The sequence below is a fragment of the Carassius auratus genome, chromosome 13 (assembly GCF_003368295.1).
Source record: "Carassius auratus strain Wakin chromosome 13, ASM336829v1, whole genome shotgun sequence".
NCBI classification, from domain to species: Eukaryota; Metazoa; Chordata; class Actinopteri; order Cypriniformes; family Cyprinidae; genus Carassius; species Carassius auratus.
Window position 1 is genome coordinate 3,838,708 of NC_039255.1, and position 72,089 is coordinate 3,910,796.

The 72,089-nt window shown below is 37.3% G+C and overlaps 1 protein-coding gene across 10 annotated transcripts; it reads left to right on the plus strand.

The window, feature by feature from the left end:
* Positions 1-418: 418 nt before the first annotated feature.
* Positions 419-50,709, plus strand: LOC113112367 (fibroblast growth factor receptor 2-like). Of its 10 annotated transcripts, none has more exons than XM_026277851.1 (18): positions 419-956; positions 3,384-3,643; positions 12,720-12,986; positions 14,181-14,255; positions 17,212-17,381; positions 18,566-18,689; positions 22,466-22,656; positions 22,902-23,040; positions 26,182-26,378; positions 27,383-27,522; positions 31,722-31,843; positions 34,499-34,609; positions 34,973-35,163; positions 39,318-39,440; positions 41,358-41,428; positions 45,715-45,852; positions 47,258-47,363; positions 49,027-50,709. In XM_026277851.1, the coding sequence occupies exons 2-18, from the start codon at positions 3,460-3,462 to the stop codon at positions 49,189-49,191; spliced, it is 2,514 nt and encodes an 837-aa protein (XP_026133636.1). In that variant the 5' UTR covers positions 419-956; positions 3,384-3,459; the 3' UTR covers positions 49,192-50,709. The 10 variants fall into 10 exon arrangements, with proteins under 10 accessions (XP_026133636.1, XP_026133638.1, XP_026133635.1 ...); XM_026277853.1 differs by having other exon boundaries at positions 26,185-26,378; XM_026277850.1 differs by having other exon boundaries at positions 420-956; positions 26,185-26,384.
* The last annotated feature ends 21,380 nt before the right edge of the window (positions 50,710-72,089 follow it).

Sequence of the window (72,089 nt, forward strand, 5' to 3'; positions counted from 1 at the left end):
TTTTAAAAAAGCATATCCCAACTTAAAAGGCTGAATGAATCTTTAAGATGTCACAATGCAACTTGTTAACATTTACAGCAGTGGCGTGCTGCAGACCTCCGCAGGGGCAGGACCTCGAGCCCCCCGGACCCCTGTGCGCGCCACTGATTTACAGACATTCTTTGTCAAACAGAATGTTTTAAAATGTCAAATCCATGAAATTGGATAGTGTCAAGAATGCATGCAATTTAAAAAGGCCCTGGGGTCTCTGGGACCCCCAAAGGATTAAGGATCCGACAGATCTGCCACTAGGTGGCGCAGTTGCAGTGAATGAATGGCATTCTGCATCACTGAGCACTGGAGCTCGTGCAGGGGAGGAGAGAGACCCCCAGTTCCGGACAAACTTTGCAGGATTGCGCAGAACTGGTCGAGTGACTCGGAGGGAGCTCGAGCTCTGAGGTCTGTGATTGGAGGAGAAAGACCGAGTCCAAAAACTATCAGCCAGGAAACGTCTCGGGTTTCAGGGGGGAGTGACATTTCTTCAGGGGGTTGGAAGGAGAGAGAAAAAAATCAGTGTAAACCTGACAAAGCGTCTGAGAACAGCCAGTATCCTCAGAGACTGCGTTCATGTCACTGGATGTGTATTTTGGGATGGATGTTTTATTCGCTGATTGTTGCACTGTCGCATCTCCTGTAGCTGAAGGCTGCTGCGCGTTTGCACGAGCCGTTTAGTGAAGCAACAACTTGGTTTACAGACGAAAAAAAAAGTTTCTGGGACGCGTCATTTTTTTTCCTGGAAGGATTTACACAAACACGCACGGATACTATCGGTGGCTCGCTATTGGCATGCGATCCTATCGTTGGTGCCCCGTTGGATTTGGGAATAGGGAATAGTTTGGTCACATTCCTGTCTGGATTCGGCCCATGAGCTCCCTGTTCATATGCGGATCCTGAACTCCACTATCAGCTCCTTCTCTGTAAGTTACTTGTGTTTCTGTTGATATTTTAAGCGGAGGTTTGCTCGTATTTTATGGAAATGCAACGTTCTGTCATTTTTTTTGCGACTTTACGCATGTTTAATTATCGTTTCTTTAGCTTTTGCAATACGCAAATGTATCTTAACCACTGCATACGAATAAATATTAAATTAAATGAGCACAGATTTGGATATATTCTAGGCTAATTCTGAAGTTACGTGGAGTTCACTGAAAATGTCATAACTTCTCTTTTCATCAGCGATGGCCTTGTCAGACAATTTTGTCAAGGTTATTTAACAAAATATTTTCACTTAGTTAAAATGTATGCACACTCAGTGTGTGTGTTTGCATATTTTCTTGCTCTATTTTATATATATAAACAGTTATTATTTATATATAAAACTAAACAGTTTTTTATTTTTACAAAAGGTAAAATTATGGGTCTGTGCTTATAATTTCACTGTATTAGAAAATGTCATTTAAAAATGTCAGAACTCAAAATCACCACTTAGATTAGCTCAGATAATGCATGGATAATATACTGCAATCATTTAAAACGTGCACATTTTTACAACAGTTCAATCGATTCAAATGTAAATTTATATTTGAATTTTAAAAACAACCATTTTTTGTGCTTTTCAGGAACAGTTTGGCCTATTTGTTGGTTTCTTTCCCTCTATCATCATACAGTTGCAATTAAAGTATCCCCATCCTGCCCTGAAATCTTGTGGATACAGGAAGCTCTTATAAAAATGAAACTGACTGACATGAGGTGGCTTTAGAAAGTTTTCTTTGCCATGATAAATAAGTTTGGATACTTGCTTATTAGTGATAAATTCACAGAGCAAAGCTCTGTGTTGAAATAAACTAGAATGTTGATTGCAAAAATCAATCAATAATCAGCTGTAATCTTAATTTAGATACTAATTAAAGTTGATCCAATGATACAGTCTGTCCATTCACAAAGTGACCAAATTAGTGTCCAGTAATAAACTCACGATAAACTCATTAGGTTTGTGTTTTCTAATGGTCTTCGATTAGGTCAAGTAACAATTCAAATGAAATCAAAGAACACAGAACAGCTGATTCCAGAGGGACACTAGGGTTTATCTTTGCATTGAAATTAAATCCTTTCTGTGTATTCTGATTTGAATGTCAATAGGATGCTGAGTAATGCCTTCAGATTAAGTGTGCACGCGTTATATGCCACAGAAAACGTTCTAAAACATTGCTTTCGTGAGAAAAGTTCTTTAAAGATGACGTCATGTATTGCATTGGGAACTTTTTCAAAATCATGCTCATGCAGCAAACCTGGTAAGCACTGACGGTGCTTTGCTCTGTTTCTATCTAGCATGAGCAGACATGTCTCTCGCGATCCCCGTGTGAACCAGTTATCAAACCTATTAAATCTAATTGAATGGCGCATGATTAGATATGAGAATAAACTACAGTGCTCGTGTCCGAACTCGTGTTACAGCATTAGAATCCTGCATTGCTGACGAAAAAAATAAAAAAAATAAAAAACCTCTGTGGAGGAACCCCACCAGCAGTCAGTCATCTCTCAAGCATTGAAGCCTGCTATAAATGCACGCGCACGACCACAGAGATCAATATTGCTTTTACGCGCCAGATCTCCAGAGTGTGACGTGACAGACTTACTGATTCCCGCGTTTTCAATCCCTTTTCCGTTGTCTTGTTTTGAATGCATGAAATCATAATTTTGTTTGTGCAAATGAGTTCTAAACTGTCAATAAAGTTGTTTCCTTTTACAATAAGAATGAAATAGATAGATAGATAGATAGATAGATAGATAGATAGATAGATAGATAGATAGATAGATAGATAGATAGATAGATAGATAGATAGATATGTATCTTGGTTTTTGTAGATGTAGATGTAGTGCTTGGGATAAAAGTGTCTACCAAGTGCATAAATGTATATGAACAAATGCATAGAAATATATCCACAGTTTGTTAGTTAGATGGTTTGCAGTCCTGATAAAATAAATCACTGTTTAATAGTTATGTATATCTCCTACATGATTAGTCTATCAGTTCTTTAGAAAGTTAGCCGAAGTTGCAGGTAGCTCTTGAGGCAGTGGCTGATGGAGGTGTTTTGTCAGGTTAGTGTGTAGGTGTCAGACTATAGCTAGTTCTAAAGAATCAGAGCTTTGGTATGTCTATGGCAAGGCTCGTTTAACAGCATTTTGACACTGTCTCTTTTATAACTAGGCCTACGCACTCTGCAAGATAGCTGTGCTTCAGAATCAACTGATTTAAAATATTCACACTAAATATGTAGGGCCATAGCTATGGAGTGTTTTATGTATTGTGTATGGCATCTTGAAGGACATTTTTCTAATTGTTTCTCCTCTTTTTTTTGGTGATCACTTTCCCGTGTCTCTGTCCTGTCTCCTGCCCTCCTCAGCCCAGGTGATTGGTGGGAATTCCAGTGAGTGTCCGACCATACAGCCTGCAGTTCATGGTTTGGTGGAGCCCCTCAGATGGGATCCGTGTCCAGGGGGAGGCCGAGGAGGGGGGGATGGGGAGACACACCCACTGCTGAAGGGATGTCCACCCGAGGGTGGCTTCTGGGTGCGCTCCTACTTTTGACCCTGGCAGCGGTGTCTGTGGCAAGGCCATCATCAAAGATTGCTGAAAAGGTGGAGAAAATAAGTGAACGTGAAGGTAAGTAATGAGAAAAAGGAGCAATGGAATATCATTCAAGAAACATTCCCAGTCTTTCCAGCAGGATCTTGTTAGGAATTCTCGTTACTTCAGTGGTGACAAAAAAACAGATGCTTCTTTACTGCTTATTTGCTATAAAAAACAACCTTCTTTTCCTATGCCGCTGCACCTATGTGTGAAAATATTTAGTTTTTATTGGGGGAAGTCTTGGGAAATTAAGGAATTTTGGTTGAAACAAAACATTGGTGCACGGAATTTCTCATGGTATAGGTAGGATTCCTCATGGCTTCATACATCATTAGTTAGTGCTGATTTTTTGGGATTTAACTTTTCATAAACGGTTGTGTTAAGCCCTTCAAGACAGCCAGGAAAGTTCTGAGGAGGTGCTGGTTTGCAGTGATGTGTGGTTTGGAGGTTTTATGAGTAGCTGTATGCAAACCCTAGGAAGTACTTCTTTTGCATACTTTTTGCATTTGTACTTCTTTGAAATGCTGATAATTATGTGGAGAAAGCGGTTTGAGCATATATCTGGCGTCTTTGAACTGTGAACCCTGAGGTTTAATAATGTATGGAATTATTTTTCATATGCTATACTCAACAACAGCTCGTTTCAAAAGAGTCGCTTTCAGGATTTTTGTGGTTCCATTCATAACGTCTCTTTTCCTTTCTCCCCCCATATTTTCTCTCTCTCTCCATCTGTCTGAGTTTAATGTTTTTCAGAGTTGAGGACCACACACATACCTGCTTGCTTGGCATGCAGATGCAAACCAACCCGTATTAGTTTGTTTGGGAAGAAAATAAACCTTATATGCTTTCCGATTTGAACTAAAATGAAACGAGATTTTCTGCTCTTTTTGGAGGTTTCCTGACTTCCTTTTAACGGGATGTGGTTTGTCATCATTTTCATTCCTAACTCTAAGTAAAAACACTCATTTTATTTGGTTCTTTGGCACTTTCTGAAGTGGTGAATTCCCAGTGGCGTATCTTGGCCAAGTTTTGCCACATTCTGCCATTAGCAGTTGAGATTATTGATGTGATTTTTCGTTTTGTTTGGGGCAGCAGGTAATGAGAACTGTTGCATTGGAAAAGCCTGCTTTAGTTCTTCTGGCTTTAATCACTATATTAATTAAAGGGTTGTCAAACACAATCAATGGAAGTAGCCACCCAACCAACACTGTCCAGATGCCCTTTGACCTCAGGGTTGAAAGAGGTCCATAGCAGGGTTAAAGCGAAAGTTCACCCAAAATATAGATTCTGTCATTATTAACTCACTCTTATGTTGTTCCAAAAATGCAGGACTTTTCTTTTTACAAAGTTAACGAAATAATACATTTTGAAGGATTTGTGCTCTTTTCAATAAAATGGAAGCTTATTGTGATCAACAGCTTTTGGGGACACTCCATCAACCAAAAAGGACAAAAAAGTGCCAAAATGTTAAACTTCTTAGACTTTTGGTATAGATTTGTGTGAGAAACAATCAAATTTAAGTTGTTATTCCTTGAAAATTGGAGTAGACTTGTATCGATTACTTTTATGTTACTTTTTAACCATGAATCTCCTTATATTCTTCTATGGGAAAGAGCAGCTTGGAAATGTCTTCTTTCCACACTTATTTTAGAACGGCACAAGGGTGAGTAAATGAGGAAGTGAATAAGAGTAAAGCATCGCTTAGCGTCTCAAATACAAAAGACGTTCTATTGCGCAATATCGCATTATCCTTTGTCCAAAGTCAGATGCTTAACTTTTCATCTTCTAATGCTAAGTGGTCTATGTTGTGGAACTTCATAAGACGATTTGCACTTTTCTCTCCTATCATATGATGGAAGATTATGAGAGGTCATGTGACGGAGGATTAGGTGGCTGAAGTGGTGTCATGTGATGCGGAAAGGCTGGGAGAGAGGTTTTGGTGAAATTTGGAGAGTTCTAACCACACCAGTTTCTTGTGGTAGAGACGCAACTCAAGTAGTTGAATGGTTGTGCTACACATGTTTACTTTTTGTACCAAAAAAACTGTGTATGTATTAATTCAACAACAACAAAAAAGCCTGCCATTAAACGCCCACCCCTGGAGGGAAACTTCAACAGCTCCCACCTGATGCATGCAAAGCCCACCAAGGGCTCAGTTGTGTTTCTGGGAGGGGTAATTGTTTAAGATAGCATATCAGTTTAGAATTATTACAGCGCTGTTTTTTTTCTGTTAAGGGAGAATTATATGATTACATAAAATATATTCCATTATCTTCCTGAATCAGCGATGTTGCTAACCTAAAAATTTTTATTGTGAGCAGGCATTTCTTCTCTTTAGAAGCAAGTGATCTTCTCAGAGGTTGGAAAGCAACACATTGTTAAAGTGTGGGAAAGCAAACTTGGATCAAATGTAATCTGACGGGGCTTAGAGCACAATAGTTGAAGATCTTCACCCTTTATTCTCTTATTCCCTGACGCCCCATAAGGTTTGTGGTTGGAACCAGAGGTATGGCCAGGCTGACCCAATGGTGGAAAATGTGGAATCGCACAAGCTTGATTTGGATCATTGTTATTTGGATTGTGTGATTTATTTATTGTCATTGGAGTGGTTATTCTAGGGTTTTAGTGTGCATGTGTGCCATGTTGGTTTGGACAGAATTAGACACATTCAAATGGAGCTTTGATGATGTTTAAAACATTGGCTGGAGATCCAAACGAATCTCTCGCTGACTTTCCTGTCATCAGTCTTTTTTCTGAAATTGGAATTGTCCCCAATTCCATTCTCTCTGCTTTTTTTAGCCAGAGGGTTTTTTTCTTGCAGCCCAGACATTTCTGTTCATAACAGTCACAATACCCAAACCAGTAACACCAGAAGTGTGAGAGATGCTCAGACTCTCGATAAGCGTGCCTTAAATTGACCACCTGCATACAGAAGGGGGTTTCCTGGGCGAATCATGCACTGTTTATACTAAGAGTCATAATAAAAGTGCCAGCTCACACCATTTGTTTATTATGTTTTCATGGGTGAATAAAACTTAATTCTTCTACTTAACAAACTAAACTGCCCCCTCCCATAATTTTTATATACAGCAATTGGCTGCTGTCAACCTTTGCAGTGTTTTTTGTTTATACATGTGTGCTGTATATGCTGCATATTAGTAAAAAAATAATATATATATATATATGTATGTATGAAGTGTTTCTTGGAGGTACATTTCTTTTAGTACATTGAAGGGTGATCATAAGACTTTTTACATACACCATGTGACCTGTAAATGCGAAAAAAAATTTCAATTGCAGTTTTACTAATTATTTCTTTTCCACATAGCCTGAAAAACATCCTCATGCAAGCGTAAAAACTTTTTGTAATATTAGGTAGTTTTTATGAAATTAACGCGTTTCCATTAGGCTGTATTTTCAAATCGCAATGTCAATTTGCACCATTTGAAGGGTAATGGAAACATTGTTTGTTAGCACATTTGTAGGTGGTTTCCTGAGTAGGCCTATATCAGGTGCTTGCTAGGTGGTTGCTTACTGGCCCAAGACATAAATAAGTAACATTTAAGGTCATGAACAGGGAACTTTTTTATTTTATATTGCCCATTTTATTAATTTAATCCATTAGAAACCAACTACCACAACTCTCCTCAAGAAGCTCCATTTGATGCATTATTCATGCCTTTAGCACAAACAGTACAGATCAGACCACAAATTTTAAAGTTAGCGGTCTGCTCAAATCTACCACCAGATTCCAGTGTTTATATGTGACTCCAGAGGGTTTGGAGGGAAAGTTGGCCAATGAGATTTGTCCATGCTTGTGTTGCCGTAGGCGCCCCTGAGAGGTCTGTGCTTTTGACTGGGCATGCCATTGTCAGAACAATAAAGCTTGCAGAAATTACAATTTGAAAGGCGATTGTGATTAGGAAAGAAAAGGAGTGGCTATGGAAGAGTGTTGGGATTTAACTGGTGTAGAAAATGGGAAGGGTGAGAAAATAAGCAAGGAGGGGAATGTGAAAGGACAACAGGGTGAATGTGCAGCTTGGGTAAAGTTTACTTGTGTGGGGCGGATGGGTTGTCTGCTAAAGCCCTGTGATCTAATTATCAGTGTTTGCTAAGGTAAGCGCCAGTACTACTGTTTAAACAGACCCCTAACTCTAACTACTAAACTTTGGAGTGTAACTCGTCCCACACCTTTTGTCCTTTTTTTGAGAGCAGGTGTGCAAATATGGTTTGCTATTATACTTTAAGGAGGACCTGAGGAATATCTAGGGTCCAGAATGTCATCAAGAGTTCAAGGTGAATCTAGCCAGGAAGCTCCCACTTAGCAACACTATAGCAACCACCTGTAGTACCAGAAACACAACAGCATAGCAATTCACCCCAATATCATCTAACAACTTATGCATGGGCAAAAACTGTTCTGATGTAGGGTTTTTATTTTTATTTTTTTAATGTAAGTACTTTGTTTGATTTTAAGTAATCTTTTACATTTCATTGAATATAATAAAAAAAAATTACCCATAGGATCAATGGAAGTAAATTAGATTTTTTAATTATTTAATTGTGAGACTGGGGCATTGTTATTAAATTATATTTGGCAACAACAATGACTTTTGCATGGGCAAACTGTTTTAGAAAAATGCTAAAAAAATGTTTTTTCTTTTTATTGAAGTACTTTGTGTTGTTGTAAATGAACAATTCTGGCCATAAGATTACGTAATGGAAATAGATTTGATTTCATTGACGTTTTTGTGTGTGTGTGTGTGTGTGTGATTGTAATGAATAACTTTGGCTATACAAATAATGGAAATGATGATTTAATTTGATTTCAAAATTATGCATTTTTATTAAATTAAATTTGGCATAAACTACGATGTGTGCATGAACAAAAACTATCAGGAATAGGGAAACGACCGTTCTTAACAAAATGCAATAAAAATAAAAAGATTGAAAAGAATTAGATTAGATTATTTGATTCTTAAGTATAATTTAATTTCATGTAATGGAACTGCATCTGACATCAACAAATATAGTACCTTGAAGTATGAAGACTTGGGGGTTTGCAACTCCCTGGTTGGGAAATCCTGGAAAAAGTGGAATTAAGGTGTATATATCTGTTATTAGAGAGCGATTTCATCATAGTTTCTTCTCACATCTCATCCGACTGACACGAGCACTCAGTGTAGCACACAGCAGTCTCAATTCCATCTCACCAAGAGGACGGAGACAGAAGGATGATAGTGTGAGAATTGGACAGACTGGATCCTGTCACAGTTTGGTCGAGAGCCTAATTATCTGTTCTAGCTGAGGCGCAAATGACATGTGGTGAAGCAGACGGGAAGTGTGAGACAGTCGGTATCTGTCACTCCTGACGGAAGGTTTGATAATAACCGCCACTCACAGTACGCTTTTCAATAGCCTTCTCATCAAAACACTGGAGAACAGACAGAGTCACACCTCCAGAATTTGAGTTTGAGGGCTTTTTCCCCTGCATGTGTTTCACCTATTATTCCAGTTTTAGGAAAGATGTTTAGTGTTGCAGAGTAGGATGTTGCTTTGATTAGGGTTGGGCGATGTCTACCAAATTGGCATTGGATGATGTCTACAATTAAACATTGCGATGGACGATGACATTGGGAAAGGGGGGGGGGGTTGTCATCAGAAGTGTCTGCGGGACATCTGCGCACACTGTCAGAATCCTGAAAGTGAAGTATAGCCAAGCCTAAGTGGTGTGGATGTTAGAGGATTAAAACATTACATTTTTGTTTGGTTATTTTAATTGTATTGTAATATATTTATTATCCAACACCCACAGTCTGATCCGCATGTTCTAGCCTATTTAATCTAAATTAATTTCAATAATTTTGAATGTTGTTGAATGTTTTAAGTTTGTGTGAAACATTTGTTTGGTGCTTTTGCACAATCAAATATTTACTGTTTAAATTGTGTGCATTGAACAGTTTTGAATGTAATTTGAATTGTGACAGGGAGCTTCGTTATGTTATTACGTAATCAGAAAAAAATATTTGAATGAACTGCGCAAAAATTGGAAGCAAGCATTGCACTGGGCTCTGTAGTGTGATTAATTAAGATGTTTTTTTGGGGGGCGTGGGTGGGGCATCACGAAACATCATGAGCTCTGACCTTTCCCCAGAAGCAATATCTGGAATTTTCAGGATGTCAACAGGTTGTGGATTTGTGGAGGGTCGGTGTCTTGTGGACGGCAGGGGGTCGGTTGGCAGGGTGAGAGGTGAAAGGTCAAAGAGCAAATCAGAGGAGCAGGAGGTGGTGTTGATGGTAAAGAACAGATGTACTGGACCTGAAGAATAAAGAGAATGAAAGCATGTCGAATGTTTAAAGAGGTTGAGCTTGCATCAAGTTCCTCTCTGCCAGAACAGGACAGAATTTATCGTGGTGCTGTGAGAAATGCTTTCTTTACCTTTGAATAATGAAGCTGTTTTTAAATGTCGACAAAGTCATTTGATCAACTAAAACTGATTGAAACTGGCTGGTTTGTCTTTTCTTTGTAGCACTACTGGTAAAACATGATGGTAGCAACATCCAATTTTAACTTTTAAAACAAAAAGAAAGGTCAGATTAAAATGAGCTTTAATTTGTCTTCCAAATGCATACATGTATAAACCATAATAATTTGGAATAATTAGTTGGAGAGCTCTTCTGTCTCCTTTTTCTGCATGGATCTTTCTGCTTTCAGCATGCACAGCTTAATCTTTTGCACTGCTTAATTCAACTCCCCTCAGCATTTTATCTGTTCACTATTAACATACTAAAAGTTTAGTGAGGCTCAATTGTCCACTGGACATGCTGCAGAGTTTCCTAAGTGTGTATGTAAAAAAACTGATCCACATGTGTTGGCTTTCTAACAGGACTTGAGTGGGAGCAGGCCTCGTTTTTTTTTTTCAGTTCGTCTTTAATCGTACAATAGAGGGAAATACGCAGCCAATTACAGTTAAATAACAGTTGGACAAACTGAGGCCTCCGGAAGAGCAAGGCAATGAATACCGGTCCCATCAATCAACAGATCAGAGTTCGTTCTAAGGCCGCACCGTCGCGAAAGACAAAAAGGAAAAGGTAATTGTTTCTGGACTCGTGAAAAAAGGAACAATACAGGAACTAAACGTGTGTAGGGCAGTGTGCCTGGGGAGAGAGTTTAGACCTTCAAGCACACTCCAAACCCCTCGAGGACTGAACGCGAGTCATACGACTTTCCCTTCCTGTGGTGAGTAGTTCACTCCACCATACACATTCACAATAAGACAAGAATGTGCAGGAAGAGAGGTGTGTTACTACGAGAAAGGTTGGGACTGTCTCTGCGCCGCTGATCAAGTCTGATCATGTTTTTCCATACGTCTCGCTTTCAAAGTTGTCTTTTTCATGCTTAGTAAGCTGTTTAGTCTGTCTTAATCCATAGTTTCTGCCTAGATGCAGTTAGTTGTTGTTTGTACTGTAGAATCATGGGATCTTTTACAGTGTCAGAAGTTTAGGTCACACTTTATTTTAGGGTCCAATTCTCACTATTAACTAACCATTAGCTATGACTTTTGCCTCAATTAACTCCTTATTTGCTGCTTATTAGTAGTTTATAAGGTAGTTGTTAAGTTTAGGGTATTGGGTAGGATTATGGATGTCATGCATTATATGTACTTTATAAGCACTAATAAACAGCCAATATGTTAATAATAGACATGCTAATAAGCAACTAGTTATTAGTGTGAATTGGACCCTAAACTAAAGTGTTACCGAAGTTTATTAGTGGTTCTTACACTTGGAGGTGGATCATGGTGTACTGGCCAAATTATTGAGCAATTAGTCCAGGTTTTCCTGAATGTGTTTGTGGTTTGTATTGAATTTCTGTGGTCTGGGTTAAATCATACAGCTATGTTAATTGTCCAAAAATCTAATATCTGTGCTGGTGTTTCTCAAACTGTATCATACAGATTGTACAGTTACCATCTGTATTAGCAAGTGTTGATGGCTTTTTTTTTTGAAGGCAGTTTCGACCTCATTTGAGTCATTGTGTATCTGCATCAAGTGTGGTTACTATGCAGTGCAGTGTTTTTCGTGGTTTATCATTCTACCCATAAGATTAAGTGAATTAAATGGATAGAATAACTTTCCTGAAATCCTCACTCTTTGCTTCTCATTCTGACCTGATTGGGGCGTTTGATTTCTGTTCATCTTGGCTTTGCTCTCAATGCAGTCTCAGGTGAATTGAAATGGATATAGTTGGTATGTTTTGCTTAAATGCTTGATCACATATTGCTTCACATAAATAGAGGTCAGCTGATATGGGTGTAGAATTTACAGAACAAATGCAAATTTAATGAATTTTATATAAAAAACAACAACATTATATATATATATATATATATATATATATATATATATATATATATATATATATATATATATATATATATATATAATTACAAGTATGTACTTTAGAATTTATAATTAAATAGATAAAACATTATATTATGTAATAAATTGCAAAGTTAACTAAGTTAAGTTTTTTTTCTCCTTAATGCTCAAACCACCTTATTTCAATCTCAAATCAAGCCTTTGATTTTCCTGTTTTAGGTGCCTCACTTTGAGGCCATTTGGCATTCCGTATGAGCGTTTGGCTAGGAAAAATAGTTATTGTAGAGCATAATTAAAGATAATGGAATAAACCGGCAATAACAGGCTTAATTCTAATGCGTGAGGTCGAGGTTGAAATGACAGGGAAAGGAAAACCAAAGACTCTGTTTATGAAATGAACAAATATTGAACTCTATTTCTCGACTGGCACCTCTTTCATTTCAGCTTACTGCTAATGCCACACTTTTTCCCACTGGTACAGCTACATGCTTCCAGAAATGCTCTGTATTCATGCTTCACAGCTAATGGGATACTCTGAGGTGTCTGTATTTGGGATATTTTGACTTTTGGGTGAACTATTCATTTAATTGAACCCTCTTCTCCACACTAGTCACTCTAGGGATGTTATTTTGGTGCAGTGTTCTTCATCTTACACTCTTTCTCTTTCTCTGTGCACCCTGTCACCCCTTTTCTCCTGCCCTCCTCTCTTTTCCCCTTCGCTCTGCAGAGCCTCCAACCAAAAACCAAAACTCTAAGCCTACTCTGTGCTCGGTGCACCCGGGTGAACTGCTCAAGCTCAGCTGCCCGCTGCCCGAGGCGGCCGCCATCATCTGGACCAAAGACGGCTCCTCGCTGGGCCCTGACAACCGCACACTCATAGATCAGGAGTGGTTACAGATCCGCGACGCCACCCCTAAGGACTCGGGCCTGTACGCGTGCAGTGCCGTGGGCTCACTGGCCGGCGACATGCTTTGCTTCATCGTAAACGTTACAGGTGAGACACCAGTCTAACACAGGTGGTGCCATCTGCTGAATGAGACTTTGATATGCGTGGATGAGTCTTCATCACTCATCATCATCAATCATTCTTAACTCACTTTACAATGCAAGGAAGTGGAAATGTAGTCATTAAAATGTCTTTGCATGCACCATTCGGATTTACGTCCTGAGATTTGAACATTCGTTGGTTCTGTAAAAATGAATATTAAGATTCTATTAGTTGATGTTAGCTTATATCTTACACTTTTTGTCATTGTGTAATACAGACATTTTGTCTGTCTGATTTAAGACGTCGTTAAAATATTTTTGACAGTTTTTTATCTAGCATTCATAGTTGCTCTGGGCTACTTATCTCACAGTAACATTAAATGATGACACATTACAGTTATTTTTGCTATATATGTTTTTTAAATATAAATTTATTTATATAAAAGATATATTTATCTATTAAAAATAATATATAGAAATATATATATTCTCCTCAGAATTCGTTATGAACGATAGGTACTTCATCTCCTTTGTTTATTTTCTGTGGATCTGCATGGACACAATGATTATTCATAACAAATAAATGACAAAGCCAGCCAGGCATCAGTGCTAAAACAGGTTCACATTTTATAAGACTTGAGTTTAAAAATAAAGACTCCGGACAGTAAATTTAATACTGTAAATAAGGTACTCTAAAATTGTACTCTAAAAGTTTTGATTTGATGAGCTGTGCTCAATGCTGTTATTATTTTATTAACGTTGCTGTATGTAATTTTTGAAATAAATTAAAATCACCATAAATACACAATTATACATTCACAGGTATTTAGGAAATATGCTAAGTTCACATTATTTTCTTTCTCCTAAAAGCAATGCTACAGCCAGTTATTCTACTTTGAAAATGTGCCTTCTATGTCGTAATGTCTGTTTTTGTTTTGGTCTGTGTGATTCCACCCACTGCTAGTTTAACCAATATTATTTAGACACCCCGGATTGCCGGTTGGTGGAAAACACAGTATATCGAAGCCATGGAAGGCAGCAAACAGACTGGCTTGGAGATCGTAGATTGTACACGACCTAATAGCCTCGGCATCCATCTAAAAAGCTCTATGATCAGAGGCATATTAAAATGTGGATAAAGCACTCAGAAGAAAACAGGAGAAACAAAGCACGGTTACAGTATTCCCGGTACTCTCTGCAGATGCCATCTCATCCGGTGACGATGAGGACGACACGGAGCGATCGGACGATGTCGGGGTGGACGGTGAACAAATACGTGAGTATCAGGACCGGGGACCGAACACCAGTTGGCTCAGAGTACCATATGAAATCCACTTGTATTTCCGATGTTGAATTTAGATGCAGCACGGTTGCTATAGTGTTGTCATATTGGCAAAGGTATTAGTTTTTTTTTGTTAGTGCCATTTTTTTTGTTAGTGAAACCAGACTCTATTGATAGGACAGGCCTGCAGCAGAGCCTGATGTTCAGTATGTCACCAAGAATTCCAGCACAGACACATTCCCAGAATTCCAGGCCTTCTCCTTCCTTCTTTCTTTGTGTCTTTGTGCTCTCCATTTCTCAGGTCCATGAGGGTCTGTAATTTTCTGCTAAGGGATGTGTTTAGAATTGAGAATAGCAGGGAAAGACTTGAGGTGAAATAGTAACGAAATATAGAAAAAAAAGAGACATTCCAAAGATGTTAATAATCCGAGTGTTGCAAGGATGACTTGTATTTGTTGGCAAGCCTGGAAGTCAACTGGTTTCCTCAACAAAAACCCAGGATTTTTCCATTGGCTTTGAGATTATTGTGGAAAATAAGTTTATGTTTCTTACATGTTTTGTCCATCATGATAATATTTACAAATGAACACAACTTATGTGAATTTTGAAGCCTAAATACAATGGCTAAAAGCTAAAGCTACAGTCCCACAACTTCATCATCATCACTCTTACACTTCCAACAATCAGTTTCATCTTATATAAGCGAGTTCATGAGTTTTCCTGTTGGATATGATGATGTTTAATGTCTCAGACAACCCATTTAGCCACTTGATCAACATGCATAAAAGATTTAAAATTATGAGTGGGGTATAACCAATGTATTATATGTTGTAAAATAAAACAACAATATATTGCGCTAGTACTAACCACAGACTTTATTTCAGGCCACAAACCCATTGACTTTTGGACGATGGAATTGTAACTTATTTCCAGTTTCAGGACTCATTCCTTCAGCAATCTATGTTTTTATTTTTGGTCACGGTTAACACAAAATGCTTCTCATTTTTGAGAACTTTATAAACAAGAGAAGCCTTGACAGGTGAGGAAAGGATATTGACTGCATTTCCATTGCTGAAATGAGCGCCATACCCAACAAAGTCTGTTTTGAGTTGTTCAAAATGGTATATTAAAGAGAGTTGTTGGAAAGAGGGGTGGAGCGAGGTCTTCCAGCTAATGGGCTCTGGTTTGGATCTGCCCCAACACTTTTCTGTGTATGCTTTGGAGGTCTGGCCTTTGGCCGTGTACGAGTGGAGTTGAGGTGGGTGTGGGGGGATTGGGATTGGGATGGAGGGGTGTTTAACATTATGCTTGGGGTTGTTTCGGGCTCAGTGGGTTGGATTTCTGCCCTGTTGAACCACTCCGAACTCTTTGATATTTCTGTGCAAAGGGGGCCTCAACAACAGCAGTCTCAAAAATATCAATCCCCCCCCCCTCTCATGAGAAAGTTTAGTTTATATTTGAGAGGTTTTGTCTGCATGTGAGGTGTGCTGGAGTAGACAACGCTGGGATTGTTTAAAGTCTAAAGGTCTGGTTTTCATGTTTTTCTTTTTCTTTCTCTGGTTAATATGATGGAATTGGCTGCTGGGATGTTTCAGTGTTTCTGTTTACTGACCGATTGTTTTGCAGATACCAGTGGTATTTGTTGATAGTCCCAGAGTTTTTAAAGAAAAATGTCAATAAAGGTTCAATGGTCAGTCCATCTTTCACTAGAGGTCACCTGTCTTGGGGTTGCCCAGGACATCCATCCCTACTGCCCAACTGTCTGAGAGTCATTTCCATCTTAGTTTTCTCAAAAGGAGTCTGGCTTACAGACATGTAGTCTGTTGAACTTCAGGGCATTGAGGTTGAAGAGAATGACCGTTATGAAAGAATTCCCATGAGATGAGATGAAAAAGTTGGTTGGTGAAGAAAGAAAACAGACAGAGAGATAGACGTTGAAGAAAAGGGTTGAGTTGAAAACCAATTAGCATGCCTTCACGCTGAGGGGAAGATGTCTGTTTACACGTCTGATATCAAGTCGTTTGCAACCTTCCGGTTAGCATGTCTGTCGAACAAAAGAAATTGGATGTGATGGTCCAGTTCCTTCTTGGCAAGCTGCTGAGCTTTTGGACCAACTTGTTTTATCCTTCTTTTCTCTTGTGTGTTTTCAGAGCAAATGGGAATATGTTTTTATTTAAGCCGCTCACTGTGAGTTGCAGGGTTCCATTAAGCTGATGGGCGGTGCAGTCATGCAGGGCTACGAGTGTGAATAACTGTTTCGATTTGCATCCGTGGTCATGCCTTCCTGTTTCCCCTTGCTAAGTTTCAGACAGGCGCCTGCTTTCTCAGTCTCTTGGCAATGATGCATTTCTTTTGGGATATTGGGATTGAATCAGAATGGACCTCAGATTGATTTGCCATTTCATTGCATTTTTTTGTGTGTCATTGAATCAGTGTCATTTTGGAATTATTTATGTGCTATTTGTTTTTTATTTTAATTTTAGTAATTTTGTTATTTGCTTTTTAATTTATTTAATTTATATATTTAATTTCTATATATATATATATATTGCAATTTTTCCAGTTGCTGCCTTCATTGATTTAGCAGTTGCACGAGGTCATGTTGCAATTTTGATTTTGAATGTATTTGTTATATGAACCTAATGCTGATCTTCAGCTAAAAACAAAACTGATTCATCTTCAGTCTACTGTACAATCCAAAAACTACTGTTTCTGGCTTTGATTCTACTTTTTTCCATAAACATAGATATAGAAAACACACTGTAGATGTCAAGGACTGATATATGATCTCTGAAAGTTTGCATGGAGGTTTTATGTGATGAATATCAACGCTCCATGTAATCTCAAAAGCTTCGACTCATCAAAGATATATATAGTGCACTGCAAGTGTGTGATTCTTGTTGATGATTGGATGATGCAAATGGTTGTCATTGCTTCTTCTTTCCTACAGTGGCACCATATTGGACCTCGCCGGATAAGATGGAGAAGAAGCTGCATGCCGTCCCTGCGGCCAACACTGTGAAGTTTCGGTGCGCGGCAGCGGGAAATCCCAAGCCTGGAATGCGCTGGCTGAAAAACGGAAAACCCTTCAAACAGGAGGATCGCATGGGTGGTTACAAGGTAAGAGATCTTCACTAATGCTGGATGAGAAATGGCGCTCATCATGGTAAATTTAAAAATGCTTAAGTGCTAGTGCTTTTCAAAGAGTACATCTTTTTATACATGCAGATTTACATGAGTCAGAATTGTTAGCATGAAACAGCTGGTGAAGCACTGGCTCTTGGTTAAAGTGTAATAGATGTGCAGGATGATTGGCCAATGTACCCCGATCAGTGTCTGTTTGCTCTTCCTTCTCTGAAAACACAGCTGATCCACACAGAAGGTCACTAATGATTGAGCTGCTCACGCTCGATTGATCTGAAAACTCAGATATGAGTCAGTGTCTAACTACAGGACCAAGAACTCGTTCATTTGATAATTCAGACTCAAGTTACCATTTACAGTAGTCACAGGCAAAACTATAAAGATATATATATATATATTATGTTTTATATTGTAACGGAAATGTATTTGAATTATTTTAGTTGCAGTTAAATACAATAAACCGGATTATTATTGCATTTTTAGAATATACAAAGCAAATCTTCATGAAAAAAGTCTCCACCTTCTGCCTAAAGGGCAGGTTTTAGTCAAAATAAGATCTAATATTCAATTCAATTCAAGTTTATTTCTATAGCGCTTTTTACAATCCAAATCCTGGCAAAACAGCTATACAGAAAATTCAAGTTTCTACATTATGTTTAGTAAAAGCTTATTAAAATGTTTTATAGATAGCCTCAGGTGGGTTTTGTGGTCATTTGAAGGGTCTCAAAAGGCCGAGGGTTGAGGAGTGAAAGTCTCCATGGAAGAGACGCTGGATTTTGTGGCCTGAAGTCACGAGAGCTGCATTCCTGGGGTGGGGGCAGGGGCTCGCTCATCTGTCGGCAAGGCGATATTAGTTTTCCCATGGTGCTCTTGCTCAAAAATACCATAGTTTTCTGGGACAATTTCTCTCTCTGTTGTTTGTTTTGTCAGATTTGCCCTTCATTTTGAAAGACATCACACAACTGTTGTGAAATGAAGGATGATGGACGCTCAACTAAACCTGGAGTTTAGTTTGAGATGAACTTGAGAATAACAAAAACAACCAGCTGTGTTTGGTTATACGATTCACAAACTGGGAACGTCGCATAAACAAGTGACTAAACTATTCCGAATGTGTTCTGTTGTACTAAGTTTGTATTTTTTGTATTTGTCCCGCTCAGCTCCGGCTCCAGCACTGGACTCTAATCATGGAGAGCGTGGTTCCCTCTGATAAAGGAAACTACACCTGCGTGGTGGAGAACGCCTACGGATCCATCAATCACACCTATACACTGGATGTAGTAGGTGAGTCCTGTTTACATGTGTTTCCTAACAGGCTGGTTTGGACACTGGCATATAAAACTGCTGTGGGTATCTTTGGGTGGACAGCATAGCAAATGAAGTTTGTGAGAGAGTACATATTAAAAATAACAATAGAGCAGGGATTTACATAGTGATTGGTCTATATATTGGCCAGTCCAATAAGACAGATGAGGTTTGGCCATTGTGAGAATATAGACAGTAGCCGATAAGCATAGCTGATTAGCAGACTGATTGCTATGTTAAGAGAATGTCTTTATTTGATTAAAAATTTGGTAAAATTTTGAAATATTATTACAATATATTTCACAACGATTATATTTTGAAATGTCATTTATTCCTGTGATGCAAAGCTGTATTTTCAGCATCATTCCTCCACTCTTCAGTGTCACATGATTCTTCAGAAATCATTTTAATATGACATGAAAGCTATATTTCAAGTCTTCTATATCCATGCTGTTCTTATATGTATTGTGAACATGTCTATAATCCAGCTTTAAAATATTTGGAAGGCTTTGTTTTCATTCTTTTTGGTGTGAACTGTCCCTTTAATTCACAGCTGTCTACACTAGTTTATCGTTTGAGTAGACCTGCCCCATCTGAAGCTAAGAAACCAAGCTGTATTTTTGCATGCACGCTCCCATGCACATGCAGACACGCTAGGCTCACACACACATATACATGCTCCCTATTTAGGGCCCCTGTTCTGGGTTAAGTAAAAGCAGTCTTTCAGAAAGTCTCTGTTTTTCTTTTCAGTTTTATTGCAAGGCCGTAAAGCCCTATTGTGTCTGGCTCAGTCTAATACTCTCATCAGAGAAAGTAGGAGAGAAAAGAGGCAGAGGATTGAGGGATAATGCTTTTGTTTTTCACTTTAATGTAAGACTATCCTACCTGGAAAGTCTGTGAAAATGACAAGATGATAAAAAAGAAGGTCGGAAAAGAGAAAACCTTTTCCCTGTGCCGGAATTGGAGTTGCGCTGACCCTTCGAACAGGTCAATGAAAGTTGCGCCAGCCTGACCTGGCTTGCATTACAAAGCTGGACTAAGTACAAAGCGCTGACACTTAAAAGAGCCAGAAATACTCTAATTATCGCTGTTTATTGTGGATGTCAGCCAGATTCCAGAAATTTCTACTGTAGATCACTTCCAACAATAGCTTCTTCTACCAATTTGTGCACATACTGTATTATATAAATATTTGAGTCTAGGACTTCTAGTCACCATCCACTTCCACTCACGCTTTGCTGGCATTAGAGTTTGGCAGTAAATCACAGTCATTTTAAGTCATAGTAACAGTATATATAATAATATAGTGTTTTTTGTTAAAAGATTAATATGTCCTGTCTCATCTTGACTTGTTTGGTACACATATTTTTGCATTTCTTCATGCTTTTTGTCAAGTTTGGTAATATGTAAATAATATTAAGTACTACTTCCATGTAAAAACATCTTTTGCATTATAAACCATACAGCAAAAGCTCTACTGACCGATGTTTCAAACCACCAGACCTAGTTGGCACAGTAACTTAGTTCATATCCCTCCTGATTTCTCTCTCAACCAATCCCGTGCCACAACCCCAGGAGCCCCTCCCTCACTGTTTTTGGTCCACGGATGCTAAATCAGGAGTTTATCCAAAGTTCAACAGTCTTGCGTTGGGATGCAAGATCAGCAAATTTTTTAGTTTTTATCTTTGATTAACATTAATGGCAAAAATGACAACAGGAATATTAAGACAACTGTCACTTTAAGACATTAAGCACAGATCCCCTATAACTTCTACACATGTGTTTTCAGTCTAAAATGCTGGCTGCGTACACTTAAGACAAAACGAGCTGTGTTTACAATGATATTTGGATGTAATTCTGTGTATTTGTCCGTTCAAGCGCAAGACGTTGTGAAAGAAAGCTCAATTCAGTATTCACACACTATATGAGGCTGCTATTTGTGTGTGTGCTTTGGAGAAAATGTGTGCAAATGCCAAATTGAGTTTCACTTTTGCATCTTCTTGTGCTTGAATGGTTAAAATCAAAATAAAACGCACACACATGAATCGATAAACGTAATCAAAATCACTTGTCATATAAAATCAACCAGCCTTGGAAATTTGAAACCAGTTCTCGAAAGACACAATCAATCTGAAACACTTGCTAGCGTCTCCAAAGGAAGACTTTCTGTCTGACTTGGAGATTTTGTAAGGTTTAGATGTTTGTGTGTCAGCAAAGTTTGTCTCTGTTCCTTTTTGTTTCTCATCTGTCTGTCTTTTCTTTTCACTGCCCATCTGTTGGGCATCCTTTATCCTTTGCATCCCTTGACCCCAACCCTTCTCTCTTTTGCTCCCTCTTTCTTCTTTGCACCATTGTTTTGAGCTTTTCTTGTGCCCCCTCTTGTGCCTCTCAGTCCTAAATCCTCTTACATCCCCCGCAAACCTCTGCTGCTTGTCTGTGAAGGCTGATCTCTCCACATCTCCTGTGTGACATCATGCTTGTGTGTCTGTGTATGTCGGGTAACTAGGAGACGTGTCAGAATTACAGGGTGAGAGTAATGTTGTGTTGTTAAGACAATGAGGTGTGTGTTTGTAGTATGGTTTAGACTGCTTAGTTTAGTTTTACTTTGGAAAACGTTATAGAGTAGTTCTTACTGCATCCATAGTGGGATTATTATAGTTAACTAAAACTACAACCATTAAAAAAAAAAAAAATTGTTATTTGAAATAAAATAGTTACTTGAAATAAAATAAACATTTCCAGGAAAAAGAATATTTAAAAAATAATATTTTCTTTTATTATTTTTTCTTTTCTACCAAAATAACAAAAAAAAAAATATTTTATAAAAAAATATATATATATTTAGGCATATTTATTTTATTAACTAATAAAACTTACAAAGACACAACCAAATTACTAAAACATGAACTAAAATAAAAATAAAAACATATTAAAGTAATAAAATAAAAATGAAATCTAAAAAAAGTGTTTTTTTATAAATATATATAATTTTTTAATTATAGGCACCTTAATTACTAAAGTTGATGTGTATTAGATAATCAAAACGAGTTTGGTTTTTATTGTGGCTTTTGGAAAACAAACAGAAAAAAAAGCATTCTTATTTTGTAAGATCATTTTTAATGGGAAAAAGGAAATGAAACAAGAAGGTTCCTGATACGCCAACGCTGCCGGAACCGCATCTGATACATGGTGTACACTGTACATCTGTCTAAACCCCCCCCCCCCCCACTTTGCCCTTCTTCATCTGTGTTTGTTCAGTCCTTATCAGCAGAGATAACGCAACAGTCTCTGTTTGTGAAGTCTTAACAGCAGCCTATTAGGACAGTAGGGTGGTGATCTGAACACCGTATGTTCATCTTTACTGTCTTACCAGGCAGATTGGGCTGGTTTCCACAACAAAGAAATATAAGCAGCACATCTGTTTTCAACATTGATAATAATAGAAATGTGCAGCAAATCAGCATATTCAAATGATTTATGAAGGATCACTGAAGACTGGAATAATGATGCTGAAAATTCAGCTTTGCATCACAGGAACAAATAGCATTTTAAACCAATTAAAATAGAAAACTTTTAAATTGCAATAACATTTCATAATATTTTAGATCTTTCTATATATTTGATCAAATAAATGCAGTCTTGGTTAGCATATTACATCATTCAAAAACAATTTTTTTGAATATGTACCGACCCAAATGGTAGTTTCCTTAGTAAATATGAATATACTAATGTTCATTCTTCTTCCTTTCTATCAGAGCGCTCTCCTCACCGGCCCATTCTTCAGGCAGGTCTGCCGGCCAACGTCACTGTGCAAGTCGGAGAGGACGCTAAGTTCGTCTGTAAAGTTTACAGTGATGCTCAACCTCACATCCAGTGGCTGCAGCACATTGTGAAGAACGGCAGCCGTTACGGTCCTGACGGGCTCCCTTACGTCAGGGTGTTGAAGGTATTAGGCTATTTAGGCTTCCGTTTTTCACACATTTTGTCCTTTTCTTAGGGGGACAGGAATGTTTCGATGCAGCTGATTTCTTTTAGAAAGAATGAGAAGATACAAAAACACTTTATTCTTGCAGGATATATTCTTATGCCATGTAATGAGTGGTGCTCCTTGTTCTGCTCTCCTAAAGAGAACCAGAGATTATAACAGGCTCCCATATGTGTGTTTCTGTCCCTCGTTACGGCGCCCCCTAGCGCTCGGGCATAAACAGCTCGGACGTGGAAGTGCTCGTGCTCACCAACGTCACGGAAGAGGACTCTGGTGAATATACGTGCCGAGTGTCCAATTATATCGGTCAGGTCAGCCAGTCCGGTTGGCTTACTGTCCTTCCAGGTAAAAAACAAGAACGAGGCCTTCAACGTCCCCTGCCCCTCTGCTGGTGTTTTGGGTTGTTTTTTTTTGCCGTCGTGGTGATCCTGGGATTTTCGCTGAGCTGTTATGGTGTGGTTTTTCTTATTTTTTGGTGGATCTTTCCAGGTCCCCAATCAGCCATGGAAACAAGCCTTTGGTCTGTCCTTGCCACTGTCTTTCTGTTCTGTTCTGTGTCAAGTCTCCCTCCTACTTTTTCCTCTTTCATTTATCGCTTCACTTCGGTTCTTCCTTGGCAAAGAGGCAGCGGCTTGTTTTCCATGATCTTCACTTGTGTTTGCATGAACCCTTGAGGATCCGCTGGGTTCACCTGTGTTGGTACAAAGATTTCGGCCTTCATTTTTTCCCCTGCTTTTCCTATTTGACGATCCTCTCTCCTGAAGAGGAACATCTACCATCTCTGTAATGTGTAGATGAGAAATACAACACTGAACATCATCTTTTCTCTTCTTGGTATTATGGGTCTGATTTGTTTCTTTTCTTTTCTTCTCTTTCTTTCATCTACATCCCATCTTCCTCTTCTCCTTTGTTTCCTCCTTTGTTTCTCTCAGACGGCAGGTGTGAACACTACGGACAAAGAGATCGAGGTGCTCTACCTGCCTAATGTAACTTTCCAGGATGCGGGCGAGTATACGTGCTTGGCGGGTAACTCTATTGGGATCTCCTATCACACTGCTTGGTTGACGGTGCTTCCAGGTATACACTCGTCCTCTACTGCTTCCTCTACACTTCCTTTAAGTCAAAGCTACATTGGTTGATATCGCACCAATGGTCATTGAGAGGGACCACGAGGCACTTGGGACTGTTATTTTAGTATCATGATAGATGGTAATATTTCACAAAGAAAAATAATGAAATTACAGCTCCAATAATGTTTTTTTTCCTTATAGCATTGTTAATATTTTGAATAAATTTTCATTTTTTAGATTTTTATTTTAATTTATTTAATTTAATGTTTTAGTACGTATTTTTCGGACTATAAGTCGCACCTGAGTATAAGTCGCATCAGTCCAAAAATACGTCATGATGAGGAAAAAAACATATATAAGTCGCACTGGAGTATAAGTCGCATTTATTTAGAACCAAGAGAAAACATTACCATCTACAGCCACGAGAGGGTGCTCTATGTCTTCAGTGTAGACTACAGGAGCACTGAGCAGCATAGAGCGCCCTCTCGTGGCTGTAGATGGTAATGTTTTCTCTTGGTTCATTTCTCTTGGTTCATGTCAAATTAATTTTGATAAATAAGTCGCACCTGACTATAAGTCGCAGGACCAGCCAAACTATGAAAAAAAGTGCGACGTATAGTCTGGAAAAAACTGTAATTTTGTTGTGTTTTTGTCATTTTTAGTTCTATAGAGTTTTATCATGTTAATAGATTTATTTTGTTTTAAGTGAGTTTTTTTTAATGGTTTTAGTTAACAATAATAACTTTGGTACTCATTTCCCCTAAAATGTAGCGTTCTTTATTGTTGAACGTTTAAAGCATCATAATGAATTTGTTCATTAAATGTAAGAGTTATGAAATAATATTTTGGGCTGAAAATGTCTAAAATTGCACCCAAGTATCTCAAGATCCCTGTTATTTTAAATTTTCTCTTCCCAACTAACATTTTATTGGTTGCATGTTTGGTAATACATGTTTTGATGGAATAGTTTGTCTAAAATTACAATTCTGTCATTATTTACTCACCATCATGTTATTTAAAGTATGACTGACTTTCTTCTGTGGAACGCCAAATGAAAAAAACATCCAGTTCTTTATGAAAGAATTTATGAAACTGTGAATGAGAGACATGGGAAATATGTTCTGTACTCTGTTCTCTGCACAATACTATCATATGACTCAGAATATATCACACTAGTTATATGAAATGCCTTATTTTGAAGCTTGACGCTGGTCACTCACCATATGGTTCCACTGGACGAAAAAGAGCAGTTTCACTGATGAAAGAAAGTCAGACGAGTTTAAAATGACATGAGGGTGTTAATGGTGATAAAATGTTGATGAACTATTCCTATATGATTCAAAGTCTTTTTCCATTCGGCTCTAATAACTGTTTTGTTCTCTAAAGAAAGTCCCAAGATTTGCTTACTTTCTCACATGAGCCACTCATATTAGAGCCACTTCACAACCTCAGTGTCAGTGCCTGTGTGTGTTTTTGAGTGTGATTTACGACTAGATTTAGATCTTTCTGTATATATATAAGTTGGACAGGTATACATGAATATTAGTGAATTCAGCATAGTTTTATGAACACAAAGGCTATCTGCCATTGTGCACAAGACATGCAAAATGCAACAGCGTGCACCTTACTGCATTTTAATAAGAGTCCATTTCCTGACAAGGAAACAGATGCAATCTTTGACCGCAAATGGCACCACTTACTGGTCTGCGGTGAGGCTAGTGTGTGTGTGTATGTGTGTTTGTGTGTCAATCGTATCCGTGAAGTGTGCATTTCTGAAGAACCTTAAATGTCAGGAAGTACTTTAATGCTGTGGTCATATGTTAACCATTTAGTGAGCGCGGGTATGTTTGCAGGGGCCATTGAGTGTCAGGAAATATGCTTAAATGGAAAGGAGATCAGAAAGGAGATCTCTTTAATATCTCAGTTCAAATTGAGGCTTAAGCCTCCGGTTTTTCTTCGAGGAAACCGTAAATATCACTTGTCTTAATACGGTCTCTAAATTTGTAATTGCTCTTCAAAATCACTTTATAGCTTACTTAAATGAAACATTTTCTGAGATAAGGAAGAGAAATATTAAATAAAATCAGACTGGTCAGACTGTTTTTATAAGTTATTTATTGCTTGGAAGGAAAGTAGTATGGAGAACATTTAATAGTTTGAGAATAGTTTTATGTCAAAGGTGTGTGTGTGTGTGTGTGTTGATTCTTCTTGTAATTCTTTTGTCACCTTCACCTGTTTCTCTTCTGTTTTGCTATCACTGGTGGAACATCTTGCTCTGAAACCTTAATGTCCTTCATAACCATCTTAAAACTGTGCTGTGAGCAACATTAAGGTTTCTGGTGCAGTATTCCTCGGCTGGAGGACTCGCTTCACTTCTTTGTCCGATTCTTTTTCGATTCTTCTCGTTACTCTACAGCAGAGCCGGACATCCCCAGGAAGGAGTACCCTCCGGACTATGTGGAGATCGCCATCTACTGCATAGGTGTCTTTCTCATCGCCTGTATGGTGGTGATCGTGGTGGTTTGTCGAATGAGGACGTCGGCTAAGAAGCCTGATTTCGGCGGTCAGCCGGCAGTGCATAAGCTGACCAAACAGATCCCTCTGCGCCGCCAGGTAACAGAAAGTAGATAAAGAGTTCTAGAGATCTTATACACACATACACTCACACTACCACGAGAATCATTTGCCTTCGAAGTGTAGAATTAGTAGGAGTTTTTAATGGCAGATTAATGTATAGTGATTCAAACCAACTTCATTTTGGCATTTAACTTGTCATGGACATTTAAGCTATAGACATAAATGTTTCTTTAAATAGTGTGATTTTTTTTTTTTTACATGTAATATTTACATTTCTTTTTAGATGTACTAATTCATAATGTTTCAATATCATATATTGTATAAAGATAATTGAGATGATAATGACATAATTTAATGACTTTTTATATTTTTTATATTTTATATGTGATGCTTTATTTTATTGTATATATTTTATATAAAATGATATTATACATAATTATATCTTTAAAATAATCTCAATTATTGGTATAACATGTTGACATTAAAATGTATTTTATGTATTATATAAAGACAATCAAGATTATTCAGAAGATAATTATATAAATGACTTTTTCTATTTATAGTTTATATTATTACAATGATTATACGTCATGCTGATTTATAGTGTATATTATATATATATATATATATAATATATATATATATATATATATATGAATGACAAAGATCTAGTACTCTAGATTAAATATTTGAAAAGTTTGTTCATTTAAATATTTTTTATTACAGCAGTGCCTTTGTATAACATAACAATTTCTTTAATAACATGTCAAGTCTTTTTGTTGAGAAGTTGAAGATATACTATATGGTGGTAAGTTGGAAACATTCTTTGAAACCATGACTTTGAAGTCCTGATACCTTGCATTAGATTTTGTGCTATTTTTTGTGTCATATAAGTCACAGCTTACTGTATTTCTAATGTTAAGCTGCTCAAGGCAAACACACACACACACACACACACACACACACACACATTGGTGTTAATAGTGTATGGTGCTGTCTCCAAGACTCAGGTGATCAGCCATCCGTCTTTCCTCTTGCAGGTGTCGTCTGACTCCAGCTCCTCCATGAGCTCTAGCACGCCATTGGTCAGGATCACCACTCGCCGTAGCTCCGCCCACGACGACCCCATTCCAGAATACGACCTCCCTGAGGACCCGCGCTGGGAGTTCTCCCGAGACAAGTGAGCATCCTTGTGTTTCACTTTTTAAACATTTACAAGACTCTACTAATCTACTAATTCACCTGGTTCAGGAAGGTCACACACACACTCGGGCTGAATTAGACTGTCAGTTCACCTTTTAGTGCTTGTACACACAGTTCGGTTTTACGAGAGTGACAATGCATTCTACAACAACTAGTTATTAATGATGTATTTCAACGCATATAAGAGTTGTGTCTTTTCTGAATGTGAGGTGCAAGAAATCACATTGTATGTGACTCATTAGTGTTGCCAGATATTGCTAGAAAAAAGCGGCAAACAAGAACAAGGCCATAATAATCTCAAATCCAAACGCGTTATTTTAGGAATAAGCCACATAGCAGAATATAGCGATTTGCCTACTTTAGTAACTTTGTATAATTTAATGAGCCGAGCCCAAATAACAGTCCCAAAGATGCTTAATAATAAGTGGACATGGCAACCCATCAACCTTCCAAACATGAACAAAACCTGACAGTTGTTTAGTTAAAATCACAGATTAAAACGAGTCATTGCTTGGTATGGTATATCTTTTGCTAAAAATGGTGGATTCTAAATGCGCGCCACTGAATGGCGTCTGTACTTCCGGGTCAGAGAGCACCTGTCCATCAAAAGCTCACTATCCTATCAGAGTAGATCACTGTTAAGCCCGCCCCCATGAGAGGTTTGTGTCAAAATACCAAACGAAAAAATGCAAAGCGTAAGAGAAATCGGTGGCAATGCATTCAGAATCCACAATTAGTGAAAACGAAGCTTTGAAAACATTAACAAAGAATGAAGCATATTTGAAATAAAAGCATGTTAAATTTGTGCGACTGAGTTCATTTTTTTAATTTTCATTGTGTTTTTCTTCTTTTGTAATGACATATTTTTGATAGTTTCTGAAAAGTTACGTTAAGTTTTATAAAGTTTCGTTCATTTTTATTGAAGCAAATGTAATTGCATATGTACACAGCTAAAATGTTTCTTGTTTATTATTTATTGAAATATATTTTTGTAGGTGTTATTAAATTCACTGTATAATCTGCATAGCACCCTTTCCACCTGTAAATCATTGTGATGTGAAGATAATCTTTTTATATGCTTATAATCCCATTATGTCTAATTATTAACGTGTGGTTAATGCAGGCGCAGTGTAGAATCAATCATTCATAACACAACACAGGCCTCTGTTGGTTAGCTTTATTATTCTTCCAGAAACCAAACACACATTTTTCTAAGATACAAGTGGCTACCAGATAACTTTCTGTCAGCATCACGCGTCCTCTTCTGACTCTGTGACCTCGGCTGATCGTGTGACTAACGAGAGGAACTCAGACTCTCAGATTAATGTTTAATCCTCATGCTTAATATTTACAAAATGCTTCCGGTATCATTTGGAGATTTACAATGGATCCACTTTCGTGGTGTTGCCAAAACTGTTCAGATTCCTAATTAATGACTAAGAAAGCCTGTTTAAGCAATCTGTAATGAAAATGGTGGTTAAAAAGGAGTCTGTTTGTACTTTGATTGTCTCAGGGCTGATTTGTAAGCAGTTTAACATGCCAATATTCAACTCTAAACTCTAACCAAGTCTTTATTTATTAAATGAATGGTTGAAACCCAACAAGTACAGGTGGAGTTGCTCAGTTTTTGTAGGATTAAGCTGTTCGTGATTTAGTGGATATCAGTCCTTACATGCTCACAGCTTATGACCAGTAATGCTCATTCTATAGGTGAAGGGAAGCAGTGTTTTATGTATTTAACTTCACACCCACTAAAGGAATTGCTGCCTTTGGGCAGACAAGCTAAGACGTGTGTTTTTAGAGGAACGCAAGATATATGGAAGGAAAGATTTTGTTGGAAACCATTCCAACAACAAATGTATTAAAGCGATAGATAACATTATCAATATTGCCCAATATTTACTTTCTCTCTTTTCTAAATGTTTTACTTTTGGAATTTGATAATATTCATGGTCTACATTTTTTAATTCAAACAGTAAACTGTTATTCAAGTTTCAAAAATACTATACAGTATTTTTTTGAAAATCCGTCTTACACACAGTATAGTTTTTTATTATATATAGTATATTTTACTGGAAGCATATAAATTCTAGAACTCTTTAAAAATTTAAAAAATAACTGTCTTGTATGTATATTTTATGATAAATTTTATTATGTATAATATAATGAATAATTATGTATTTATACTCTACTTAATATTGTAGTAAGTTTTACTGGAAACACCAATTTCTAGATTTTCAAAAACATCATTTTAAAGTATTTTAACTATTTATTATATATATCAGGGGTGTCAAACCTCAAGTCTTTCAGGCTGTTTAAAAACTACATGTTGTGTGAGATGGAGCAGGGTTGGAACAAAACCTTGCAAAGCTCCGGCCCTTAAGGAATTCAATGTGAGACCCCCGATATATATATACACACACACACACACACACACAAAATATTTATTATTAATAAAAAATTTTGTACATCTTGTCCATTCCTACCATCCCCTTTTAGCACAAAGTTTAAGCTATTAAGTTGTGGTATGTATTGCTGGAACATTGCCGGGTCGCCTTCTGTGTGAAAGCAAACACGTCCCGGGATTGATTCTGGGACTGAACCCGGGTTGGGGACCTAGTAACTGTAATGAAGCAAAGATCAGTTAGTTCCTCTCTTTCCGTGCTGAAGCTGAGATCGTTCGCTAGCTTCAGTGAAAGTTAACGTGCCCAGCGTTTTCTGCTCGTACATTACACGTCACTCCCTGATGTCACGTGTCTTTACAGGACATTTACGGGTTGTGTGTGAAAGCACGCACATATTCCGGGTAATCACTGGCAGTGTGTAAGTGCAAAATCTAGCGACCCGGGAACAATCCCCGGAACACATTACCCCTGTATTTGCCGGAATCGCAGTGTGAAAGGGGCTTTGGACTGCCGTCTTCACTGCCGCATGACGTGCATCCCCCCAGGGTGCTGGGCCGAAAACTGTGGAATGTTAGAGTTTGTTGTCGGCGTGGAGGATAAACATAACATTAATTATCTGTGGTGGGCTGGAGTAGACAGAGGCCACCATTGACCATACAGCACAGAGGGGGATTGTGTTATCACTGCCTCGGATCGGCCCCGGGCCCCGGCCCCGGCGCGGGTGTGAATGTTTACATAGCCCAGTGCTGGAGGGGGCCGGGGACAGACCCAGCTCCTGCCAATCAAAGGTTGACTGAGGGCCACTGACAGGGCAGGAGGTTGAATGTCACAGTTATCATGAGGGATGAAGATGAAGTGTGTGTGACTGTGTTCTAATCTGTGAGGCTGTGTTTGCATCTAAACTAGACCTGATTAAGGGAAAAATTAGCTGGAAAATGTCCCCCTTTGAGCTGTTCTCAAAGAAAGAGTTGGTTCATAAATTAAATAAATTATTTTAATGTTTTTTAATGCCCTGTAATAAATTGTATTTTCAAAGTTGTGAATAAAACAAAGATTACTGGAGTAAAATTTTACAAGAAAATTCTGTCTTTCTCTCATAACTTCCTGTTTATTTTAATGTTACTTGTAATTACTTGTGAAATTGATACATTTGTATTAATGCTGTAAAACCTTAATGCAATAAAATAGACTCCTTGACAGAAACCTAATTATGTGTGTGTAAAATATATATATATATATATATATATATATATATATATATATATATGTATGTATGTATGTATGTATGTATGTATCTACATTGTACTGGGAACTACCTGTTTGATTGAACACTACAAGCGTCATTATTTTTGCAATTCTGTACAGAAATAAAACACTTTTAGAAAGGGTGGTAGTCTTCTAACTGATGTATAAGTTACAACTCTCTCCTGAAATGTGCTCTAATCTTTTTTGCACTTGACCAGAGCGCACTAGTCAATCGTTAACCCCTCTATCTAGCCTTCTCTTGCACACTTTAAGAAAGTCTCTAAATCCCCAAAGGGCATATTGTTACTCACCCCAGAGGACCGTAACTCTAGATCTCCCAGCCAGACATTCGGCTGTCACACTCACTAATGTCTAATATAAGCTTTGCAGTGGAAGACTAAGGGCATCCACTTAACACCCTTGAAAACTTCTGTCTGGATGGATAGAAATGCTGATGCAGATGGGAATAAATAACTTCTGTCTAAAGCTTTGGGTTTCTCTGTAATGTTTGTGATGGTTTGTGCAGGTTAACTCTGGGTAAACCTCTTGGAGAGGGCTGCTTTGGGCAGGTTGTGATGGCTGAAGCGCTAGGCATCGACAAGGACAAACCTAAAGAGGCCGTGACTGTGGCTGTCAAGATGCTGAAAGGTAAACATTTATGGATTGGTTTCCATGTGAGTAAAACTGTACCCTAGTGAGTGTCCTAAATCAACTTTTACCCATAGTTTACTTGCATGTTAACAGTATCTAAAGCTTTTTATATGCAACTGGTCCATTTTTGCATTTATGTTAATTTATTTGAAACATTTCACCAATAATGGCTTCATCAGATGTAGGATTGTGGGAATTACTTGACTTTTAACCTCATCAGCTCATAAATTGATGTGGGTGTCACCTTTTGAATGGTTCACATTGCTTTTTACAAGGGAGTTACTTCTCTGATGTTGTGAATCACAAACTACTGGTTCGTACACGGATGGCACTCGAGTGAAAGATCAAAGCTCAGCAGATACAAGCTACATATCACACCAGCTCAGCAGACAGACTCTTTAGACTGTTTTATGCAGAAAAGCAAAGAGTTGCAAACGCTCTAATAATGTCTACATGTCCAGACAAGGCAGTTGCTAAGAAAGCTAAAAAATCTTGCAAAAACACCAGACAGACAGGCAGAGCACAATGCAGACAGAATAATATTGTCATATGGACCCTATGAGGCTAAAGTATCAGTGAAATGATGGACATTTTTCAACAAAAACAATAGTGTGTTATTATCCCAGCAACATGCTAGAAACTTCTTGTTGAATCATAGTGTTTATGATTCATTATTATTTAATATATATATATATATATATATATATATATATATATATATATATATATATATTATCTATCATTTATTATACAATTATTTATGTATAAAAATAATTAAAATAATATCAATCTATCATTCTTTTAGTTATTTATATTAAATTACACACGTGTGTGTGTTTGTACCCACGTATCAAAATATTAATTTACATTTTTACTGTATACATTAAATTAATATAAACTGCTGTTTATATAAAAAAAATGTGTTATTATACATATTTATACTTGTATACGTTAAACCATTTTGAGCTCTAGATATTGGCAATTAATTTCTTTCTTTTTTTTTTTTTTTGTTAAAATAAAATGTAAATGTTATTATTAACCCCTGTTTTGAGGGCTTTTGGAATAAACAATTCTGGGCACATTTATCTCAAAACTGGTCAAATGTCAAACATGCATATACAGATACAGATTAAACATACAGACATAACGGCCTCTCCCGAATCGTTCCAGTCGCAGATTAAAAAACTACTTCACATAAGCTAAATGTGTTTTTATTGGGTGCAACTTCTAGTTAAGGTATTGTTATGATGTGAGAAAGGGAGAAAGTGGGAGAGAAGGTCTTGACTGTGGAGGCCTGCGAGGGTTATTTGGTGGTGCTGAGTGATGTTGGTAGAGCTCGGGTGAAGAGGCCGCATAGCTGACCCGGAGCTCACCAGCTGCACAGCTCTCGCTCTTCACCTGCACAAAGAAAGTCCCTCATGCTGAAAGAAAGAGAAGAGAGTGGGGGAGGGAGCCAGCAGCTCAAAAGAAGTTTTAAAGGATGTCGAGAGGGCCGAGGGACAGGGCTGCTGCAGAGAAAACGCTTGAAACAAGAGCACGTTCACCATTTACACCCGGCTTAATTACTGGCCTCGAAAAACATTTAGAAACTTAAAGGTTAATTTTCTGGCATTATTTACTGATTGTGTTCCAAATCCATATGACTTTCTTCCTTCTGTGGAACAAAAAATAAGACATTTTTAGGAATATCTTGGTGTCCTTTGTCCAGACAGTGACAGAGAATGGGGTCTGGTTTTGTATTGGACCCCATTGACTTTCAATATGTTGACAAAACAGAAACATTGGTTTATATATATTTTAGCAGTAGTGTTGTTATTGTTAACAAAAACTAGAACTATGAAAAATATTTTTCGGTAATTGAAAAAAAAAAGATGAAATAAAATAGAAATACTATATGAAAATCTTAAAGTTAAAAAGTAGACTAGAAGTGTTGCACTGGCAACTAACTGAAAGTACTAAAACTGAAAAATAAAAACAAAAATAAATTAAAGCTGTATATAAATATATAAAAGTCATAAAAATGACAAAAAAAAGTAAAAAAATAAAATAAAAATTCCCTCTGGCAACCAACTGAAATAAGTTGAAGTGCTTAATTACTAAAACTGAAAAAAAATGTTAATTGAAAATATACAGATAAAAGCTAATTTCAAACTAAATAATACTAAAATAACACTAATACATATTTGTGGGCCACTGTAAGGTATCAAACACTGTCTTCGTTCACAAAAACACACTTTTTAGAGAAGGTCTTGAAACGTTGATGAATCTGTTATGGAGGGAAGAGTGCACAGCTTTCTTAGCAGAAGAGACTGGAGTCAGATTAGACAGGAATGGCGGTCCGTGGATTGTGTCAGCTTCGCTCTAGTGATCAGCAGGCAGATAATGAAAAGGAGACTGTCTCTAAGGTAATTACTCTAAATGGAAGAAACACTTTTTTAATTGTGAGGCAATGAAAGGAGAGCTGTGTGGCGGTTCTTCAGTGTAACACTAAACCACACAGACACTTACACTGGGACACAGACAGCCAGACCGGCCAGTCTAATCATATAGGGTGCATTGGCATGGATGGCATACTAACACTCCACTCAAACTGCTTTTGCATTATGTACTCAAAACACTGTTTATTTGTGTTTTATTTTTTAACCTTTCTAGATGATGCAACGGAAAAAGATCTTTCTGACCTGGTGTCGGAGATGGAGATGATGAAGATGATTGGCCGGCACAAGAACATCATCAATCTGTTGGGAGCGTGCACACAGGATGGTAATTGCCATATGTTAATATTGAAGAGATAGTTCTACCAAAAAAAAAAAAATCATTTACTCACCTTCAAGTTGTTCCAACCCTCTATGTTCTTCCAATGAACACAAACAAGGATAGTTTGAAGAAACAGATGCTGGTAGCCATGTGTCAGCCACTTCCATAGTATAAAAGTCAATGGCTGCCAGGAGCTTTTTGTTTATGAATATTCTTCAAAATATATTTTTAGTGCTCCACGTAAGAAAGAAATACATACAGGTGTGGAGTAACATCAAGGTGAGTAAATGAGGGACAACTTTTTTGGGTGAACAATCCGAACAGTGGGATGACACTATCTCTCTCTCTCTCTCTGTCTCTCTCTCTCAGGTCCGTTGTATGTCATAGTAGAGTATGCATCTAAGGGAAACCTTCGGGAGTATTTGAGGGCCCGGCGGCCCCCAGGAATGGAGTACTCGTATGATATAGCCCGAGTATCAGATGAGCCTCTCACCTTCAAAGATCTGGTGTCCTGCACTTATCAAGTAGCTCGTGGCATGGAGTATTTAGCCTCACAGAAGGTATCTGCACATGCACAACATATTAGCATACTATTAACATCTCTTACTGATTTAGAAATGTCACTTACATAGGCTTTACATGGTGCTGGTCACAGCCTCAGATCTCCAAGATCTTTCTAATCAAGTTGTATAGCGCTTTATTCAATTTCAAAGCATTTTTTTAGGAATAAATAATAAATAAATAATACGTTATGAAACAAAAAAGCAGCTGTACAGAAGATAATAGTGGTATTATACAGCTCAGTTTACTTTAATGTGGTTTCAATTCAGTTCAATAACAGCGACAATGTTGCAAAGTTCAATTATAAAACATTTTACATTTTGCTAAGTTAGTGTAATCTAAATTCAGTTTAAATTTTGTTCAATCAAATTTAATTGCTAATATTATCGAATATTAATTGTCTTTTAAACCCCTAATGGACATGCAAAATAGCAAGAACTTTTTGGAAATTGCAAGCTTTTGATCAGTCTGCCAGGAAAAATGCTGCATGTTCTCAGGCTGCTGAAATGAGAACTACCACAAAAAACAAGTTGCTAGATAGTTTGCAAGGTTCACGCCATCGAATCCTTGAAAGATATTCAAGGGTTTCGTTTGCACATGTCAGGGTTTTGGGTAGAGGGATGAGGCGAGGACCCAAGGATGCAGAGAGAAGGGCTCTTTAATAGCAATAAAAATAAAACAAACAAACAAACAAACAAAAACTACCCCGTGGGGGAAAACAGACTAACTTGACTGGGCGAGGCAAGGCAAGGCAAGGCAAGGCATACACAGACAAAGATTCGACGACGAACTCGCAACCCAGACTGCAAACACAAGGGCAATAAATAGGGAGCTAATGAGGAGGTTAACGAGGGAACACGAGTGGGGGAAAATTATATCAATAATCAGGTAACAAGATGGGAGGGGTCAAGACAATTGACGAGAGCACATGGCACATAGGAACGAAGACAAAAGCCATGTGCTCACACAAAACAAAAAACACAAGCACATGGCCAGCAAACCAATCGCAAGCCATGTGCTCGAATCGGACACAAACACGCAGCTAATGAGCAAGCTCATAACCCGCGTGTTCACACAAGACAGCACGCAGCCAGTAAAAACTAAGCTGCGTGCGACAGCACAAGACAAAATATAACAAGCACACAGCCGATAACTCGAGCTGTGTGCAACAATGCCACAATAAAACAGTCGTCCCCGACACGAAACCGAAACTCAGCAAGACATGAGTGCCGGGATCCGAACACCACGCTCCAACATGAAACAGGACACGCAGACAAGAGCGCACAGCTCGAGCGGTCTCGAAGCCGCGCACTCACATGAAAACAATGACAGGAGGAGAGTATCAGGGCTCTGTCACAAAACATGAAAACCACTAGACTGAAGTGACAGAACCCTGACACTAGCCCCCCTCAAAAGGGACGCCACCTGGCGTCCCTAACGAAGAACACCCAAAAACAAGACAGGCACGAGACAGCACAGGCATGGCAACACAAACCCGGTACACAACAGAACACAAGACATGGAAATCAAAATACAGACAAAATACGGGAGGGAGGGGAGGGAGGGAGGGAAGGGAGCCCAGTCAAGCAATATGAAAACCCAAGCAGTTATTAAAGGGACCAGGGAGGGGCGGGAGGGCTGAGCCAAGGAGGCTCAGGCAGTCCAGGAGTCCCAGCAGTGGACCAGGGTGGAGCCGGAAAGATGAGCCAGTGAGGATCTGGCCTAACAGAAACCCCGACAGACCACCAGGGAGGAGCCGGAGGGACGAACCAGCGAGGATCCGGCCAAACAGGAACCCCGGCAGACCACCAGGGTGGAACCAGACGGAGAGACCAGGAGGCCTCCAGCCAAACAGGGACCCCGACGGATAGGGAGGGCAAAGCCGGCAAGGCACTCCTCAGGGGTAGAGCTGGCATCAGGGCAGGGAGCTTAGACAGAGCCGGCATCAGGGCAAGGAGCTTAAACAGAGCTGGCATCAGGGCAGGGAGACTGGGGCGGCGCCGGCAGGGCAGGGAGACTGGGCGGCGCCGGCAGGGCAGGGAGACTGGGCGGCGCCGGCAGGGCAAGGAGACTGGGCGGCGCCGGCAGGGCAAGGAGACTGGGCGGCGCCGGCAGGGCAAGGAGACTGGGCGGCGCCGGCAGGGCAAGGAGACTGTGAGGCGCAGGCAGGGCAAGGAGACTGGGCGGCGCCGGCAGGGCAAGGAGACTGGGCGGCGCCGGCAGGGCAAGGAGCTTGGGCGGCGCCGGCAGGGCAAGGAGCTTGGGAGGCGCCGGCAGGGCAGAGAGCTTGGGCATGACTGGGATGGCCTCCAGGCCAGCAGTGGGCTCCTGAATGGCCTCCAGGCCATGTGGGATGGGGGAAGTCTTTCTCCTTTTCCTTCTCCTCCGTCTCCGAGACTGGGGCACTGAAATGTCGTCGGCCACTACTGGGGGCGCGGCAGCCTCATCAGGCTCCTCTGGGGGCGCTGCAGCCTCAACAGGCTCCTCTGGGGGCGCTGCAGCCTCAACAGGCTCCTCTGGGGGCGCTGCAGCCTCAACAGGCTCCTCTGGGGGCGCTGCAGCCTCCTTAGCTGGGGAACGTGCCAAGAACTCCACAAATTCCCCAAACGACAGGTGGTCCAGCCCCCTCATACTCCACCAGCTGAGAGGCTCATCAAGGGCGTAATTGAAGAGGTCCTTGAGGGCCGCATCATTGACCTCCAATCCCTCTGCAGTCCCACTGAACTCCAGGGCAAAATCCCTCACACCAGTCCCTTGTTGATGGAGAGAGATCAAAGTCTTGAACTGGAGCATGCGCTGATAGTGGGGGCTGGAGAGAGTGGAGGCTGGTGGACAGTGCAAACCCTTCTTCCGCTGAGTCCTCATACTGGCGAGTTCGTACTGTCAGGGTTTTGGGTAGAGGGATGAGGCGAGGACTCAAGGATGCAGAGAGAAGGGCTCTTTAATAGCAATAAAAATAAAACAAACAAACAAACAAAAACTACCCCGTGGGGGAAAACAGACTAACTTGACTGGGCAAGGCGAGGCAAGGCAAGGCAAGGCATACACAGACAAAGATTCGACGACGAACTCGCAACCAGACTGCAAACACAAGGGCAATAAATAGGGAGCTAATGAGGAGGTTAACGAGGGAACACGAGTGGGGAAAATTATATCAATAATCAGGTAACAAGATGGGAGGGGTCAAGACAATTGACGAGAGCACATGGCACATAGGAACGAAGACAAAAGCCATGTGCTCACACAAAACAAAAAACACAAGCACATGGCCAGCAAACCAATCGCAAGCCATGTGCTCGAATCGGACACAAACACGCAGCTAATGAGCAAGCTCATAACCCGCGTGTTCACACAAGACAGCACGCAGCCAGTAAAAACTAAGCTGCGTGCGACAGCACAAGACAAAATATAACAAGCACACAGCCGATAACTCGAGCTGTGTGCAACAATGCCACAATAAAACAGAACATGGAGCGCGAGTGCTCGGTCCCCGACACGAAACCGAAACTCAGCAAGACATGAGTGCCGGGATCCGAACACCACGCTCCAACATGAAACAGGACACGCAGACAAGAGCGCACAGCTCGAGCGGTCTCGAAGCCGCGCACTCACATGAAAACAATGACAGGAGGAGAGTATCAGGGCTCTGTCACAAAACATGAAAACCACTAGACTGAAGTGACAGAACCCTGACAGCACACACCTGCATATTCGGTTTCATTCTCAGAGTATCTGATTTCACATCTTCCTGTCCCTAAACGTCACTTTTTTAAAAAGCCTTTAAGTGGCTTATTCTTCATTTCTGTAAAAAACACCAATGGACCAGACTTGATAATGGTTTTGCTAAACTATATGTAGAATAGAAATTGAAGCGTTTATTGTATATTACAAGCATTTCTAAGACAGTTTATTCTCAAAAGCCTCCTGGTTTTCATCCAAAATATCTTAAAAGAGCATTCAGCCGTCCAGTTAGATCCATGCAGCGTTTGGAGAACTGAAGTCTTATCGTGCCTCAGACACTCTCACGCTTGGATCCGCCCTGCGGTTTATCCCTAAAGTAACTTAAAACCTTTGTGTTGTTTGTCTGTGTGTGATTTTTGTCCGTTTCCAAGATGATTTATTTTCTTTCAATCTTTCTTCATCTCTGTTGCAGTGTATACACAGGGATCTGGCTGCCAGGAATGTGTTGGTCACGGAAAGCAACTTTATGAAGATTGCAGACTTCGGCCTGGCCAGAGATGTCCACAACATAGATTATTATAAAAAGACCACAAATGTGAGTTTCATTACATCAGGATTTTCATTGAGTCAGAACACATTTCCTGTTGATTTTCATCTCGCTATGCATTCTTTTGCTGATAGTTATTAATGCATGTAACGGCACACCATTAGCTTTTAGTTGTGTTGATGTTTAAACAGGAAGTTGAGACAAGACATACACGTGTCTTTGAAACAAGTATTTTCTGCCCACCAAGACCGTGTTTATGTGATCTAAAAATACAGTAATAACAGTTAATTTATTAAATATTATTACAGTTTAAAATAACTGTTTCTGTTTGAATATATTTTTAAATATCTTTTTTTTTTGTGATGCATTACTCCAGACTACAGTGTCACATGATCCTTCAGAAATCAGTTTAATAGGCCCAAAAAACATTTATTCTACTTACTATTAATGATAAAAACTGTTGAGCTATTTATTATTTTTAAGGAAACCGGATACTTTTTTTCAGGAAGAATTTATTTGAAATATAATTATTTCAATATATACTGAATAATCAATACATATATATTCAATAATATATAGTCTGTCAGTGTTTGGGTGTACACAGCCATATAAATGGCTACAAATCTCTGATTTAGATCTCATTGGATCTTAAAGCATCCTTTATAGAGACATATTCATGCTCGACTCCTTTCAGCCTCCTGCCATCTCTTTCTTTGTTCTCTTACCTTTTCTCTCTTTCATTTCTCCTTTTTTATCACTAGTCTGTTTATCTGCCACATCCCTCCCTCCTCTCGCCAGTCTTGGCATGATTTGCAGATTCCCAGGCAGTCGGCGTGTAAAGTGATTTCGGCTCTTTGCTTATTTGGGCCTGCCCTCTTCTCTTATTCCAAAGCTTGCTGTTCAAGCTCATGAGAAAGAAATGACAAACCTAAACACATTAGCATAGCTTTAACTGGCATTCATCTTGAGATACTTGTTTAGGCTGTAATTCACTCATCTGAGAGTTTAGGTCATTGGACGTGGCAGAGGATGAGTGTGGGAATATTGATAGCATCGTTATGATCATTGGGTCAGTGTTCACGAAAGATCAACATGAAATCAAAATGAACATTTCTAGTCTTTCAGTGCATGATTCTAGTTGGTCGTTTATGGTTGTGGGATGGCATAGATGGTCGATCAGTTGGATTGATTTCAGAATTGATCCTATTTAATTACATAAACATTCATAGCTGTTTTGTGCATGATTCTAATGGTCATTTTTATATCAGTTGGATCTAGTCGGTAATTACTTGTGGTTAGTTGACAGATGGTTGATCAATTGGATTTCCAGCTAGTGGGCCTGGTTTTAACCTATCAGACCATTTAGATCATGTAAGTTAGAGTTGGTTGAACCAGTAGAAAACCAGTAACCATGTCCGAAATTATAGCTTGCTAGCCTTTAACAGTTAGAACTTGGATTTTACAACAGGGAAGCAAACTTTTCCCTGCTTTATTCATCTGTACAGCTTTTTTATTCCTTAATTCTTATCAAGGTCACCAAGATCTGGCCTTGAATATTTTAAACACAGTTTGCCATTATTAAAACATGAGCAAAGCCCAGACTGAGAGATACTGATGACTGATTAATGGCTGGGGTTAGATTCAATTACACAAGTTCAACTCTGTCTAAATAAAACACTGTGAGCCAGGAGACTGTGAACTCGGGGCACTTCTTATTGGATCTAGCACGCCAAACGCCATTGACTCTTGTATCTTCTCCACAAGCCTCAATTTATAACTGCACAATGACTCCTGAGGGAAATTAGAGTTTGGCGATACATCCCAACAGGATTTAATGGCCAATCATTATTGGCTACTCAGGGCTTAATGAAATTCATGGCTAACAAGGTGAAGAAGTGTGTGTTGCTGTGTCTGGGTGTTGTTGTGTTGAGCGTCTTTGACCTTTTCTCCTGTTGATGTCTGTAGGGTCGTCTGCCGGTGAAATGGATGGCTCCAGAGGCACTGTTCGACCGAGTCTATACGCACCAGAGCGATGTGTAAGTCAACCGTTCGCATCCTTCATTATTTTTTTTTCTATTTCATTTTAAAGGGATATGTGATGAAAAAGAAAAAGATTTCTATTGCTCTTTCGCTGATGTTTACAGTACAATGAAATCTCCATCCCTAGTCCATTTACAATTTCACTTATTAATTTAGCAGTTAATTTTATCCAAAGTGAGGAATACACAAGCAATTCATTTTAATGACGCAAAAACACAAACATGCTTCCAAGACAAACAGAGAGGGGTTAAGAAATAGTAAAAACATAGACAAATAAAATTTATAGTTTTTTTTCTCTCAGTAAGATTGACTTTTTATCTCCCAATTTTTACTTTTATTCACAATTGTGAGTTTATATCTCACAATCATGCCTTTATAACATGCAGTTGCGTCTTTATATGATGCAATTCTGACTTTTTAACTCTTTATTGTGAGTTTGTCTTACAATTCTGAGAACAGAAGTCGTATTTTCCTTAGAATTGGACTTTATAACGATTCTGAAAACAGAAGTGAGAAATGTGAGATATAAACTCGCAATCGCAAATAAAAACAAAGTGTGAATAATGAGATAAAGTCACAATTAGCTTTTCTTTTTTTTTTTTACTTTTTACTCAGAAATAGAAACGGGCTTCCATACGATGCAGTGGCATTCACACGGAAGAGAATAGTTTTTAGCCGTTTCTTGAATATTGTCAGGGATTCAGGTTGTTAAGATAGGGTTATTATTTACAGTATTGAACTTACAGGAAACTTTCTTAATGTGGTAAATATGAACATATTTACACATCAGTGTAACTGGTATTGCTACATGTGTGGCAAATTATAACAGTTCATTTGCATAAAGTGATGATAGCTTATTTCTGCACTGTGGTTCTGGTTGGTTCTGTACAAGTTGTTAGGGATCAAGGTTTAAAAGATACTGTTAGGGCTGCTTTTCTTTCTACAAATTGAAAGAGGGCACTGAAGTGGTTTGGGGAGTGCAGGAAAACAGTCGCTGTGTGTTTGTGTGAGGCGAGTAGTTTGGGAAAGAATAGGAACTGCTGGCAGGTGAGTTCAAGGGTACAAGAATTGTTTCCCTTCTGAAAAAAAGGAGCACAGGTGATGGAAACTTAAGGAAGTGTTTTTGTCAGGCGTAGAAAGAAGAGGGTCTGTTCGCAGCCAGCGCTACACCAAAAAGTGAGAGATTTCACGCTCGACTTGTGACCAGTGCTGTGTTACTAATCTGTGCAGCTTCAAAGCCCTGCAGACTTTCACCTCCCAGAGCCCGGACGGAAATGCCCTCTGTCTTCCCTTCACTCCGTCCCATCACATTCCTCCATCCAGCTCTTCTACACCTCATTGTTTTGTTTTTTGACTTGAAAGTCTCTTCCCTTTTTTCAATTTTCCATAGAGTGAAATAATCCTGTCATTTATGTTTATCCGCTAGTGCACGCTTGTTCCCTTTCAATTTTATCTCACGTTTTGTTTTTTGTTTTTTTGGTTTCTTAAAGAGATTAAACGAAACGGAAGTTACGCTTTGGTGCACGTTGGATTTTTCATGCAACCTCTGCTAGACGTTTTAAAGTTTTGGCTGCATGCACAAGTCATTTCTACATTTATATTTGTATTAATCTGATCTTTTGGTTTGCATCCATCAAGTTCCACATTTTTAATTTGTGAAGTATTTAATGAAATGGCTTTGGAATGTACAAAAACAGATATTATCATAAAAGAATGTGGTCATACTGTCCACCCTGAATGATAGATGTTGTGTAATCACATTATCATTATATTTTCATTATCTTTGGTATGTTTGTCTTCTCTTTGTGTGGTCCCGGCAGTAAAATTAAAACAATAGCAAAGATACACTTATTGATGGCAGCCATTTAAATCTTTTGTCTCAGGGCTTAATGCTAATTATGTGTCATCAGTCGCTAAGGCCTCGAGCTCTCTGACTGGCTCACAATCCATACATGACATCATATTAAATGAATGCATAAATTATAAAAAAAATTTGGCATGTTTTGACAAAGAAGACCCCTGGGGAATAGGATGTAAGCTGCAGAGCTTGCAAAAATGGAAACATGGATGCATGTGTGTGAATTTCCTGTTTGTTCTGCATGATAAATTATTAGCTTTTATGGTAGAGGTTCATCCGGCCTCATGCAAGGTCGTCTATATTAGATGAAAGAAAGGTTTTGGCCTTTAAACTTGATCTTTTTTTTTTTTTTCTTTACTGCCTAGTTAGCATTAATTTTAATCTCATGAAATCTGACAAGATCATGTCTGGGTTGCTGTTTCACCCTAAAATAATACAGTTATAAAATATAAATAAATAATTAAATTATAAAAATATGAAATTATAATAAAATAATTACTATTTACATTTATAGTTGTACCTTTTTATCATTAATGAATCTATTAAGATGTATGTATGCATTGTGGAATTATTTCCATTTCCAACATTTATTCTTCATGCAAAATCGAATTTATATTTTTTCCTTTTAATTTTAACGTGGCATTGATTCATTGCTAATTGGCAAGGTCTAGTATACAGCTGTTTTGTTTGTAATGAAGGGCAAGGGTTCAAGTGGTATTTGCAGTGACCTTTTTTTTCTCCTCCTGGTTTGAGTGATTGATCATGGAGAGGTTAGCCATGGCTACATGGGGCGACTGAATAGAGATGATGAATTTGGCAAACATGTCAGAGAAGATGCAGCGCTAGATAAAAAACAGAAGATGACAAACAGGGTCACTGATTGAATAAACAATCAAATGGACGGGTAACCGCAGGAGTAAACGAAAGCAGAGAGCCTTTGTGCTTTGCTGTGTGTGTTGTGAGACCGCTGTGGGTCAACAGAAAAGAGTACAACCAGAGGGAAATTGTGTTGCTCAGAGGCTGCTCTTGTGTAGCTCAGGAGACCTAATGAGTTCTCAGTTTAAATATCTTATTTAGTCTCAGATCAGATGTTGCTCCTTCAATTCCTTCGGAGGAATAAATATAGATGGAAAGGAGACAGTAGTTGTATAGAGGTATTACATTTGTGTGGATAGCAACTCATTGTGATCTTTATGTTGGTGGTTCATATAGAGATTTGAATGCACATTTTGGTATCTGAGCACTTTTTGAGACACTTTTAGAGTCTTTTTCTCAGGAGAAACATCTGAGAAGCAGAAGACTACATCAAAGTCTCAATTAACTCTCCACTGAATCTTCATGAGAAATATAAGAGTTCCTGTTGAGATCTCACTGATTGCAAATGTTGGTATCTGAGATCATTTGGAGACATTTTCAAGGCTTGATTCTTTGGAAAAACATATGAGAAGCGGGAGACTGCACCAAAGTCTCAGATTTGATTTCCACCAAATCTGTATGAGAAATATTCATATTGAGTTCATATTTGCTATATTATTAAAGAGTTCATATTGACATCACACTTATTGTTAACTCTTGTATCTGAGCACTTTTTAAACACTTTTAAAGAGTATTTTTCTCAGAAGCAGGAGACTACACTAAAGTCTTATATTTGCTCAATGCTAACCTGTGTGTAGTTGTAGAGATCTGTTTCTCATGCAAATTGTGTAATGCACTGATTTCAAACCGATATATCTTGGGATTGTGAAATGCTTTTGTTAACTCGGCAGGATAAATAAAAGCTTATGCAGATGATAAGGCTCTCTGGCTCTATTTTGAGAAGCTTTTAGCTCACATTTCATATGTCAAAGGTCAGAAACCCTCTGTGGAAACTCTTATCATTTATTTGTGTATTTTATTTCCCCTCCTAATCTTAGATGAAGCAACACGGAATTGGCATGTGTTGAAAAACCATTCGCTGCTACAATCTTACGCCCTCTGGACGTTTGTTTCCTGAGGGTCCTGCTAATGTTTGTATTGGCTGGACAATATGTGTCATTATAGAGTTCTATAGAGGACAGAAGCCTGCTTTGAATCCAAGTGGTGCCACAGTCCAGGACGCTCGCAGAAACACTGCATTGAGACCTCAACAGCTACTGCGTTGTTAGAGCCAACAAATATCACTACTGTAAATGGATCAAATTGGGATTTTTGGAACGGCTTCATTTCACAGAGCATTACTTGTCCAAACTTTGGGGAGAGTGAAGTGATGGTACCACAGAAGAGGCTGGAATGTGTTTTTAAATAATCAAGAATTACTAAACAAAATGCTGATTGTCGAACGCACTGTATTTACAGTCAGAACACTGATTGAAAGTGTAATATGAAGCATGAGTATTTGTTTCTGTTGTATTGGTGATCTGATGAAGGTGCGTCTGTCTCTTTCAGCTGGTCGTTTGGGGTTTTAATGTGGGAGATCTTCACGCTCGGCGGATCTCCGTATCCAGGAATACCTGTCGAGGAGCTCTTTAAGCTACTAAAAGAGGGTCATCGCATGGACAGACCTGCTAACTGCACCAACGAATTGTGAGTGTCAATGTTTTCTCAAAGGTTTTATGTTGCATTGTTTGTAATAGCAATCTTTTTCTGATAGAGACTGTAAAATCTCTTCGCATTTGACTTAATTTAGTGTCTGGAAGTTCATTAAAGGGATATTCCACTCCAAAATGAAAATGTAGTCATTAATCCCTTACCTCCATGTCGTTCCAAACCCATAAAAGCTTAGTTCATCTTCTGAACAAAATGTAAGATATTTTGGATGAAAACCGGGAGGCTTGTGCCAAGTAAGTTACACTGTCAAAATCAAGAAAAGTACGAAAAGCATCGTCAGAGTAGTCCATCTGTCATCAGTCAGACAGTCACAAGCCTACCAGTTTTCATCCAAAATATCTTAAATTAAATTTACGGGTTTGGAACAACATGGGGGTAAGTGATTCATGACCAGATTTTCTTTTTGGGGTGGAGTAACCATTTAAGGTGTCCTTCCACTAAATGCTTTTTTTTCATTTTACTTGCATTTTAGAACTCGTTCAATTAGTGTCAGGCTAACCATATTTTTCTGTGGTTAGCCAATCATTTTCTACTTTCTTGCATTTATTTTTTGTCTTGCAATTAAATTTTTCAGTGAGCTATTTATGCTGGCTCGAAATATTTCTTGCAATTGAATGACTTTTTCTTGAACTGAACGACTTTATTCTCGGCATGGTTTTATTTTTTTATTATTGCTTGGCCCTAATCCTCTTCCATAACTGTTCCACTTATCATTTCTACTTTTTTTTTTTTTTGCCTTCAACATTTCAGTAAGCTAGTCAAGCTGGCATCCAACACTCAGCTTTCTTTTAATTACATAATTCATTTTAATTTAGTGTAAGCTGACATCCCACTAACCATTAACCTTTTAATCAGGTTTTGTCTTTTATTTATTTCTCTCTTCCATTTAGCTTGTTTAATGCACTGGTTAAGCTACTGTCCCACTAACCATCTTTTAATCATATTTCTGACTTTTGTATTTAGTGTATACATGTACTAGTTGAGCTAATTTCCTTCTAACTGTTCTTTTTCTTATTTGTTTTTTCTGTCTTACATTTACCTTGTTTAATGCACTATTTTGTTAATCGTGCTCTCATGGCTTTCGCAGGAACCAATGAGCTCCTTCCCAACCTAAATTGATAAAAAAGTTCCTATAAGCCACCATGGCGATGACCTAAAAAGCTTTCATGCTGATTTGCTGCCAAAATAAAATGTTTGCATTAGTTTTGAGATGGTACGTGGGCAGCAGAATCACCGTTTCTCTTTCATCGCACCCACGGTTTAGAGCACGTGTACTCGCATGAGCATGTCCGATTACACAAACGGTTGCGCCACATTTGATTTCCAAAACAGAGCTTAGAAATAACCAAATGATGTCATGTTGTCTATTCCTCTGTCTAAGGTACATGATGATGAAGGACTGCTGGCATGCAATCTCCTCTCACAGGCCCACATTCAAACAGTTGGTCGAGGACTTGGACCGCATTCTCACTTTGGCAACCAACGAGGTGAGGCGTGCACACGTTCACACACATGCATAAACAGACTCGAAACCATTACGCTTTCCCTATAGCTCTGGGATCCATCAAACCTGTGCCAACACTGGCTCTGACTCCAGCTCGCAACATTTCGCAAGATCCACAAGGGAGAGGAAACCGTTTATACGGTCAGCGTACAGGTCGAGAGTTGCACGTGCTTAATTTCATCCAGGCTTGGGTTTTCAAGAGTGGCCCTCGTGCTAGCGTTGCTCAATTGTCAGATGGATCCCTACTAGACGATTCTTTCCGTTCCCTAGCTGCCATCCGTGATATCCGTGTGGCGGACTGAGGGATGGAAATCTGTCAGAACTTGTCGAAGGGGGGATTGAGCTGTGGAAGAGATATGATGCCAAAAGCCCCGCTCTTGTTCGCCGTTTTAAACTTTAGAAATGTAATAAAGTGCCTCTGCTTTCTTCCCCCCGTCTTAAACTGCTCACAGATGTGTAGGTCTTTAGTAATGTGAGCTGCCTTGTGTTGAGCAGCGAGAGTTCAATCCAACACTCATTTTCAGCAACCTAAAACCCCCCTCTTCCTCTCGTCAAATAGTTCAGTACCAGCCGCAAAGACAAAATGGCTTCAATTTTCTCTGAGGAATGAACCAGGAAAGAATATCCTCCTGTGCATTTTTTGGTCTTATATATTTATGTGCATTGGATGTTTATAGATATGTATTTCAGAAATTTATATAAGCCTTCAGGTGTGGTCCCTTCTGTTACTGATTCACCGAAATTCGATAAGCAAATATTAGTTAGACTTGATGTTCAGAAAGCGATTGTTCAGACATGGAATCTGGCACAGTGCTTTCCAGCATGGTTAAACTTTGATTAAGCGCACTGCATTTTTGAGGAAGCTGCTAGTAGATCTGTATTACTGCTGGTTTAAACAGTTGGGTTCCGTATTGTTTGTGTTGAAGGAGAGAAATTATTACTTTAAGGACACATTAAATTGACCAAAAGTGTCAGTAAAGCTATTTAAATGTGACAGAAGATTTCTGTTTAAAAAAAAATGCTTTCTATTCATCACAGACTCCTGAAAACTAACTAAAGAACTGTGAAAACTAACTAAACCTAAAAAGTATAAATAAAATAAATAATTTCAAAATAATAATAAAAATGAATAGATAATTAAATAAAATTAAATATAAAGACAACTTATTATTAGCATATTCCAAGGCAACAGTGGAAATTATTGTTTAAAATACAATAAAATTCTATCTGAAATGAAATAAAAATGTATAATAAAGTTTGTGCTTTATTTCAGCTAGTTGCCAAGGCAGCATCTCATTTTTTTTAATTTGAAATAAAACATTAAAAAAAAAAAAAAAATTATACAGACATATAAAAAAGAAAATAATAGACACAACTACATTTCTATAATTATAACTACAATTAAAATTGTATATTTTTGAGAATCTAATTCAAAATATTAATTAAAAACTATAATAGTGTATCAATTTAATTAAAATTAAAAATTATTATTTTTCTCTCCATGGAAATAGCTTATATTTCTAATGGAGAGGGTTGTCTTTCATTTGATTAATTGAAATATAATTGGCTTTTCCTATTTTCCTAATTTTTCCCATTAAATGTGGCAGCTCATGTTTATACTGACAGCTTCATCTCTGTGTCTGTAGGAGTATCTGGACCTGTGCGCCCCGGTGGAGCAATATTCTCCCAGCTTCCCCGACACACGCAGCTCCTGCTCCTCCGGAGACGATTCGGTCTTCTCCCACGACCCCTCAGCAGAGGAGCCCTGCCTTCCCAAGTACCAGCACATCAACGGAGGCATAAAAACATGAGCCTCTTCAGCGTTCTCCAGACCCACCGCATCCAAGCTACGCCTGCAGTTCTCAACAAGACTGAGAGACTTTTCCCCACAGTTCCCTTGTACCCGTTCAGAACCGTATGCTGCCTCTAGACTCCTGGCGAAGCTCCCGCTGGACTTTTGGAGTGTGCTAAAGGAGGCTGAGACGCCAGCAGTGCTGCTTTTCTGGAAAGAACCTGAAGCCTGTGAAGCGCAGGTGCTTTTTTTTGTGAAAACACACACTTGTGCGCACAAAAACATATGACCAAGCTCTTAAGAAGAGGACGAGGACTGAAGAAAAGTGACTGTTTCCAAGGGCAAACCATTAGATTTTTTTTATTTGTTTATTTCTCATTCCTCGTTTATGTTGGAGTTCTATTACATTCTTACCGTCATTCCGTTGCTTGGCATTCCGGGATTCTGTGTCCCCAAGAGAAATGAATGGAGCACATGAACAGAACTCTTAAGAGACAAAAAGGAGACAATATGATACAAGTACAATAAGGAAACATACAACTAACAGAAGAAGTAGAAAAAGAAATCCTAACACTGCCTCCGGTTGATTTTTGAAACTGCTCTGTTTTTACCATGATAACACAGTTATCATACAAGGCCTAAGCAGTTATCCTTAATGCATAAAACAATGAATACATGGTTTATAGTGCTGGTATATTTGTAAATATATTCAAATATGTAAAAATATATATTATATATTTACAATGAATTATTTTTGGTATGGACTTCCGAACAATTCCTCCCCTTTCCCGCAGAGTAAGAGATTTAGATGCCTCTAGATGTTTCTACTACATTCCCAGACATACATTCGCACATTTATAGCAGGACTCGACATTAAAAACTCCATGATATGGTTTATGTTTTATGTGTTTCTTTTCTTTGGCATGTTTTGGGAGTGTACTAGCATTTAGATGACCAACATGGACTAAAAGCCAAACAACTCTCCGTTTTCATTCATTTGTTCCAGACACTTTGAGCCGTGGCGCTGGTTCGAAACCAGGCACACAAAATCCCCTGGAAAAGTTTAATGTCGGGTTCTGCGCAACTCTCACTTGCTGACACAGTCACGCATTGGCTTTCAGGGAAAGAGATAGCATGTTAATTTATTGACTTATGTTTTTAAAAAAAAGAATCAAAAGGTAAAAAAGATCAAAATAATAAAGAGGTAATATTAATGACGACAGTAGAAACAGTTATGATTCATAACGTTTATTTTGTAATTTAAAATAACATTTCAGTGGTACAAAGAATTATTTCTTACGTCTTTTTATATATAAGTATACAAATGTGAATGGTAAGTTAAAATGCAAAAATAACATACATTTTTATTGTCAGCTAATCCCTTTTCTATAGTAGAGGATGTTGTTTTACTCACACTGAAGTTTGCATTTGAATTAGGTGAAATACTGGAAAAAAAGGTTTCAGTATATTTGGTGCAGTTTTACCCACAACACAAAAGTATTAAGAATCATTAAAGTGTTTCATTTTCTTCCAGACAAATGAGCCGAGGTTGCTGTCAACAAGTGTTCCTGACAGATTTGTAAAATTAAAGATGAAAAAAATGAATTGTGTGTGCTCTGTTTTGATACATTTCTAAATTCTTTCTAGAATGTGATCAGTACCTTTCTGATGTCTTTGGAAATTTTCAAATTCATGTAAAATATATGTACAGTATATAATGCTTTCCCCCCACAATACAGTTTCAAAGCAGCTTTACAGAAAATCATAATGTTAATGTTTATAATATCTAAATGCACATGAGAGCCATAGTTTACATTTTGACACAAGCTGTTATAGCACAGTATCATCATATACTGTTTGTATGCAGATAAAGTTGTACTTACTTATGTATGAACAGAGAGATCAATATAGTTTTCCATAATGGTTTCACATCCTCATGGTACTTTTAGTTTTTACTTCGAAAAGTACAATTTGATAAATGTTCGTATTGAGATCCATGACATTAATTTCAAATTTCGCTATTTTGTGTATTCATACTATTTGTGAGCAAGGCAAGTTTATATAGCACATTTCGTACACAATGGTAATTCAAAGTGCTTAGTATAAAGAAAGTAAAATAGTCATGAAGAAATAATAAAACTAAAATAAAAACAAGCAATTTTAAAAACTTTGGAAATTATTTAAAATGACTTATTTAAAATGAATTTAAAACAGTTTTAAAAAATAAAAGATAAAAGAAAATTATGTTACATAAAATGCAGTGAATACATAAAATACAGTGTATTCGGTTTGGACAGTGCACAGTGCTCATTCAATAAATGCACAGCTAAACAGATGAGATTTAATGCGGGCAGCATAGTAACTAAAGGAGGACTCCCCTTGTTTTGTGTGAACCCTTGGTATTTCTAACTGACTCGATCCTATGATCTGAGTGGTCTGTTAGATTTATATTCAGTGAGCATATCTGCAATATATTTCGGTCCTAGGTCATTGAGTGATTTATATACGAGTAAAAGTACTTTAAAATCAATCCTAAATGTAACTGGAAGCCAGTGTAAGAATCTGAGGACTGGTGTGATATGCTCAGATTTTCTGGTTCTAGTCAAAATCCTGGCAGCAGCGTTCTGGATGAGCTGCAGCTGTCTAATGGTCTTTTTACGAAGGCCGGTGAGGAGCCCATTACAATAGTCCACCCTGCTGGTGATGAAGGCATGAACAAGTTTCTCCAAGTCTTGACTGGAAACAAAACATCTAATTCTTGCAATGATTTTAAATGATAGTATTCTGGTTTAGTTACTGCTTTGACATGACTACTGAAACTAAGGTCTGTCTCCAGAATCACACCAAGATTCCTGGCTTGATTTTTAGTTGTTTGACCCCTAGAGTCAAGGTATGCATTCACCTTGAAAACTTAATCTTTGTTTCCAAATGCAATAACTTCATTTGGAAAAATATTTTTTTTCCTTGTTCAACTGAAGAAAGTTCTGGCACATCCAACTATTAATTTCATCAATACATTGCCAGAGGGAGTCAATGGGGCTGTAGTCATTTGGAGATAAGGCTACGTAAATCTGGTTATCATCAGCATAGCTGTGATAGGCAATTTGTTTCTTTCTCATTATTTGACTTAGTGGGAGCGTATACAGGCTAAACAATAGCAGGGCAAGAATTGACCCTTGTGGGACCCCGCCTGTCATGGATGTCCACTTAGAGCAGTTTTAAGACCTGATAGAAAAATTGTGACACTAAAGAAATAACTTTTTAGTAGTAGTAACCAGCATTCCTTCTCAAATACTGTTGGTTACAGGTCTTTTTCTTTTTGTTTCTTCTTCTCGTGGCTGTCAGTTTAAAACAGTTGAAAGCCATTCAGTCCAGTGCCACCACTCACAAGAACAAAACCTTCCCCCCATCTGAAAAAATAAAATAAAAACTATGGCGACTGATACCTGTCATGAACTTCAGTGACTACAGCATTCAGACCTCATTACTACTCCTTACCATCTAGAAGGATCTCCTAAATGATAGACTGTGATGAGCATCTGTCACAACGTTTTTCAGCTCACAGCTGTTGAAATACGTGAGAAGGCTCATCAGAGCGCTGACTCCCATCTCAATCTAATGGTTCTCATAGCCTCCATCTGTCAGAGGCTGTTTGCACAAGGCCCAGTCCTCTGGAATGTCAACATGAGTCGGGTGTGAGCGGGTGAGATGGACCCACACTCACAGATACCACACGGGAAGCTGGGAGAAAGTTAATCAGTAACGTAAACCACATCACGTTGGGCACCTGATTCAGATGCTTTCATATCTTTGCAAACTCTTTCAGAGGACTGTCTCACACAACCTAAATTAGTGCATTAGGATAATCTTAAAGGATGTGTGTATTTTTCTCAAACTGAACCAGAAATCTCCACTTCAATAGTGCTCGCATGGATATCTGTTATGGAAATATATGTGTAATGGAGGCCAGTGAGTAGGTTTCAGTCTGCAGTCATTTAGCCTCCTTGTTAGTGCTTCTGCCTCCCATGCCAGAGACCTGGGATCGAGACACACTTGGAACAAGAACGAGGTGTGGCAGTGAGAACATGGGAGAGAGGGGTTACATTGGTGCCATGACCCGGATGGGAGTGAGGTTTAGGGGGGTGAGTGTAATGGGGGAAAGTATAGCAATATCAATTCATTTTTTTAAAGGAATTCTACTACTACTGTATCTCTGTGGTCTTTTAAAAACAGTACATTTGTTGAATTTGGGGGCGGGACTATCAGTTTGCCTGACCATTGACGGAAGTGCACACTGAGCATGTTTGAAAACAATAATTATTTTAGCAGTTCTGTTTGGTGTGACAGAAATTATGCACTTTTCAAGAAAATCACTTAGTTTCTTTTCCCAATTGCTTATAATTTGCACCCCGTTTATAGTTTTCCTTTACTACAGAGATCTTCTACCCAAGAGAAATGTAAAAGCTTTATGTTGAGGTATGTTTTTTTGGGTAATCTGTGCAGGGTTGTCTTGCCCTGGCAACCAAAAACACACTTCTTTTGTGACATTTCGCTCTCGCTTTGATCAGTGAATGTCTGCTCTAAGGGAGCGCGCGCTCTTCTGGAAGAAGTGCCCTTAGGACCCATATAAGGAAATTCCGCTCCATCTAACGTCACACAGAGCTATACTCGAAAAAAACTTTCCGAAACTTGTGACAAACCGGAAGAGGTATTTTTGGAACAGAAATACTCCTTCAAACGTACAACTTAATTTTTGAAACTTTGTCCATGTTTAGCATGGGAATCCAACTCTTTAACAGTGTAAAAAACTCAGTATGCATGAAATAGCATTTCACCCCCTCCCCCCTTTAATGTTAACATTAGCACTGGTAACTCTAAACAAAACCATAAATCATGAAAATCACTTTGTACTGTATACATTCTAAAATTAAAACTGGTACTTGATTCCTCACTTTTTATTTATTTATTTATTTTTAGAATATTTTGAGTGATATTTACTGGCTTCGAGGCGGCTTCAGTTTTAGCATGACTTAATTAGTCTGTAGCTCACAGATCAGAGACAGCTGCTTATTTGAGCAGGAAAACAGATGAGCCAAAGAATCCGCAACATAAGGATGATCCAACACTATATAAGAAAAGGATGACCTCCTTCCCGCTCCCATTCCCTGCAATTTTCCCCTCAGCTAAATCTCAATATCTAAAGTAATTTACCTGGACACAGTGTCTATTGTGTGGATAATTAGCTTGCCGGCTGCAGGTTGAAGGAGCTGCCCTTCCAAACGCTCAGGAATGTCTGTGCTTGTCTTGGGGTTAGAATGTAATTAAATCAGTTTTCTTCCTGGCTGTGACTTAATGCCGTCTACCTGTGAGGACAAGAACTTCTCCCATCTTGTCCTGGCAAGAAACGCTCATTTCAGTTTCCAACTATAGTCGCCCCTAACTTTCTTTACCTCTTTCTGTTGTTTCTTGTTCAAGTGCCCTAGGCTGAACAGAGTAGCCAAAAAATAAATAAATGACTGTAACTTGTTCTGAAATTGTCAAAAAAGAGAGGTCTTTTTAGGAGTAATTCATGCAAAAATAAAATAAAATAAAATAATAATAATAAAAAAAATAATAATAAATAACATTTTACATTTTTAATTTATAAAAAAAAATTCTCCCTTGTTATTTTATTATTATTTAAACAGAAATTGCAATAAACAAAGTTTCATGCACCGTTTTTTTATTTATTTAAGAGAATCCAAGGTTCACAGTTTTGTCTGCTACAAATCAGTGTTGTTAAGTTAAACTTTTTTTTAACCCTAACCCTAACCCTTAAGCTGAAAAATCATTAAGGATATGTTGATCTTGATGACACGCAAAAAATTAACTACAAATTAAAATCGAAATTTGAAAAACTGAAATTACTAAAACTAAAACTGAGATAATAATAAGTGAATAATAATAAAAGTTTTTTTTTTTTACGTTTTCTTTTAAATGATTTTCTGCTTTTGTTCTTGTAACAGATATTATGGGATAAGTTGATAGAAAACTTGATAGATGTGGTCACTATAAATTGTCTGTGTAAAAATGAGATGCATTAGGTTTTTGTGTTCCACAGAAAGAAAAAAAGACTATATATATATTTGGAATGATATAAGGTTATAAATGTAAATAATGACTGGATTTTCATTCCGTGTGAACCATTTCTTAAAGAAGTGATGTTGATCTAAAAGGTACGCCTTGAACACAGCCATCCTCACCCATCAGTCTGTGGAGGATGAAAGATGTAATGGAAACATGATAATTATAAATTTACTGGATCAAAGTGGAGGGGGAAAGAAGTGAGTCTGAAGGAGAGCGAGTGCTGAAAAGGTGCTTTGTCCCGGGCTCCCGGCTGACACAGACGCAGGCTCAGCGAATGTGGTTCTAGGCAGACGTCCAGGCCCTCGCTGGGCTCAACACCTCAACCCAGCCCAGCACTAACTGCAAGCAACCACCACTGATGGAAAAACAAACCGAATGGGGGACACAGACAAGTACACTTAGCATACTTTATTACAAAACAAATATGCTTTAAATTAAAAAACCCTGTCTGCAAACAGAATGTTTACAGACACTTCATTGCATGTCACTCGCAAGTAAATGAACGTGTATTATAGTTAAAGTGCAATTACTGGAACTTAAGAGTGCTTTTCTGACCCATCTTCATATGTCATTTTATAATTGCATCAGTCATCTTTGAAACATGGTGCACTGCTGAATGTACATTTATAGTATACTTTTAAATAAATATATTTGAATATATTACTTATAATATATTTGTAATGACGGTAAATACACACACACACACACACACACACACACACACACACACACACACACAGATAATAATTATTTTATTTATTTATTTATAATACTGTATAAATATATATAATTGTAATTTATATGTGATTTAGTATGTTAGTCAACACATCAAAATCAGGGTTAATACTTTGATTTACTAAAATAAGTAAACCTGAAACTAAAATTGAAACCATTAACAAAATGTAATTGCTTGAAATAAAATAAACATTGACTAAAATAAAATAAAATAAAATAAAATAAAATAAATGAAAGATTTATTTGAGCTATCTGCCAATTAAACATTTATCATTTTAATTTAGTGTAACTTATATAAAAATTAAAAACTGATTTAAAATGTTAATAAATGTATAACAATCTATAATAAAACTATAATATCAATGATACTAAAATAACAGTGTACATCATTAAAGCACAACAAATGATTATTAAAATAATCATTTACAAAATAAAAACTCAAAGTTGACATCATTACAAAGTACACTTTTAAGTGTACTTAAGTGTGTTAAGAAATATTGTCATGAAACTCTTTAGGACAGGTACACAGTAGTGGATTTTTTATTAATTAATATAACATTATCTGCAAGTACAGTGTTTTAAACACAGACTTTTAATATTTGAAGCACACTACAAGTGTGCATTAAGGACTATTAAGTGCACTTATTTTTTTTCACGAGGGCCCCTCTGAGCTTTAAGACGTTTGGGCTAGAAAAAGTGAAAAGACATGGAAGTTATGAATGTCTAGATGTTTTATAGCACTGATGGACTGAAAGGTTTTGGCCCATGAACTGAAGAGTTTGTGCTGGACGAATGAAATTCATCAAAAATGATTTATGATGTTGATGACACATTTGCTGTGTCTGTCAACGAAGTCAATGTTCCTTGTTTCATTTGGAATTCTGCATGCATGTTTGCGACTGCTAAAGTCAACACACATCAAAATCAACCCTATTTACTTTCTCAGCGCATGTTCCTGCTCTTTTTTGTCACACATTTATTGTTTCACACGAAATCACGTTGAATATTCGGTCTCATTCAGAAACGTGTCAGATCCGTCAATAAAATGGCTGGTGAGAAGTGTGACTTCTGGTAAGACACTTTCCCCCGGTTCCTTTGATAAGCCTGAAACGCAGCAGCTATAAATCCATTCAACTCAACAACTGTGTGGTTTGAACTTCAGTGGAGGACAAGCAGACGTCGGTTTGGAAGATGATCTCAATCTGGTTTATTTAATGGTTAGCAAATGGAAGTCTGTCACATAGATTCACGAGCAAGAGTAATTAAAGTTTTCCGCCAAGCGCTTTCAATTGTCTGTGGCTTCAGCCTTCATTTTGTCAATGGTCTGAGTTTGTGAATGTGACAGAAATCAAGCCCCTGAGGATGCAAGTGTTTATATAGATCAATAGTCTGCAGTCTATGATTATGACGACAGATGATTCACGGTGCATTTAGTACGGGTTGAGAAATGTGAACCATATTGAAAGAGGAATGTGAGTGAGGGATCAGTCCATCACAACAAATCTATTTTCTTAATTCAACATTATAAAATGGTCTCTTTCCAGAACCAATGAAGTTGTGCTCTTTAGGAGTGACATTATTTCCATATGGAAATGGCCAGGTCATGCGTGCTCCTCGCAGTCGATGGCCTTTCATTGCCTGGTTACTGTTTACCCCAGTGTGAAGTGCTTCCCCGTCTCGAGCTGGTTAGTGACATAATCGCCACTTAAGAGCAACACAGTGCAGACCATAAACACCAGCACTTAGCTAATAGCGGACATGTGGCAGCTGGCTCTCTCTCTCTCTGTGTGTGTGTGTGTGTTTCTCTCTTCGCTGGCACCTCTGCTTTCCTTTCAGAGGTCTAGGTCAGGGTCTGAAGTAGGTGTTCACAAACCCCTAGAGGTTCTTAATGGAACTGCAGGGGTTCATGAGATACTGTAATAATGACATACTTGTGTTAAAGCAAAGTCAGTTTACTCTGGGACCATGTTAGCAACTTCCAGACATATATAGATATAATATATATATATATTATATTTCAACATGACTCTGGGAAAATCTGTTTGTCAAGATTCTGTATCATAAAATCATGGTATATATATAATTGTATTTTTATTTTTTGGTCCAGCTAATTAAAAAAGACTTACAGTACAAAATAATACAGTAAAAATCATAATTAAATAAGTCTCAAATGCTGATATTTCCCATTCCACCAATTTTAAAAGAAATTAAAGGAAATTGGATGGGAATAATCATATGCAGTATATTTTCATATGCCCATCAAATATGTCTTAATAAAGGCCTACTAGATAACATATGAATCTCACAATATTAAAATATCTTATTATTTACCTTTTCCCTGTCATTTCCTGTTTCACAAAAAAGTGTAACATAGAAGATAATTTTATCATTTTTAAATTGACATTTTTTTATATGTCTCCTAATCAAAAGTTTTCAAACAAAATGTTTTAATATTAATATTGTTTTAATTATTAAACAATTTCTATGTTCTTCCTTTCTTCAAAATCACTTTCAACCCTGTTAGTATTATGTATCAAATAACAAAATCTGCTTCCTTAATGACATCATCATACAGGAAGTGACATCATGAGATCATTTGGAGGGAAATCCTAGCTATGGATTGGATTGACTCCTGTGATGTTTTATGTTGTTAGTTGTTTTGTTGCCCTCAAAAACATTCCATTATGTTTGATAAAAAAGAGCCTTGATTAACGTGAGCTTTTTATTTCCATGTTGTTTGTTTTCTTGCCATTAAATTATGAATCAAGTTGAAATGAATACAGAGGAGGAGGTACTGCATAAAATGAAAGACCCAACACAAGAAGTTTCTGGTAAGATATTGTTTATCTCTACCACTTGCTTGCTCTATTCTGTTTTCTTTTCATTTATTATATTATTTAAAAGCCCTTACTTGTACTGCATTTAAGCTAACTGAGACTTGTTATAGCACTTATATATCATTGCTCTTTTGTTGTTTTGGATTGCTTCAACTGTCCTTATTTGTAAGTCTCTTTGGATAAAAGCATCTGTTAAATGATTAAATGTAAATGTATAGATGTGTATATGTGTTCTGTATAGGTTAAGATCTTGATACTCAAAGCAGACTGAATGTCTGGGCCTTTTACTTGTTACAGTCATTCGTTTATTGCTCAGTTAACCTCATGTGTAATGATGTCTATTTTGTCAATGACCTATCAGCTGGAAAAGGACTTACCCTGTTGATCTTCCTCTGTTGTGTGGGATTTACTGCTATTGACGCCTCTGTGATTGAGCTGTAAATAGACTTTGGAAACTTTGAGGTCCCATGTGTTTTGACAGAGTGACAGGACAGAAAGGAGATCAATTGATCCCTCCAGAGGCTGAGAGAAACTTTTTTAACGACCTGCCTAATTACTGTCAATACTGATGTGACATTATAATCAAAGCCAGAATCATAAACACTTTATGCAAGTGGGGCTTGCAAATTGCCTGAATATGCTCAGTATTTTCAGTCATTCTCAGTCTGCACACTGCATTTTGTTGTTTTACTGCCTCATAACATGCTCTCATCTTTGTCCGTTGTGCTGTTTTTGCTTGCTCTGTACATTTGATAACACGCTGTCTTATCACTTTATTATTATGATTATAATTACTTATTTTTGTCATTATTATTTCTAATGTTCATGCTGTTTTAATGGCAATTTAACCATTTTACCTTATATTTTACTGTATATATTTAATACAATTTGAGTAGACCAGCTTTACATTTCACTAAATTGCATCCTGTATATACAGTAACTGTGTATGTGACAAATACAAAAATTAGCATTTCCATTTATGCATTTAGCAGACACTTTTATCAAAAGAGACTTACAAAAGTTCTAGAATGAGAATCGATTTTTGCTCAGAAATGACTAGTAATTTCACAAATAATTACAAAGAAATGGCAAGTTACTCATTGAAATAAACATGAAATTTTGTACAAATACTGAAATAGTATTAGTTTTTTTTGTTAAACTCTAATAATATTGTTTTATTAAAAACTTCAAAAAAAGTGTTTTACAGTGTAGTTGCATTTGTTACTTGCATTTAGCATTGTTTTTTTTCTCTGCTGTCAGAACTGAAACACCAATTGAGAACCACTAGACTTGATTATGTGAAATGTGAAATGATTTCTTCAGCATAGCCGGATATATTGTAATTCAAGCAGTGATAAATTAACCGGTGGAATAAAAGTGTTTTTTAAGTGATAAGTAACTAATATGTGGCTGACCTCAACGACAAGTGGGTTAAAGAGAAGTCATGAATTTAATATCTTTTATTCCTCCTAACATGTTATCAGATTTACAACTCTACGTTCCTATAAGTTCTCAGAATAATTCTGTTTGATTTAATATCTGTTGAAGTAAATCCTGTAAAGCTGTACCCTGCTGAGCCAGAGAGACTCCAGACAGGAGACTTCTGGTTAGTGATCCCTTCAGTGAATGTGTGTGTGTGTGTGTGTGTGTGTGTTCATGCACACTCCAGCCTGAGTGATGTCAGTCCTCTGACTACAGCATTTCCTGTCTAAAGATAAGCAGCAAAACGCAGCCCAAAACTATAGATAGCATCATATCTCTCCACTGAGCATTTGACTTGTAGTTTGTTCCACATGGCTTTTATTAACTGTTGATCTGATTTGGACAAAGACAGACAGTTTTGTTTGAGAACGAAAAGGAAATTTAAAGGAGTAGTTTAAACAAATTCATCATTATCATTTACTCACCCGCATGTTGTTTTTAGGGGGTGTTTACACTATTTATTTTTTATTTGTTTTTACTAAAAATATATATTTTTTTTTAATATGTTTTGGCCGTTCATTTACATGACAAAATGCAAACTTTGAAAACCGTTTATACGGGAAATGTCATATGGGATAGAAACGGTGCTTTAATTCAGAATTGTGATATTCAGAAATATTCACTGTCTATATAAAGTAATCTAAAACTAGTGATTTGTGCACTATTATATGTTATATTGCATGTTGTTTGTTAGGAATTAGTACATACTAAGTCACTGTATATTGAACTAGGCTATATATTTTATGTTGAAAATTGTCAGTGGTGATATTTTAGTGAAAAGTGGCAAGAAACAGCTAATTTTGAAAACAAAAAAATTAACTTCGCTTTATGCAAATGCTATATGCAACTGGGTTCAATATTGGTTTCCTCAGTTCAACTGTACTTTTTTGCTATATACTTAAGATATGTTCTTTTTTTAACTAATAATTTTAGTGCATAGTAAAAGTAATTGAGATGCAGCGGCATTCTTTTGAGCGTGATAAATCATCTTTATTTTTTAGAAGCTTTAAATGTTTAGATAAAAAAATAAAGTTCTGGATCTGAAATCTGATTGGATGCACTGTGGTAATATGAGCTATAATAAACACACTTGAATTCTTCAGCTGTACTTGTGTAACTGTATAAGTAATATGCTGAGGATGTAAACAGATAAGTAGTTTTATGTCAGGAAGTTTTTCTGAATGAACTCTCATTCATCCTCTCCACCCACTGAGAGCTGAGATTGTGTTGGTCTCTTGGTTTGAAGAGCGTTGTAAATTTAAGCAGCTAAGTGTCGTGTTGGGACGAGAGCATGTCAGTACACAGGTCAGAGGAAAGTGGCGGGGCACTGGACGTCCTGTGGATGTACAGGCACCAGAGACCCAACAGACTGGACATGTGTTTCACAACGACTCACCTCTCTCTATATATCAGCACCTCCGATGAGTACTGCTTCAGGGCCATGACAGAATCATGAAAACACAACACAGCCCATTCTGGAAAGTAATGTACTGTATTTCAGAGTGAAACTGCATATTAAATTAGACCAAATTTAGGACAGGACTGATTTAATTCACTGGGGTTCAATTTGATGGTGAAAAGTGTCTCTATATAACAGGTGGCTGAAAATTAAGAGGTTAAGAGATTTTTACTTTTATTTTTTATCATGCATATTAGAAATGTATCAAACTGTCAACTAGTTGTACTTCAGCTGATTGATGAGCTCAGCTAGTATGTTTATGTAGAATGTTTTATAATATTTTTAGCAACAGCTTTTGATTAGCTTTAAAATGTAATATTTAATTTAAAAAACGTTTATTTTTGGACATGTAGTATGTTAGTATCAACCTATTTTATTTTATTTTATTTTATTTTATTTTACATGGTGCCATAATAATACTATAATTTATAATATATATATCGTCCAGTGATGTATTAAAAAGTAAATATAAAAATTTTAATACTTTTTGTGATTAAACTGATTTCTATTTTTTTTTTTTTTACAGAATTTTTTTTTCCTTTTTTTTTGATAAACCGACAGCACTATTCATTTTATTTTTTATTTAATTATTTAATTTATTTAATTTTTAACATGGTACTATAATAATAGTATATTCTATATTATCTGTCTGTCTATTATTTCCCAGCGATATAATAAAAGTTGGACATGAATAAATAAATGTGACTTGATTTGCTGTAGATTTTTTGTTGTTGTTTTTTCAACATGATAATAAGTTTTTTTTTTTTATATATACATTTTACCACGCTAGTACTATGTTTTTTACAAATGTCTCATGGCAGCACCATGTTTTTGAGCATGTATTTACTTAAGTTCTCTGAAGTTCCATATAATGTAAATGCCAAATTCCGTACCATAGTACTGTACCTCATATAGTACCGGTAATTTTTTTTTTTTTTTTTTTCATGATGCCGAAATAAAACTGTACTCTATATTATCTATAAATCCTAGATTCAGTACCACAGTGTGTCATCATACCATGAAATTAGCATCTGATACCATCACTTTACCATAGTTCATAGAGGGTAGATTTTTGAGGGCCGTGGCCTTGATGAATGTGGGTTGGCGTGGAGCACTGGGCATGAACCAGAACCACACAGACCCTTGAGACCTGGCCGCTGTAAGACTTCCCTCACTGCGCCAGTGAGAGCCAAACCACGACCCCAAAGACCACACAGACTGTTCTGATCACGCATGAGGGCGTACATACAAATAAACACGCTCATAAATGAGCAACAACCCTGCTCTGCTGCACAGTGGACACGCAGGCGTCGCGCTTTACTGATGGCCTCAGCTTTTCACTGTAACTGAAGCGTTTAGAGAAGGAGCGTGGGGAGTGCTGCTGACAAACTCATCGCCCCATCTAAACACACACACACTGCCAGCACTCAGAGAAACAGAAGGACCTTTGTGAGGTGTAGGACAGGTTTAATCCTCGTAATGACTAATATAAATTAGGTAAATATGAAGTTGTAGAGGGTGAATCATATTTGATAGACATCATTGTCTGGGTGGATTTGCTAAGAGAAATAAAAAACAGTATTGCTAGATTTTCTGAAATCAAATCTGGAAGTGGGGATTTTACAAATAACTTTAATTACAGCTGGCACTCTCTAGATGCCACATGTTGAGTGATTTGAAAGAAAGAAAAAATTGGTTTATTTATTCATTTATTTATTTTTTGCACACTTTAGTGTATTTGTATCTCTTATGGAAATAGTGTTGTTTCTTCATAAAGACTTCAACACCAAAGACCTGTCGCACAGCTGTTTTGATTACTCTGATAAAGAAAAACATAATTACAAACATCAGTACAACAATGTAAGTAAAATAAGAGAAAGTATGTGTGTGTATGTAATTTATGGCAGAGGCTGTTCGGTCTGTCTGTCTCTCTCTCTCTCTCTTTCTGGGGTGGAAGTGTGAAATATGTGTTTGCTTTAAGAGAGCTGTTATTTTTCTTCTTTACTCCTAATGGCCAACGCAAACAGAGAAATGTGCCCCAAACTCACACAAATGAAACACACACGCTCATTCACACAATCATGAATGCAAACATGCTAAGAAAACACAGATCTGGACTTAATACAGTCACATCACACACATGCTTTCAATCCCTCTTTTGGAGCTCACGTCCAAGCATTCTTTTGTAATACAGACAATAAATAAATGCATTTTGGTAGCATGCTGTATGTGTTTCAGAATGCACATTTATGCTACAGATTGTGTGATTTTGCAGGTAATTAGCAGTTCAGCTGTTTCGTAGTGTTTTTGTGTACTTGTTTGCACACAGTGGTGTTAATGTTGGCATTGCACTCGTTGCCTGTTGAGTAATTTCCATGTGAGTTCAGGAAGTCTAAAGTCATTAACAGTGCAGTTGGTTTAACCACAGACTGGCCTCATTTAACTGTGGTGACATTAAAAGCCTTTTTAGATAAAATCACTCAATTTAGTCATTTTAATTCTTCAGCAGAAATATGTTTAATATCAGACCATTACAGCTGCATTTAATCTAGATTTTTACTTTTCGAATAAAAGTATGAGTGGTTTCTGCACAGTGTTATTTTTGTATTTTTATATACTATTATAGTTTTCTAATAATGTTGTTAAATTGTATAATTATTATGTGCATATATATATATATATATATATATATATATATATATATATATATATATATATATATATATATATATATGTGTGTGTATGTTTTATTTTTTTAAATAGTTTTCTAATAATATTTTGAATGAAAAATTTAGATATTTTTGTATTTTCATTTTATTTTTAATTGAATTTGTAATACTTGTGTGTATGTATTATATTTTCTTAATATTACTTTTTAGTTCTAATTTATTTATTTAATTAAATTCTGATTAAGTTTTAAATTCTATACCCATAAAGTCATTTCCATTTAGTTTTTCATTTCAGCCTTATTTCTAATTTATATTTTTATTTGCTAAAATAGTTTTAGTTTATGATAATAACCCTGGTGAATAACTGACCACTGTGATGCCAGAGGATGTTGGCATGTCTTCTAAGGAGTTCTGAGCATGTTTTAGAGCATTGAGACCCAAACTTACTTTAGTGTTCCAATGCTTATGCTTCCACATGACTTCAAACTTAATTTTTTCAGTTTTTATTTTCCATATGCATAAGGGCAGTGATAACTAGTCACATGTAACCAAGCATGACTAACTGCTCCTCTCAGCCCATTACTGCAGGCTCTCTGGGCTTATAGAATTTCTCTCAAATCATTCATGCTCCTGTGTGCTGGAATTCTGCATCATTTTTCGGGGGGAGCTAGTGTTTCACTGCTCCTGCTGTGATGGTATCACCTCGGCTCTCAGCCCGTTCTTCACAGACAGGATGGTGCCACGAGCTCCGGAACTAGTAATGGGTTTGGGGTTACTAATTTCACACCTCTATTTCTGTCCTAAACTTGCCATTGCAGGCTGCCAGATTCAGTGGTGGACAGTAACGGAGTAGCTTTACTTCGTTACTGTACTTAAGTATATTTTTCAAATATCTGTACTTTACTGGAGTAGTTTTATTTTTAGTAACTTTTACTTTTACTTCACTACATTCCAAAGCATAAGATCGTACTTTTAACTTCACTACATTTCATAAAACATATCGTTACTCCCTATAATATATCACGTGCTCCGACACGCAGAAGCGGTGTCTGATTCATCATGAACGAACTGAGTCTTTTCAAAATAAACTTTAATCGGATCGCGAATCGCACCAAACGATTCGTTTACGAATTAGAATGATCCGATTGCAGCTGTTCTGGAGTCGACCACTCACTGATTCAAATGAACCGTTAAGTGCGAGTCTACAGAAGTAAGAACCGGGAGATCTTGTGAGCGTGCGTCTGATGTTGTTAAAAGTAAGTTATTAATGTCGAAATTTTGGATTAATTATTGTAACTAATAATCATATTTAGGTCAAAATTGTCAGTTGTTTGGGAACTAAATCCGCTGTAAAGAGTGATCTGTTTAAGACCACTGAAATGCTCCAGTGCAAACGCAGACACATCAATCAGCGTCTCTGTGTTTTAGGTTAAAAAATTAAATTAAATAACCTTAAACTAACACAGATTAAATAAAATAACTCATGCATGTCCAAATTCCCCGCTACCGTAATATTAACAGTTTTATTAAAATGCTACCATGACATCTGTTTTTATATTGTGTATTAACAGTAACGTTATACATATGTATATTGTTTGGATTAACTAGACGAGTAACGTTAGACAGACATGAATGTTTATTCATAACAGTACTGAAAATAAGTAAATATTGTAGCTGATGCTAAATGTCTAGCTAACAAGCTTGCTGGTGCTAACTTGAAGTAATTTTTATAAATAATATCCAAATATTTTTATTCAACCACCTATATATATATATATATGTATATAGATTACATCTAGGGACAAAAGAAAGGATGTGATGTTCAGAACATGGTAACTAGTAATTATCAAAGAGAGGAAGAGATGCACCCCGTTTGGCCAGGGGTGTTTTTACACCACAGACAAGGTTTGAGAAGGAAAAAATCATTATGAAAATATAATTATATTTTCCTTAAAATGTTCTTCCTAACTTCAGGCCTTATTATCATGTCATATATAACTGTGATGTTCTGTAAAACCACAAAAACACTTTCACAGATCACAGATTCCAAAATAATATTTGGTAGCACAACTATTAATAGTTCTAATAAAATAAATCATCATATTTTCATGATTTCTAAAGATCATGTGACACTGAAGACTGGAGGAATGATGCTGAAAATACAGCTGCACATCACAGAAATAGATTATATTTTAAAGGATATTAAAATAGAAACCATTTTTTTATATATTTTTATTTTGATAATTTAGAATTATTACTGAAATACAACCTTTTTTGTTTCAAACAGTTCAATGAACAATAATAAATGAAGTACCTGGAGCTGACAATGAAGTAAATGTATAATAATTAGCAAAGATGATTAATTTAGCGCTGTAAACGCGCGTGTGAGGGGCGGAGATGCGCCGCGGAGCGTCAGACGCGCGTGAGGACCAAACACAGCAGAACGGTAGGAAACTTCACTCCTCTTATTATTTCTCTTTTACTATAGCGATTTATTTTTAGACACGTGATCTGAGTCTTTCATAGATTTGTAGAGTTATTAGAGTATAGGGTTAGAGAAATTTATTTATTTATTTATTTATTTTTTTTACATTCTTTGGTCGAAGTTTTCAGATCGGCAATTCGGAGCCTGTTCGCGACTCTATGGATTCAGATCGGGACTTCGGAGCCTGTTCGCGACTCGGTTGATTCAGATCGGCACTTCGGAGCCTGTTCGCGACTCGGTTGATTCAGAACGGCACTTCGGAGCCTGTTCGCGACTCGGTTGATTCAGATCGGCACTTCGCAGCCTGTTCGTGACTCGGTTGATTCAGATCGGCACTTCGGAGCCTTTTCCCGACTCGGTTGATTCAGATCGGCACTTCGGAGCCTTTTCGCGACTCGGTTGATTCAGATCGGCACTTCGGAGCCTGTTCGCGACTCGGTTGATTCAGATCGGCACTTCGGAGCCTGTTCGCGACTCAATATCTATATTGTTTGGATTAAATAGACGAGTAACGTTAGACAGACATGAATGTTTATTCATAACAGTACTGAAAATAAGTAAATATTGTAGCTGATGCTAAATGTCTAGCTAACAAGCTTGCTGGTGCTAACTTGAGGTAATTTTTATAAATAATGTCCAAATATTTTTATTCAACCACCTATATATATGTATATAGATTACATCTAGAGAGAAAAGAAAGGATGTGATGTTCAGAACAATGTAACTAGTAATTATCAAAGAGGGGAAGAGATGCACCCCGTTTGGCCAGGGGTGTTTTTACACCACAGACAAGGTTTGAGAAGGAAAAAATCATTATGAAAATATAATTATATTTTCCTTAAAATGTTCTTCCTAACTTCAGGCCTTATTATCATGTCATATATAACTGTGATGTTCTGTAAAACCACAAACTTTAAAACACTTTCACAGATCACAGATTCCAAAATAATATTTGGTAGCACAACTATTAATAGTTCTAATAATAAATCATCATATTTTCATGATTTCTAAAGATCATGTGACACTGAAGACTGGAGGAATGATGCTGAAAATACAGCTGCACATCACAGAAATAGATTATATTTTAAAGGATATTAAAATAGAAACCATTATTTTATATATTTTATTTTGATAATTTAGAATTATTACTGAAATACAACCTTTTTTTGTTTCAAACAGTTCAATGAACAATAATAAATGAAGTACCTGGAGCTGACAATGAAGTAAATGTATAATAATTAGCAAAGATGATTAATTTAGCGCTGTAAACGCGCGTGTGAGGGGCGGAGACGCGCCGCGGAGCGTCAGACGCGCGTGAGGACCAAACACAGCAGAACGGTAGGAATCACTCCTCTTATTATTTCTCTTTTACTATAGCGATTTATTTTTAGACACGTGATCTGAGTCTTTCATAGATTTGTAGAGTTATTAGAGTATAGAGTTAGAGAAATTGAGTTATTTTTTTTTTACATTCTTTGGTCGAAGTTTTCAGATCGGCAATTCGGAGCCTGTTCGCGACTCGGTTGATTCAGATCGGGACTTCGGAGCCTGTTGGCGACTCGGTTGATTCAGAACGGCACTTCGCAGCCTGTTCGCGACTCGGTTGATTCAGATCGGGACTTCGGAGCCTTTTCGCGACTCGGTTGATTCAGATCGGCACTTCGGAGCCTTTTCGCGACTCGGTTGATTCAGATCGGCACTTCGGAGACTGTTCGCGACTCGGTTGATTCAGATCGGCACTTCGGAGCCTGTTCGCGACTCGGTTGATTCAGATCGGCACTTCGGAGCCTGTTCGCGACTCGGTTGATTCAGATCGGCACTTCGGAACCTGTTCGCGACTCGGTTGATTCAGATCGGGACATCGGGGCATGTTTGAGATTTTTTTAAATTCAGATCTGTACATCGAAGCAGGAAGTGTTTGTCAAACAGTTAATTGGTGATAAATGAATATTTGGACTTGAGGATTTTTTTTTACTTGTCGATTCAGCATGTACATGGACCCACACACAAAGATGGACACACTCTAGACTTAATCATCAGTAGAGCTCTAAACTTTTCATCCATTGTTATTAAGGACGTTATTCATAACCGTACTGAAAATAAGTAAATATTGTTTATATATATATATATATATATATATATATATATATATATATATATATATATATAGATTAAATCTGGGGAGAAAAGAAAGGATGTGATGTTCAGAACATGGTAACTAGTAATTATCAAATAGGGGAAGAGATGCACCCCGTTTGGCCAGTGGTGTTTTTACACCCCAGACAAGGTTTGAGAAGGAAAAAATCATTATGAAAATATAATTATATTTTCCTTAAAATCTTCAGGCCTTATTATCATGTCATATATAACTGTGATGTTCTGTAAAACAACAAACTTTAAAATACTTTGTTCTTACTGGTGAAAATCAGATGGTCATCTCTGTTTTCTCTCAGGTACATCACAGTGTAAGCTTCACAGTTAACATTACTCTCATCAGTGTAGTCCATATCAACAACAAATATATATATATATTATTTTATAATATATGTGCTAATATAAAATAAAATGAGCCTATATAAAATTGCAAACATCTATCTTTCAGTACTTTTTTACTTAAGTACATAAAAAATTTAGTACTTTTGTACTTTCACTTGAGTAAAATTGAAAAAGGAATACTTTTACTTTTACTGGAGTAATATTCTATTATACGTATCTGTACTTTTACTCAAGTACTTGATTTGTGTACTTCGTCCACCACTGGCCAGATTTTAGATAACTAACTTTACTTTTCTGAGTAAGTTTAATAATTATAAATCTTTTTTTTTTCTCAAGCATTTCCTGTAAGGCATCACAACTATTATTATTGTGTAATTCATTGTAAACCATTTGTGCTATGATACCACAAATCAGTTGGTTTTCAGTTGGTGTACATTAAAACAAAATAAATTAGATAAATTTAAAAAAGATTATTTTTTTTTAACCAATATTGATGCTCAAATCCCTAAATTTGATCTTTTAGTCGACACTATATATTTTTTTTTTTTGGTTTATGCATGAATAAAACCCTCACTAAACATGATTTGCAATAATTTGTGAGCTTTGTGATTTTTTGATTATAAAAATAGTTCTCTCAATTTTACTATGAAATTCAAACAATAAATGTAATATTTTTACTCTTTATTGTGGCCCTTTAGAACTAAATTTGGTGCATTTGCCAAAAAAGAAAAAAAAAAGAAAAAAAAAGTACATATATATTCGAAATTAATATTTTTTATTTAACATAAAAATAAATATAATATTAAACACTTAAACCAAAATCTAATATTAAAATATAAATTGTTTTATATTTAATGTGTTTAGATAAATCGGTTATGTGTTTTTAATAGTCACCAATTAAATTATTTTATTTCAACAATGAACAAGAGTAACTTTCACTAGAAAGTTGTTATAAAACAATCTAATGTGCAACTCTTTTTTTATTTGAGTATTGACTATTATATCTGAAAACAAATTGCAATTAAATGTAATCGTTTGTTATTTAATGTAATATCATTTAAAATTTTCATACAATGCAATGCAATACAATTTGCTTTGAATCAATACCTTAAAAACTATTTTATACAAATAATATAAAATAAAATTGAATTGATGTACCAAGTTTCCCTCTATAGTTTACAGCATAATTTGAGAGATCTTTTTACTTGCGAAAAATAAATTGTACCTGAAATGCTTACAAAAGTCTCAATATTGAATATAATTGAAATGAGAACTGAATCAAATCAAAAGCTTGTGAATTTGAATCAAATCGAATCATGGGCCAATACTTAGCCCTACTTTTCCATCCAAACTCAACCCCACATCTTCTCTAGATGTTTTTTATTCCTAGTTTGTCTAAAACAAGAGAATGAACTATAAATACAATGACTCCAGCTAGTTGTTTAGTGTAAGTTGCTTGTGGGCAAAACAAAAAAACAACCTTCTGTCGTCTGCAGACGAATCCCTGACATTTGAACTTCACTGGAGAACACTGAGCACATGGTGCTGTTTGGTTGAACCCTTTGTTGGATTGCTTTGTTTAATTTCTCATGTGCCTGCTTAAGAGAATGCAACAATATTTCTGTTTATCCGTCTAATGGAATTTAGATGTCTATAATGGCTTTGAGTAAATGTTTATGTTCATGAAGAGGGAAAATAAATCACACTGGTGACGATTTCAAAAATGAACAACACCAACAGACGTCTGCCAACGGTAAACACTGCTGATTTGGCGATCAAGATCTCAAAGAACAAATCACAAATGTTTAGTCTCATCTTATGTATCTCTGTGATGACACTGTTGTGTGTATTTATCACTTTATTTGTTCGGCGCCATCTCAATGGTTCTCTGGTATCACCTCATATCTCCGCTGGTATAGCTACGCTTCACATCTGCAGGATGTCACATTTAGCAAGAAAAGCTAACACAATCATCATAGTTCACTGAAATAGGGAGTGTTCAAAAATATATTTATGCAGTCAATAGGCAGAAAAACTTGGAGGACCAACTTTTGTATGACATTTCAAGATGCTTTTGTCTTTTATAGATTCCTTCCTACAGTTATGAAAGCTTTAATAGTTCACACTATCATTATTTTCTCATCCTCATGTGCTGTTTATTTCTTAAACTTGAAAATATATAGTGTTTTTATATACTCTGAGTGTTTTTACACAATGAGAGCCCGTCAGTCTCCAAATAAAGACAAAAAAAGTGTCAAAACCTATTGTTTGATGTTGGAAAACTTGGAATGCAATGCATGAAACATATTGATTGATTGATTGATTTGTTTATGATTGTTTTATATCACTCACACACACACACACAAATTTTGGGTAAATATTGGGTTTCATTCTGGTTCCAAATTGAATCTTCTTAAGTTTGAGGGAGAAAAGAAGATCAAAACCCCACCATCGATAGGTTGGACGGGACTATATCAACTTGTAATGATGCTTTCCTGCTGCTTATTTTATTTTTGGCACTTGAAAGATGTGGTTACCATCAACTGACATTGCAAGACATTGGAAAAGAGCTGGGTAAAGAGCTGTGCAACAGGTTTTGAACAACAAGGGGGTGTTTATCAGTGACAG

Coding starts and splice junctions, on each gene's coding strand:
- LOC113112367 (XM_026277845.1), top strand. CDS start 3,460: ATGGGATCCGTGTCCAGGGGGAGGCCGAGGAGGGGGGGATGGGGAGAC. Junction 18,690..22,465: donor CTATACACTGGATGTAGTAG/GTGAGTCCTGTT, acceptor CCTTTCTATCAG/AGCGCTCTCCTCACCGGCCC. Junction 22,657..23,627: donor CTTACGTCAGGGTGTTGAAG/GTATTAGGCTAT, acceptor TGTTTCTCTCAG/ACGGCAGGTGTGAACACTAC.